At 37.7% G+C, this 72,089-nt stretch overlaps 1 protein-coding gene and 1 pseudogene across 1 annotated transcript; both read left to right on the top strand.

Annotated features, from left to right (window-relative positions):
• Positions 1–22,545: 22,545 nt before the first annotated feature.
• LOC137208826 (putative selection and upkeep of intraepithelial T-cells protein 1 homolog) lies at positions 22,546–32,904 on the top strand (the record flags this gene model as incomplete). Its single annotated transcript, XM_067709552.1, is given in 6 exon segments — positions 22,546–22,906; positions 24,494–24,727; positions 24,730–24,783; positions 27,032–27,133; positions 28,754–28,861; positions 32,669–32,904. Coding segments are annotated over 6 exon segments (1,095 nt in total), but the record flags the coding sequence as incomplete, so codon positions are not given.
• A 22,514-nt stretch (positions 32,905–55,418) lies between these two features.
• LOC137218710 (cullin-4B-like) lies at positions 55,419–59,855 on the top strand (annotated as a pseudogene).
• The last annotated feature ends 12,234 nt before the right edge of the window (positions 59,856–72,089 follow it).

Raw genomic sequence — 72,089 nt, 5'->3', positions numbered from 1 at the left:
CTCCAAATATAACAAGGGCAAGTGGGAATTTATAACCAAGGAGCAGGATGGAAGTCAGTGAATAGAAAATCTCTAAGAGGAAACATCAGGAGTAAGGGGGATTCTGGCTGAACCAACTAACAGGATTTTTGCTGAATGAAGACAGGTCAGGGTGATCAGACATCATATTGGGGATGGTGGAGAATGAGAAACCTCATCAGATATTGAGGATATCACATATCAAGGATGAGGGTTTCTGGTTAACTGATTTAGCAGGGTTCTTGCTAAAACTGGATTTTACAAGGATGTGCACAAATGGGCCTAGAAAAGGCTCAAGATCCTGACTAAAGTTTGATCAAGCAAAGAATCTTTGTCAGTACCAAGAGGCAACATTTCTGTCAAAAGCTTAGGAGAAAGAGCACTTGTACTTAACTATTAACTCTTTTTTTATTATTTTTTTAACATCTTTATTGGAGTATAATTGCTTTACAATGGTGTGTTAGTTTCTGCTTTATAACAAAGTGAATCAGTTATACATATACATATGTTCCCATATCTCTCCCCTCTTGCATCTCCCTCCCTCCCACCCTCCCTATCCCACCCCTCTAGGTGGTCACAAACACCGCGTTGATCTCCCTGTGCGAGGCGGCTGTTTCCCACTAGCTATCTATTTTACATTTGGTAGTGTATATATGTCCATGCCACTATCTCACTTCATCCCAGCTTACCCTTCCCCCTCCCTGTGTCCTCAAGTCCATTCTCTACATCTGCATCTTTATTCCTGTGCTGCCCCTAGGTTCTTCAGAACCAATTATTTTTTAAGGTTCCATATATATGTGTTAGCATACAGTATTTGTCTTTCTCTGACTTACTTCACTCTATATGACAACCTATAGGTGCAGCCACCTCACTACAAGTAACTCAATTTCATTTCTTTTTTTTTTAACCTCTTTATTGGAGTAAAATTGCTTTATAATTTGTGTTAGTTTCTGCTGTATAACAAAGTGAATCAGCTATACGTACACATGTATGCCCATATACCCTCCCTCTTGCATCTGCCTCCCACCCTCCCTATCCCATCCCTCTAGGTGGTCAAAAAGCACTGAGAGGATTTTCCTGTGCTATGCGGCTGTTTCCCACTAGCTAGCTATTTTACATTTGGTAGTATATATATATATATATATATATAGTATAGTATATAGTATATATATATATATATAGTATAGTATATAGTATATATATATATATATAGTATAGTATATAGTATGTGTATATATATATATATATATATCAATGTCACTCTCTCACTTTGTCCCAGCTTACCTTCCCCCTCCCTGTGTCTTCAAGTTGATTCTCTATGTCTGCATCTTTATTTCTCTCTGCCCCTAGGTCCTTCAGAACCTTATATATATATATATATATATATATATATATATATATATATATATATTCCATATATATGTGTTAGCAGACAGTATTTGTTTTTCTCTTTCTGACTTACTTCACTCTGCATGACAGATTCGAGGTCCATCCGCCTCACTACAAATAATTCAATTTCGTTTCTTATTATGGCTAATATTCCATTGTATATATGTGCTACATCTTCTATATCCATTCGTCTGTCAATGGACACTTAGGTTGCTTCCATGTCCTGGCTATTGTAAATAGTGCTGCAATGAACATTGTGGTACATGACTCTTCTTGAATTATGGTTTTCTTAGGGTATATGCCCAGTAGTGGGATTGCTGGGTCATATGGTAGTTCATTTTTTAAGGAACCTCCATACTGTTCTTTATAGTGGCTGTATCAATTTATATTCCTACCAACAGTGCAAGAGGGTTCCGTTTTCTCCACACCCTCTCCAGCATTTATTGTTTGTAGAACTTTTGATGATGGCCATTCTGACGAGTGTGAGGAGATACCTCATTGTAGTTTTGATTTGCATTTCTCTAATGATTACTGATGTTGAGCATCCTTTCATGCGTTTGTTGGCAATCTGTATATCTTCTTTGGAGAAATGTCTATTTAGGTCTTCAGCCCATTTTTTGATTGGGTTTTTTGTCTTTTTGATATTGAGCTGCATGAGCTGTTTGTATATTCTGGAGATTAATCCATTGTCAGTTGCTTCATTTGCAAATATTTTCTCCCATTCTGAGGTTGTCTTTTCATCTTATTTATGGTTTTCTTTGCTGTGCAAAAGCTTTTAAGTTTCATTAGGTACCATTCGTTTATTTTTATTTCTCTTTCTCTAGGAGGTGGGTCAAAAAGGATCTTTCTGTGATCTATGTCACAGAGTGTTCTGCCTATGTTTTCCTCTAAGAGATTTACAGTGTCTGGTCTTAAATTTAGGGCTTTAACCATTTTGAGTTTATTTTTGTGCATGGTGTTAGGTGTTCTAATCACATTCTTGTATATGTAGCTGTCCAGTTTTCCTAGCACCACTTATTGAAGAGGCTGTCTTTTCTCCATTGTATATTCTTGCCTCCTTTATCAAAGATAAGGTGACCATATGTGCATGGATTTTTCTCTGGGCTTTCTATCCTGTTCCATTGATCTATATTTCTGTTTTTGTGCCAGTAGAATACTCTCTTTGTTATTGTAGCTTTGTAGTATAATCTAAAGTTAGGGACCCCGATTGCTCCAACTCTGTTTTTCTTTCTCAAGATTGCTTTGGCTATTCGGGGTCTTTTGTGTTTCTGTACAAACCGTACAATTTTTTGTCCTAGTTCTGTGAAAACTGCCATTGGTGCTTTGATAGGGATTGCATTGAATCTGTAGGTTGCTTTGGGTAGTATAGTCATTTTCACAATGTTGATTCTCCAATCCCAGAACATGGTATATCTCTCCATCTCTTTGTAGCATCTTTAATTTCTTTCATCAGTTTCTTACAGTTTTCTGCATACATGTCGTTTGTTTCCTTAGGCAGGTTTATTCCTAGGTATTCTATTCTTTTTGTTGCAATGGCAAATGGAAGTGTTTCCTTAATTTCACTTTCAGATTTTTCATCATTAGTGTATAGGAATGCCAGAGATTTCTGTGCATTAATTTTGTATCCTGCTACTTTACCAAATTCACTGATTAGCTCTAGTAGTTTTCTGGTAGAGTCTTTAGGATTCTCTATGTATAGTATCATGTCATCTGCAAACAGTGACAGTTTTACTTCTTTTCTGATTTAGAGTCCTTTTATTTCTTTTTCTTTTCTGATTGCTGTGGCTAAAACTTCCAAAATTATATTGAATAATAGTGGTGAGAGTGGGCAATCTTTTCTTATTCCTGAGTGGGAAATCTTGTCTTGCTCCTGATCTTAGTGGAAAGGTTTTCACTTTTTCACCATTGAGAACCATGTTTGCCATATGTCACCTTTATTATGTTGAGGTAAGTTCCCTCTATTCCTACTTTCTGGGGGGTTTTATCATAAATGTATGTTGAATTTTGTCAAAAGCTTTTTCTGCCTCTATTGAGATTATCATATGTTTTTTTCTCCTTCAATTTGTTAACATAGTGTATCACATTGACTGATTTGTGTATATTGAAGAGTCCCTGCATTCCTGGGATAAACCCCACTTGATCATGGTGTATGATACTTTTAATGTGCTATTGGATTCTGTTTGCTAGTGTTTGGTTGAGGATGTTTGCATCTATGTTCATCAGTGATATTGGCCTATAATTTTCTCTTTTTGAGACATATTTGTCTGGTTTTGGTGTCAGGTTGATGGTGACCTCATAGAATGAGTTTTGGAGTGTTTCTCCCTCTGCTATATTTTGGAAGAGTTTGAGAATGATAGGTGTTTGCTTTTCTCTAAATGTTTGATTGAATTTGCCTGTAAAGCCATCTGCTCTGGGCTTTTGTTTGTTGGAAGATTTTTAATCACAGTTTCAATTTCAGTGTTTGTGATTGGTCTGGTTATTTTTTTATTTCTTCCTTTTTCAGTCTCATAAGGGTGTGCTTTTCTAAGAATTTGTCCATTTCTTCCAGGTTATCAATTTTATTGGTACATAATGCTTGTAGTAATCTCTTATGATCCTCTGTATTTCTGCAGTGTCAGTTGTTACTTCTCATTTTTCATTTCTAATTCTGTTGATTTGAGTCTTATCCCTTTTTTTCTTGATGAGTCTGGCTAATGGTTTATCAATTTTGTTTATCTTCTCAAAGAATCAGTTTTTAGTTTTATTGAACTTTGCTATTGTTTCCTTCATTTCCTTTTCATTTATTTCTGATCTGATCTTTATGATTTCTTTCCTTCTGCTATCTTTGGCAGGCTTTTTTTTTTCTTCTTTCTCTAATTGGTTTAGGTGTAAGGTTAGGTTGTTTATTTGAGATGTTTCTTGTTTCTTGTGTTACGATTGTATTGCTATAAACTTCCCTCTTAGAACTGCTTTTGCTGCATCCCATAGGTTTTGGGTCTTCGTATTTTCATTGTCATTTGTTTCTAGGTATTTTTTGATTTCCTCTTTGGTTTCTTCAGTGATCTCTGTTTATTTAGTAGTGTATTGTTTAGTCTCTATGTGTTTGTATTTTTTACAGATTTTTTCCTGTATTTGATATCTTGTCTCATAGTGTGGTGGTTGGAAAAGATACTTGATATGATTTCAATTTTCTTAAATTTAGTAATGCTTGATATGTGTCCCAAGATATGAGGTATTCTGGAGAATGTTCCATGAGCACTTGAGAAGAAAGTGTATTCTGTTGTTTTTGGTTGGTATGTCCTATAATTATCATTTAAGTCCATCTTGTTTATTGTGTCATTTAAACTTGTGTTTCCTTAATTTTCATTTTGGATGATCTGTCCATTGATGAAAGTGGGGTGTTAACGTCCCCTACTATGATTGTGTTACTCTCAATTTCCCCTTTAATGGCTGTTAGCATATGCCTTATGTACTGAGGTACTCCTATGTTGGGTGCATAAATACTTACAATTGTTATATCTTCTTCTTGGATTGATCCCTTGATCATTATGTAGTGTCCTTCTTTGTCTCCTGTAATAGGCTTTATTTTAAAGTGATTTTGTCTGATATGAGAATTGCTACTCCAGCTTTCTTTTGATTTCCATTTGCATGGAATATCTTTTTCTGTCCCATCATTTTCAGTCTGTATGTGTCCCTAGGTCTGAAGTCGGTCCCTTGTAGACAGCATATATATGGGTCTTGTTTTTGTATCCATTCAGGCAGTCTATGTCTTTTGGTTGGAGCATTTAATCCATTTATATTTAAGGTAATTATCGATTTGTATGTTCCTATTACCATTTTCTTAATTGTTTTGTGTTTGTTATTGTAGGTATTTTCCTTCTCTTGTGATTCCTCTTAGAGAAGTTCCTTTAACGGTTGTTGTAAAGCTGGTTTCATGGTGCTGAATTCTCTTAGCTTTTGCTTTTCTGTAAAGGTTTTAATGTCTCCATCAAACCTGAATGAGATCCTTGCTGCATAGAGTAATCATGATTGTAGGTTTTTCCCTTTCATAACTTTAAATGTGTCCTGCCACATCCTCTGGCTTGCAGAGTTTCTTCTGAAAGATCAGCTTTTAACCTTATGGTGTTTCCCTTGTATGTTATTTGTTGCTTTTCCCTTGCTGCTTTTAATATATTTTCCTTGTATTTATTTTTTGATAGTTTGATTAATTTGTGTCTTGGTGTGTTTGTCCTTGGATTTATCCCGTATGGGACTCTCTGTGCTTCCTGGACTTGATTAACTATTTCCTTTCCCATACTATGGAAGTTTTCAACTATTATCTCTTCAAATATTTTCAATGTCCCTCTCTTTTACTCTTCTTTTTCTGTGACCCCTATAATTCGAATGTTGGTGCATTTAATGTTGTCCCAGAGGTCTCTGAGGCTGTCCTGAATTCTTTTCATTCTTTTTTCTTTATTCTGCTCTGCAGTAGTTTTTTCCACTATTTTATCTTCCAGGTCACTTATCCGTTCTTCTGCCTCAGTTATTCTGCTATTTTTTCCTTCAAGAACATTTTAAATTTCATTTATTGTGTTGTTCTTCATTGTTTGTTTGCTCTTTAGTTCTTCTAGGTCCTTTTAAAATGTTTCTTGTATTTTCTCCATTCTGTTTCCAACATTTTGCATCATCTTTACTATCATTATTCTGAATTCTTTTTCAGGTAGACTGCCTATTTCCTCTTAATTGTTTGGTCTGGTGGTCTTTTCCTTACTCCTTCATCTGCTGTGTATTTCTCTGTCTTCTCATTTTGCTTAACTTACTGTGTTTGGGGTTTTCTTTTCACAGGCTGCATGTTCGTAGGTCCTGTTGCTTTTGGTGTCTGCTCCCAATGGGTAAAGTTGATTGTGTAGGCTTCCTGGTGGAGGGGACTTGTGCCTCTGATGCTGGATCTTGTCTTTCTGGTAGGCAGGACCGTGTCCAGTGGTGTGTTTTTGAGTGTCTGTGACCTTATTATGATTTTAGGCAGCCTCTCTGCTAATGTGTGGGGTTGTGTTCCTGTCTTGCTAGTTGTTTGGCTTGGGTTGTACAGCCCTGTAACTTGCTGGTCGTTTAGTAGAGTTGGGTCTTAGCATTGAGATGGAGATCTCTGGGAGAGCTCTTGCTGATTGATTTTACATGGGGCTAGGAGGTCCATGATGGGTCAGTCCTGAACTCGGCTCTCCCACCTCAGAGGCACTGGCCTGACACCCGGCTGGAGCACCAAGTCCCTGTCAGCCACACAGCTCAAAAGAGGAGGGAGAAAAAATAGAAAGAGAGCAAAAAATAATACAATAAAATAAACTTATTAAAATAAAAATATATATTATTAAAGTAAAAAAATAAAACAGTAATTTTAAAAAAAAGACAACAACCAAACAAATAAACAAATCCACCAATGATAACAAGTGCTAAAAATTATACTAAAAAAAACCCGAACAGACAGAACACTAGGACAAATGGTAAAAGTAAACATATACAGACAAAATCACACAAAGAAGCGTACACCTACACACTCACAAAAAGAGAAAAAGAAAAAAAATATGTATATTAAAAAAAAGGAAGAGAGCAACCAAATCAATAAACAAATCTACCATGGTTAATAACTCTAAATACTAAATTAAGATAAACGTAAAACCAGAAACAAATAAGACACAGAAAGCAAACCCCAAGTCTAGTTGCTCCCGATGTCCACCATCTCTATTTTGGGATGATTCATTGTTTATTCAAGTATTCCACAAATGCAGGGTACATCAAGTTTTTTGTGGAGATTTAATCCACTGCTTCTGAGTCTGCACAAAGAACTTTCCCTTTCTCTTCTTTGTTCACACGGCTCCTGGGGTCCAGCTTTGGATTTGGCCCTGCCTGGGCATGTAGGTCGCCCTCTGGCGTCTGTTCTTCACCCAGACAGGAGGGGGTTAAAGGAGCAGCTGATTATGGGGCTCTGGCTCACTCAGGCCTGTGCGGAGGGAGGGGTATGGAATGCGGGGCGCGCCTGCAGCAGCAGAGGCCAGTGTGAGGTTGCAACAACCTGAGGTGCGCCGTGTGTTCCCCGCGGGGAAGTTGTCCCTGGATCATGGTACCTTCTCAGTGTTGGGCTGCACAGGCTCCCGGGAGGGGAGGTGTGGATAATGACCTGTGCTTGCACACAAGATTTGTGGTGGCTGCAGCAGCAGCCTTAGCGTTTCATGCCCGTCTCTGGTGTCCACACTGATAGCTGCGGCTCACGCCCTTTTCTGGAGCTCATTTAGGCAGTGCTCTGAATCTCTTCTCCTCCCGCACCCCTAAGCAATGGTCTCTTGACTCTTAGGCAGTTTCCAGACTTTTTCCCAGACTCCCTCCCAGCTAGCTGTGGCGCACTAGCCCTCTTCAGGCTGTGTTCATACAGCCAACCCCAGTCCTCTCTCTGGGGTCTGACCTCTGAAGCCCGAGCCTCAGCTCTCAGCCCCCATCCATCCCAGTGGGTGAGCAGACAAGCCTCTCTGTCTGGTGAATGCTGGTCTGCACCGATCCTCTGTGCAGGAATCTCTCTACTTTGCCCTCTGCACCCCTGTTGCTGCCCTCTCCTCCATGGCTCGAAGATTTCCCCCTGCCCACCCCTCTCTCCACCAGTGAAAGGGCTTCCTAGTGTGTGGAAATTTTCCTCCCTCACAGCTCCCTCCCAGAGGTGCAAGTCCCGTCCCTATTCTTTTGTCTCTGTTTTTCCTTTTTTTCTTTTGCCCTACCCAGGTATGTTGGGAGTTTCTTGCCTTTTGGGAAGTCTGATGTCTTCTGCCAGTGTTCAGTAAGTGTTCTGTAGGAGTAGTTCCACATGTAGATGTATTTCTGATGTACTTGTGGGGAGGAAGGTGATCTCCACGTCTTACTCCTCCACCATCTCCATGTCTTACTCCTCCATGTCTTACTCCTCCACTCCTCTTGCCATGTTTTTATATTACCAGGGATTGTTGTATCTTTATCCATTGTCCTAAGGAATCTAGTTTCCTAAGAAAATATTTGACTTTCCTTCATCTCCATTTCAGGAGGTCCAGTTCAGTAAGTCTGGAAAAGGACCTGAGGATCTGTACTTTCATGCACACAGAGACTTGGCTGTAAGGTAGATATCTATATCCCTACTACAAAAATAAGGAAACAGACTCAAAGATAGAATATGTTATCCCTGATCACATGATGGGATTCCAAAAACAGATTCTCAGACTCTAAGCTCTGTACTGTCTCTTATTCTGTTATAGACCTTGGATTTACCCTAACATCTGTTTGTTAATGCTTTCATTGTGAATGACAATTTCTATAGTTTTGTGCAAGTGTGGTTTTATAGCCTGTTTAGTAGGATACAGTTTTTCAGTTCTAGGTAAATTCCCCTTCTCCTTAGTAAATAAATTGTCTGAGGTCTTGATTTCAAAGAAAACTTCTACACAGAAGTTGTACATATTGTGGGAAAATGTGTGTTGAATGGTATGTGTGCATGCATGTGTGTGTGTGTGTGTGTTATCCATGGTTACTTACTAATTGTTGGTGGACAGAAGATAAAAAGGTATGTATACCTTGTGGAAAAATTTATGGGGAAATGGGGGAGAGATTTTTTTAAGTATGATTTTTTAAAAAGAGGGAGCCAGGTACTATGGAAAGAGCACAGAACTGAGGCATACATATCTTGAATTTTAATCCTAGTTCTACTGTGTCCTGGCTGTTTGACCTTGGACACAATACCTGGCAAACAGGAGGCACTGAGTATTTTTGGATGTTTTTATTTTTATTCTTTTAAAGACCTTGTGGAATACTTACAAAATGAGTATACCATGGAGTCATGTATGCATTTGAGTGTACCACAACTTCTCAACTATATTACAGTAACAGTCACCTACTATTTATATAGTAAATACTCTCTCTAGCTAAATATTTGCCAACCTCATCATCTAATCCAATATCTACAGAGTGACAAGTGAGCTTGTCTAAAATTCATAATGATTATAGCTACCATTTATTGAGTATTGGCTACATTTTTGATTCTGTGTAAATCCTGAAATAAAAGTCTTGCTAAATTCTCTGAAGAAGAAAGGGAGAACAAATTGGCTGATAAAAAGCCATAAAAAAGAAACTACTACACAAATATACAAATTGTAAAAACTTGGAAAATTGGAAAACAAAAAATACCTCAAAGCCTTTCCTATTCCAATCTTAGTCCAAGAGAAAATCAATCAATTAAAAAAAATAGAAATACAAACTATTAAAAGACTATTAATAATCGTACCAGAATTTATGGGATAAATTGCAAATAAGGGACTAATGAGGTTGATAACAAGATGAAAGCATAAAATGAATGGGAGAATTACATTTATCTGGGCATAAGTTTTGTAATTTGAGACCTCTCCATTATACAGTTTTATTTATTCAACTAGAATTTTAATTTTATCATGAAAAACAAAGTAACTTTTTGTTAGGTGAACTTTGAAATTGTCATATCATTCCACACACTGAATTAACTTAGGCTAGACTAAAGTCTTTAGTCTTTTTCTCTAATTTTTAAAATTGTGATAAAATACTGTAACATAAAATTTATTACCTTAATCATTTCTAAGTTACAGTACATTCATATTATTGTGCAGCCATCAACATTATCCATCTCCAGAACTCCTTTCATCTTGTGAAACTGAAACTTTATACCCATTAAGCAATAAATCCCATTTCCTCCTCCCACCAGCCCCTGGCAATCACCATTCCATGTTCTATGTCCTTCAATTTGACTACTCTAGGTACCTCATATAAGTGGAATCATATAGTACTTATCTTTTTACCACTGGCTTATTTTATTTAGCATAGAATCCTCAAGATTCCTCCATGTTGTAGCATATATCAGAATTTTCTTCTTTTTTAAGGCTGAAAAATATTGCTTTGTATGTCTATGCCATATTCTGCTTAACTGTTCCATCAGTGGACATTTGGGTGGCTTCTATACTTTAGCTACTATGAATAATACAGTTTTGAACACAGGTGTTCAAACATTTCTTCAAGATTCTGCTTTCAATTCATTCAGATATATTCCCAGAAGTGAAATTGCTGGATTTTATGGTAATTCTATTTTTAATTTTGGGGGGAGCCACCATACTGCTTTCCACAGAAGCTGTACCATTTTACATTCTTACCAACAGTGCCCAAGTGTTTCAGTATCTCCACTTCCTTGCCAACATTCATTTCCTTTTTTAAAAAATTATTTTCTGAAATTTTTACAGTAGCTATCTTAATGGGTATGAGGTGGTATGTCATTGTTTTTTGATTTGCATCTTAATGATTAGTGATGGTGAGCATCATTTCATGAGCTTACTGGCTATTTGTATAACTTCTGTGAAGAAATGCCTGTTCAACTTTTGCCCATTTTTGAATAGTGTACTTGTTATTTTTGTTACTGAGTTTTAAGAGTTCTTTACATAATCTGGATATTAATCCTTGTCAGTATATGATTTGCAAATATTTTCTCCCATTCTATGGGTTACCTTTTCATTCTGTTAATTGTGTCCTTTGATGCAAAGAAGTTTAATTCTGATGTAGTCAAATTTATCTATTTTTCTTTTTTTGCCTTTGATTTTCATTTCATATCCAAGAAATCATTGCCAAGTCCAATATCATGAAAACTTTCCCCATTTTTGCCTCTAAGAGTTTTCTATTTTCAGCTCTCATATTTAGGTCTTTGATCCATTTTAAGTTAACTTTTGTATGTGATATAAAGTAAGGGTCCAACTTCATCCTTCTGTTTGTGGGTATCCAGTTTTCCCAGCAATATTGTTCAAAGGACTCTTTTTCCATTGAGTGGTCTTGGCAGTCCTTTCTAAGATCATTTTACCATATTATATGAGGGTTTATTTCTGGGCTTTCTATTCTATTCCATTGGTCTACCTTTATGCCAGTATCACACTGTTTTGATTATTATAGTTTTGTAGTAAGTTTTGAAATTATGAAGTATTAGCCTTCCAATTTTATTCTTCTTTTTCAATTTTTTTTTTTTGGCTATTCAAAATACCTTGAGGTCTCATTTGAATTTTAATGTTTTTTTTAAATATCATTGGGATTTTGATAGGAATTTCATTGAATCTGTAGCTTACCTTGGGTAGTATTGACATCTTAACAATATGAAGTCTTCCAGTCCATGAACACAAGGTATGTTTCCAATTATCTATGTCTTCTTTAATTTCTTTCAGAAATGTTTTATGGTTTTCAATGAACAAGTCACTCATTTCATTGGTTAATTCTTGATATTTTATATTTTTTGATGTTATTGTAAATGGAATATTTTTAAAAATTCCTTTTCAGATTGTTCATTGTTAGTGCATAGAAATGTAACTTATTTTTGTGTTGATTTTGCCTTCTGCTACTTTGCTGAATTTATTTATTAGTTCAAACAGGTTTTTTTTTTTTGGTAGAATCTTTAGGGTTTTCTATAACATAAGATTATATAATCTGTGAACAGAGAAAATTTTATTTCTTCCTTTTCAATACTGATGCTTTTTATTTATTTTCCTTGCCTAATTCCTCTGGTTAAAACCTTCAGTTCTATATTTAATAGAAGTTCCAAAAGTGGACATCCTTACCTTGTTCCTGATGTTAGAGGAAAGGTTTTCCATCTTTCACCACTGAGTATGATGTTCACCGTGGGTTTTCATATATTTTACGTTGAGGCAGTTTTCCTCTATTCCTAGTTGTTGAGTGTTTTTGTCATGCAAGTATTTTGAATTTTGTTGTATAATTTTTTGCATCAGTTGAGGTGATCATTTGGTTTTTCTCCTTTCATTTTGTCAATATGATATACTATTTTGACTAATTTTTTTGTATTGAACCATCCTTTTAATCCAGGAATAAATCCCAGTTGATCATATTATATAACCCTATTAATATGCTACTGAATTCTGTTTACTAGTATTGCATTGAGGATTTTTGCATCAATCTTCATAAGGGGATATTGGTCTGCAGTTGTTGTTATTTTTTTTTCTTGCAGTATCTTTGTCTGGTGTTGGTATTAAAACAATATTAATCATTCTTTCCTCAGTTTTGCAGAGTTTCACTTTGCACATGCACTATTTAATAGAAAATTTTCAGGGTTTTTTATTTGAAGATTTCTGTAGCTCTTTTTCTTCATAGCTCCTTTCTTTCTGGACCTCAGCCTTACTTTTTCACCTTACCCTCCTGAAATCTATTATGTCTTCTCAACTCAGCCAGGCCTTTTGGGGTTTTGTTTGCATTCTCTTTTCCTCTGCCTACAATCAAAAATTTGCCTACCAGAAGCCTAGGTGATTGTAGAACTTGCCTCATTGATTTTATTGTGTCTGTTTCCTAAAATTTAAAACAATGTTATTTCACATATTTTTCTTGTTTTTCATTGTTTATTAATGTTAGGTCCTATCTTTGTTACGTCATCCTAGCTAGAATCAGAAGTTCTGTCCAATGTTTGGGTTTCTCTTACCTAGAAAATAACAGGTGAGGAAAGTTGCCACTATCTTGGCAGGGGTAATTTATGCTTATCACCAGGAAGATGTAGAGCTAATGTCACACAAAGGAGGTAGGGAAGAATATATTTGTTTACAGCATCAGTTAATCTCAGCTGGTCTAGATTGACTGAGTGCTTATCTCCAGAGCTATTGACTCTTGGTAAATAATGTAAAATCTATCAACTAAAGATATATGATGTCCTGAAACCAGGGATCTGTGAGTTGTTACAGAGCAAGAAGCAGCAGCCTGTCTTCATTGCTTAGGAATGTTAATTTTATTTAAGATTAGCACCAGATTTTGGTGGGGGCAGGGAGTAGGGGATGTCAGGGTTCAAAGGCTAAGCCTGGTCACATAGCTGGAATAGATTTATGTGAACAATTCAACATGAGACCCCTACCACAGGCAGATTTGGGGCTTCCTAGCACTGGAGGGCTCCACAAAACACAGAGATGGGCTGAGATCTGGAGACGATGCATATCCTGTGTGATGTTACCCCATGGGTAGACCTAGAAGCCTGCTTCTGGAACCCCAAAGCCCTTTCAATGCACATCCTTCGTCTGTTGTTATTGTATTATTTCCTTTGTAATAAAGCTGGTTTTTGAGTGTAAACTAAGTCTTCTGAGTCATTTCAACAAATACTTAAAGTTCTTAGTGAGTCATTTCAACAAATACTTAAAGTTCTTAATGTATAATTTACATAGGTTGGCACCAAGAGGATCCATTAGGACTTCACTTGCTACTTCATTTCTCAATTTAAAAAACCTTTATTGAAATATTATTTACATACAGTAAAATATGCCCATTTAAATTATAGTTTGATGCTTTTTTTTTTTCTTTGCGGTACACAGGCCTCTCACTGTTGTGGCCTCTCCCATTGCGGAGCACAGGCTCCGGATGCTCAGGCTCAGCGGCCCTGGCTCACGGGCCCAGCCGCTCCGCGGCATGTGGGATCTTCCCGGACCGGGGCACGAACCCGTAACTCCTGCATCGGCAGGCGGACTCTCAACCACTGCGCCACCAGGGAAGCCCTGTTTGTAGATTTTTTGATGATGGTCATTCTGACTGATGTGAGGTGATACCTCATTGTGGTATCAGATCCAGTTAATGGTTAGGAAAAATTAATTATCTCTAATCAGCAAGTCTTCTTTATCATGTACCCAGATTTGTGTTAGGTTCCAGGGAGAATAAACAAATAAAGAAAACCTAATACTTTCCCTTGAGAACCGATATTCATATTTAGGAGACATGATTTACGTACCACTTATACTGTGAGGAAGTGGTCTAAGCTGCAGACCCATACTGGAATCCATGTGAGTTATCAGTAAAGTAAGGTGTCAGACGAGGAAGGATGGGATGGGCTAATGGAAGCTTGACAGGTGAGGAAAATTCGCATTTGTAAAGGGATCTATGCAGAGAAGAAATAAAGATAACGTATTTAGAGATAGGTAAAAGAAAGCCTGAGACAACAAATGGAATATAAGATTTTAATGTTTCTAACAAAAGCTGCTTATTAAATGACAGAAATCTTAGTGATGCACATTTAGGTGGTATGCAGCCTTTGGCTAATAAAATAATGCTGCCACCAATCCTTGCACACATGTTTTGAGCATGCCTGTCAGTACATAGGTAGGAAACATTCCAGTGAGTAGAACTGCTGCTCAAAGACTATGTACCATTTTATTATATATTGAAAATATCATTCTGAAATAGTTACTAATCTACATTTCCACCAACAGATGGTATCACTATCTCAGATATTACAGGTATCAGTTTTTTTATCTTTTCCAAACTTACAGATGAAAAATAAATTTTCATAGTGATTGTATTTTACCCTTTTTATTAACAAGACTGAGTATCTTTCAGAGAAATTTTGTATTTCTTTTCTCTGAACTGCCTGTGTAGGTCTTTACTCCATGTCTCCTTTGCATTGTTGGTTTTTCCCTCATTGCTTTTTTTTTTTTTTAATTATGAAAGAATCACCTTTTATTTTTTTAATTTTTTTTGGCCACACCATGCAGCACATGGTATCTTAGTCCCCTGACCAGGGATTGAACCCACTGCTCCTGCATTTGAAGTGCAGAGTCTTAACCAGTGGACGGCCAGACAAGTCCCTCCCTCATTGCTTTTTAAGAACTCTTAAATTTTTAGGAATTTTTATCTCTTATACCTATTCCACATGTTTCTGACTAGTTTATAATTCAGTCTGTTGACATATTAATTATATTTTGAACATCCAGAGGGTTTTTTTTGACTTTTTATTTTGTAAATTATAAAATTTCCCAAGTCCCCCTTTATTTTTTCCTCCTTTTTATCCTCATTGACTTTTTAAATTTTACTACTTTATTTTCTAGAGCAGTTTTAGATTTACAGAAAAAATGTGCAGAAAGTACATAGAGTTTCCATATAACCAACCCCATTCTCCCTTCCTCACCCAGCCCCTCCAAAGGTTCCCCTACTACTAACATCTTCCATAGTGTGGTATATTTATTACAACTGATGAACCAATATTGATAGATTATTATTGAATAAAGTTTACATTAGGGTTCACGCTTCGTGTTGTAAAGTTCTCTGGGTTTTAACAAATTGTTATATAAATGAGCACAAGTAGCCTCTGTATATTGTCCCTGTGTTACTTAGTTCTTTAAATCAGGCTGAGACCCATTAGCTCAAAAGCCTGCCAATGCCAAACTCAAACTTTTACACATCCAATTGTTTTAAATATATCCCTGATAAGCATACTTTTAGCTATGTAATGCCTGTCTGCTTTGTGTGTCCTGTGAAACTGCACCCAACCTCTGCTAGCCATAGGTAAGATAAACTCTGTAGCTACAGAGACCCCAAGCCACGGCTGCCCTGCAGAGCCCTCAACTCTGCACTGTTCTGTGAAGTGACATTACTAGACACGTAAGCCCTCTCTCCAACCCATCTCTCCCCTGGGAGTTCCCTTGCCCTCCTCCCCTTCTGCATGGTGTTACCTCTGCCTCCAAATGGTCTCATACTGTGGGGACTGCCACCCGCGAAACCCTGTCAAAGTGCTGCTCAAATAAAGGCTTCTTGTGTGCTACCACCACCTCGTGGTCATATCTTTTTCCTTGATCAGCCCTGAAATCCTCAAATTTACTACATTAATACATGCATAATGCCATGTTTCTACCATTTCTGAATCATACAGAACCACTTTACCACTTTAACAATACCCTATGCTCCACGTATTCCTCCCTCCCTCTTCCTAAACCTCTAGCAACCACTGCTCTCTTCACTGTTTCCATAATTTTGCCTTTTCCAGAATGTCATATAATTGGGATCATATAGTACATAACCTCTTCAGACTGTCCTCTTTACTTAGCAATATGCATTTAACGTTCCTGCATGTCTCTTCATGGCTTGATGGCTCATTTCTTTTTATCACTGTATAATATTCCATTGTCTAAATGAACCACAGGACATATTGGTTGCTTCCAATTCGGGAGCAATTATGAATAAAGATGCTGGGAACGTTTATGTTCAGGTTTTTGTGTGGATGTAGTTTTCAACTCATTTGTGTTATACCTAGAAGCCTGATCGCTAGAACATATAGTAAGCACATATTTAGCTTTGTAAGAAACTGCCGAACTGGTTTCCTACGTGGCTTAGCATTTCGCATTCTCACCAGCAATGAATGAGAGTTTCTTTTGCTCCACATCTTTGTCAGCATTTGATGTTGTCAGTGTTTTGAATTTCAGCCATTCTAATAGGCTTTTGGTAATATCTCATTGCGTTAGTTTGCAATTCCTAATGACACATGATGTTGAGCTCCGTTTCCTGTGTTTGTTTGCCATCCATATATCTTCTGTGGTGAAGTGTCTGCTCAGATGTTCTATCCATTTTTATATTGGGTTTTTTTTATTGTTAAGTTCTGAGAAACTTTGTATTTAGTAGTCCCCATCCCCAACCGTGGTTTTGCTTTCTGCAGTGTCAGTTACCCAAGATCAACCATTGTCTGAAAAAATTAAATGGAAAATTCCAGAAATAATTCATAATTTTTAAATTGGGAGCCATTCTGAGTAGGTTGATGAACTCTCATGCTGTCCTGCTCTGTCCCACCCAGGATGTGAATCATTCCTTCATCTAGGGTATCCCACTCCTTAGTTACTTAGTAGACATCTTGGTTATCAGAACGACTGTCACAGTATCTCACTGCTTGTGTTCAAGTAACCCTTATTTTACTTAATAATGACCCCAATGCACAAAAGTAGAAATGTTGGCAATTTGGACGTTCCCTTACTGTGGCTAATTTATAAATTAAACTCTGTCATAGGTATGTATGTATAGGAGAAAACATAGTATATATAGGGTTCAGTACTATCTGTGGATTCAGGAATCCACTGGGTTCCTGGAATGTATCCCTTGCAGATAATGGGGGACTACTGTATTTTGGATACAAACCCTTTATCTGATATATCTTTTGTAAATATTTTTTCTCAGCCTGTAACTTATCTTTCCTTTCTCATAACAAAAGCTTTTGCAGATTAAAAAAAAAAGCTTTTCCAGACCAGACTATTTTTATTTTAATGAATTAAAAATTTAATTTAATGAATTAATGCTTGATCTGTTATACCTTTTATTGACCTTTATAATTCAATTTATTTACTTATTTTTCTGTTGCATAATTCAATATTTCTTCTATTCATGGTTTCCAGCTGGTGTGTTTGCTTAGAAAGAGTTTTCTAGGCCATGTTCCAAGTTATACAGCTGCTTTTTCTATTTATTTTATATTTGCAAATTAATCTATGCAAAATGATTTCTATTATAAGGATTTAGACAGAAATCTAAATTTTTTTTCCAAAAAATACCCAGTTGTCCTTCCATTTATTAAATAATCTATCTTTCTGTACTGATACCAAATTGCATCTTTGTCATAAATTAAATTCCTCTATGTATTTAAAATTATAAACTGTTTCATTGAGCTCTCTTCTCATGAGCCAAATTCAGATTTTTCAAAAATGATAATATTTATACATTTTTCTGTCTTGTAGAACTATTCCATGCTCAGTACCTTTTTTAAAAAAATATTTTTTCTTTAAAAGTCTATAGAAAACAAAACAAACAAAACATGTTTTGTTTTATGAAATAGTTCAAAGATATTTTTATTTGATGACCTCAAATTTCCACACTGAGTTACCCTTGCTTTACAGTTGTTCTTAATAGAAAATGCTCTAATATTTTCCATTATATCTTTGAGAATAATTTTTCATTTTTTTTCTTTGTTTCCTGTAAGATTGTTATAAACCTGAAAATTTATGAAAATATGTATTATGTAACCTTAAAATGTATCAAATTATATATCCAGCTAGATATAAAAATGAGTAGAAAATAATGAAATTATCGTTATTATTTTATAATAGATATAAAGGTAACTGTGGTAATTAGCTTGTAATCATTCTATTTTATTTGTTACCTAATGCACTTAAAACACATTCAAAATAATCAGTGTTTTGGATCCATATTAAAGTTTAATTGTTTAAGGGAATAAAAGTAACTTCATTGGCAGTGTTCAAATAGCTCAAATTATTTTCAAATATTATTATACAAACATATCATAAAATGGGGATCAAACAGTATACACCTAAAATAGTATTCCACATACAAAATAAGTTTTAATATTTTATATGTTAATTGATTAATCAATCAATTAATTAGTTGACACATTGGTACTAAGACTCTCCTGGCCTCAAGGATGAGAAAACCTAAATTTATTTGGTGGTGTTTTTCAAGTGGCGATATAACAGGAGGCATTGGGAGAGACAAGAAGGCCTTAATGTGGGGGAAACAGAGAGTCCTAGAGTTTCAACTATGTCTGCATCCTCCCCTCAATGAGTGAGGCGGGGACAAAAATGTGAAGGTCTGGCATGTGTCCTATTCCCACACCTTATTCTAGTCAGGAACTAAATGTCTACTTTGAGAATTTCTGACTCTCTAAACTGAAAGAACATCTGTGGTAGCCCAGTTGTATCAGAAAGGCAAAACAATAAATGAATTATTTTAACTTGGGGACACCCGTAGGAGCAGGCAGTGGTGGTTTAAGACATCTGCTGGTAATACCCAAGAGAGTTGAGAGGTGTTGTGTGGGACATAAAAATTTTATAAGAGCATATAGTGAATAAGAGAAGTAATAAAATTAAACATTTATTTGGTGAGAACTTTCTATACTTGAAGACAGATGATAATTATCCAATTCAAAAAGCACTATCAAGCTTAAGCTAGAAAAAGAAACATAAATTCTTACATAGATTCATTACAACTAAAGTGCAATAAATCTTAAAAGCTGTCTGAGAGAAAGGATGTTTATCAATGAAGGAACAGCTATCAGAGTGGTAGCAGTTTTCTTAACAGCAGCAATGGAAACCGTATATCATATTTCTTAAGGGAAACAGACTGATGAACTACAATTCTGGTAAAGTACAAAATTAAGGCGTCTTCAGGAAAAATAAGAGAATTCACCCTTAAACAAAGGAAGCTTAAAGGAAGCTTAAAATTGATATAGGAACAAAGGAAGCTTAAAATTGATATATTCTCAAAAAATTAATCATGACTGATCAGTAAAAAAGTGTTTTATTAAATGAGGTAATGTTAGTAAATTGGACAGTTTTATGTAAAAACAAAAAAGGATATTTACCAAATTTTGCTCAAGAAAATATAGAAAACCATTTAATGTCAATGTCCAATTGAGTTTGTAAAAGGGAAAAATACTTGTTGAATAACTATCCCAAAACAACTCAGAATCTAGATTTATTGTTGCACTTTTCAAAATTTTACAGTTTTCACGCTTTGTGAGGAACTCAAGAGTATAAATAAAAGTAGGAAGGATTTTAGATGATATCACATTGACTATATAATTCTGATATCACAATCTGACAAATGAATTCTTAAAAAAGATAAATTTCTCTATGGGTGTAAAATTAAAGCTATTAAATAAAATATTATTAAACCAAATTCAAAAACTTGTTTAAAGTAATATTTAACAATTACTACATTACACTAATCTTCAAATTGCTAAACTTCATTGCTAAAAAAATTGATTTAATACCTTATATTAACAATCCTAATTAGAAAAAAAAGGTTCAATTTTTTTTTTTTTTTTTTTTGCAGTACGCGGGCCTCTCCCTGTTGTGGCCTCTCCCGTTGCAGAGCACAGGCTCCGGACGCGCAGGCTCAGCGGCCATGGCTCACGGGCCCAGCCTCTCTGCGGCATGTGGGATCTTCCCGGACCGGGGCATGAATCCGTGTCCCCTGCATCAGCAGGCGGACTCTCAACCACTGCGGCACCAGGGAAGACCCTAAAAGCTTCAATTTATATTAAAGATTTTTTATATATTCAGCCTCCATTATATTTTCTCTTCTTCTTCCCCTTGTTCATTCCGCTTCCATATTCCTTATTCTTATGCATCCTCCTTCTCTCCCTCTCCCTCAGTTGTGTCTTGGCAATTCTTCAGCCTTTGCACATCGACATTGATTTGTGTCAATCTGTCAATTTATGGAAAAAAAAACTATTGGGATATTGGAACTATCCTGAAATTATAATTTATCGGGGGAGAAAGATTTGAAACTTTTAAAGAAATGATTCTTCCCATTTACGAACATGGTATATCATTTTTCATTTACTTAAAATTTGCACGCTTAGAATATTGCCATGCACATTGTAAGTGCTCCTTGTGTTTTAGCAATTATTGCAATCTTAGCGGTATCTGAACTTGTCTTTACTTTCCTCCCTACTCTGTTATTGGATGACGTGTGTCCAAATGTGAGCACTATTCCTCTATCATGCAAATTTTGGACACTTTTACTTTCCTCATTTAAATAATTCTGTATTTTAAAGTATTTCAGTATGAATCTGTAATACTGCATAATTACAAAGAAATAAATTTAAAATGTTTACATGAATAAAGAAATATATTTTGTTCCTTAACACATAAAGGTTTACCATACATCCAAGTCATATTTTCTCCTTCAATGAGTTGTATGGTATGTGGCTTTCTACTCTGGGGGAAAAAATCTAAGAAACTCATTTGGAAGAAATAAATTAATAACTTAGTAAACTTTTATTTTTCTCTGAGTCCATAGATTACAATCCCCCACCAAAAGTGTGAGAGAGCATAGTCTAGATGGAGCAGAATTCCCCACAATGAGATCCTACATAATCTGTTAAAGTGAAATATAATCCTTTAAGGGATACAGAGAAAACATCTTTTTTTAAAAAAGCCCTACCCATAAAGACGGCCAAAAGACACATGAAAAAATGCTTAACGTCACTAATCATTAGAGAAATGTAAATCAAAATTATAATGGAGTATCACCTCACACAAGTCAGAATGGGCGTCATCAAAAAATCTACAAACAATTAATGCTGGAGAGGGTGTGGAGAAAACGGGACCCTCCTACACTGTTGGTGGGAAGGTAAATTGGTAAAACCATTATGGAGAACAGTATGGAGATTCCTTAAAAAACTAAATATAGAACTACCATATGATCCAGTAGTCCCACTCCTGGGATTATATCCAGAGAAAACCATAATTTGAAAAACTACATGCACCCAAAGGTCATGGCAGCACTATTTATAATAGCCAAGACATGGAAGCAACCTAAATGTCTATCGACAGAAGAGTGGATAAAGAAGATGTGGTACATATATACAATGGAATATTACTCAGCCATAAAAAATAATGAAATAATGCCTTTATCAGCAACTTGGATGGACCTGGAGATTGTCACACTGAGTGAAGTAAGTCAGACAGAAAGACAAATATCCTATGATGTCGCTTATATATGGAATCTAAAAAAGTGGTACAAATGAACTTATTTACAAAACAGAAATAGAGTCACAGATGTAGAAAACAAACTTATGGTTACTGGGGGAAAGAGGGGTTAGGGATACATTGGGAGATTGGGATTGACATATACACACTGCTATATATAAAATAGATAACTAATAAGGACCTACTGTATAGCACAGGGAATTCTACTCAATACTCTATAATGACCTATACGAGAAAAGAATCTAAAAAAGAGTGGATACAATTATATGTATAACTGATTCACTTTGTTGTACACCTGAAACTAATACAAAATCATAAATCAGCTATACTCCAATAAAATTTTAAAAAATAAAAATAAAAATGCTCTACCCAGAAATAAATTTTTGAGTTTTAAAGGGATGAAAAGAGAAATATATCAGATGTCAGGGTCAGTGTGGATTTTTTCAGTCGAAATAAAAATGGTTGGTGGTTGGCCTGAGGTTAAGAGAAAAGGCAAGAGTAATGATCACACATATTTTTTAGAGAAGACTTTATTTGCCTGTGCAAATCAATCAGTCTACATTATTTGATTAGGCACTTAGTGAGTGCAGAGATCTTTATTAAGGACTGAGCCTGATGGAATATCCCTTTTTTAATTGGTCTCTTCTTTATTTTCTTGAAATTTCTATCTTAATCCTATTTAAAGAGAATCAAATAAAAGGGAAATTTTGGGAGTCTCTGGAAAGATACTAAAAAGGTAAGGCAGTCCTATAGGTAGTATTTGGAAGGAATGTTAAGAACCCATTGATACCTAGAAAGCTAGGAACTCATCATGTACATATATGAATTCAATACACAGTGACTCCTGGTTCATACTCTCACCTTTTGGTTACTGTCTTCCTTCACAGAGCAGTTCACAGTGAATGGCATTCAGGGGCCAATCTTGGCTCCATTAGGTGGAAAAGCTGAGTTCCGTAGCCAGCTGTCCCCACCACAGAGTGCAGAACACATGAAAATACGCTGGTTCTAGAACCACTACACAAAACCTGTTCACCTGTACTGAAATGGTAAAGACTTGTATGGAGAAACCATCTCCAAGTATGTGGAGTGGACAGAGCTCCTGAAAGAAGTCACTGGAGAGGGTAAGGTGACCCTCAGGTTCCTTAATGTGAATGCTGCTGCTGATGGGTGGTACCACTGTTTCTTCAAAGATGGTGATTTCTGTGATGAGGCCATCAGAGAAGTGAAGGTCACAGGTAAGGATGGATCCCTCTGAGGCTTCTATGCATCCACAATTCTCAATCCATCTGAGGCTGAGTATTAGGAATATTCTTAGTGTTCCTGACCATTTCATATTACAGGGTTTGCTTAGCAAGTTCAAATTCATGCATTTAGTCTTTAAATGGGGAAGAGTGTTGGATTAAGAATGCAAATTGTGTCTGTGCACATATTACCTTTATCGGCAAGAACTGTCTGTTTTCCCAGGTCCATGTGCACTGTTAGATCTTTAAAGTATCAACAGAATCCTTTCAGGATTTGATACTATATTTTTCAATTATTTTTGACAACACTTTAGTAAAACTTGACTCTATAAACCACCTAAATCTTTACAACTGTCTCCTTAATGATCATTCTTGTTCCCATTTCTCCCTGACTCAATTTGCTGACTACGTAGTTCTTAAATATAGTTCAGAAAGCCTTCATCTGTAATCTTCTGTGTCCTCCAATATCACCTCAGTCATGGTTTTCTGAATAACAAAGAAATGGTGGCAAGATGGAGGACTTGAAGTAAACTGAAAGGCTTCCAAATGTGAGGGCACAAGGGTAGGGACCTAGGCCCATTCACATTTAACATTTTCATTAGTTATTGTGACGTTCATCTGTATTACCTAGAGCTAAGCTATTCAATATGATAGCCACTAGCCACATGTGGCTACTTACATTTATATTTAAATTAAATAAAATTAAAATTAGGCAAAATTTAAAGTAAAAAATTAAATAAATAGAAAATTTAGTTCTTTACTCTCACTGACCACATCTTGATCTTAGCCAAAAAGCCAATAAGGGATCACTGACCACATCTTAGGTGCTAAAGTCTCACATTGCAAAAAGCTACTGAATGGACAGCACAGATATGGACTATTTCCATCACTGCAGAAACTTTTATCAGACAGAGCTGCTCTAGAGGAACTCTTTAAATCTCTACTCATTCTTTCTTTGCCCACGCATTAGGCAATTCTTAACATCCCCAGCAATGTCCTAAAAATTTTCAAAAACTTGTTTATTTTCTCTAAACTGATATCTACTGCTTTATTTTGATAATAGTAGTGTGTTACCTGTTTTATTCAAAGAGCACATAAATTAAAGTTTCAATTAAAGTCGCAAACTTGCCTTTATGCTATTTACTGCTTATTAATAAATTATGGTAGCTCATATGTGACTAACGATGAAGATACAAGAAAAAATGTTACACTATAAATTCTATGAGGACTGAGATCTTGATTGTTTTTGTTCATCATTACGTCCATGGACCTAGCCCAGTCTCCTAGATTTAGTAAATAATCAATAAATATTTTTGACTAAGTGAATAAATGAAACAAAAAGGCATTTCCTCTCCTGACTTTTTAGGACCAGGTTGTTAATTTGGATATCATACCCCTTCAGTCTGGCTTAGCCTTTTTCCCTTTTGATTAGCTTGTAGAAGCAATCAGAGCCCCACAGCGCTTGACTATCAGTGTATCTAAGGGCATAAGGTTTAAAGTAGAAGAAGGGGGCTTTTCTTTCTCTCTTACGTTTCCCCATCCCTTCACCTAAATATTGTTTTCCCCTTTCTTTCCAACCAGCTACAAGCCTGGAAACGCAGATTCTTGTGCATCCTCCTAATACCAAAGGTCTTTTAGTGGAGTGTAATTCAAGAGGTTGGTTCCTGCAACCTCAAATGGAATGGAGAGACAGCAGAGGAGAGATCATTCTACCTTCATCAAAATTTCACTCACAGCATACTGACAAATCGTTCAATCTGAAGATGACCCTTCTTCTAAGATGGAGCTCCTATGGGAATGTCACTTGCTACCTTCGAAACCTGTAACTGGTCAAGAGGAAGGAACAAGCATTGTCCTATCAGGTGAGATCTGTGTGTTTGTTCTTCAGATGATGGCCATTGTCATCAAATTTATAAACTAAAGAGAAAAATTAATACACTTTCTTCACTTGGTTTTCAGGATATTATGTTCTCTTGGCTTTGTTCACCATCTTGCTTGTCTTCTTTCTTATTCTCTTCTGCTACTTCATCTTTTTCGCTCCGCCTTCTTGATATACGAGTTTCCCAGGGCATAGTCTTTGAGTCTTTTTTTCTCTATTGTGACTTAATTCTATCTCAAGGCTTTACATAAAACCAATATGATAAGAATTCCTCGAATGATATCTTCTACCCAGACCTCTCTCCCAAACTCTAGTCTCATCTCTAAACTCAGCATCTCAGTGTGGAAGTCTAGTAAATATCCTCAATCGCACAGATCAAAAACTAAACTCTTAATCAGCTGTCAACTTGTGTGATGTACTGCCTTCCCAGTCACACTTCTTACTTTTATTTTCTCAGAAAAAAATCCTTGAAGTCATCCTTGACTGCCATCTTTCTCTTATATTCTACATCACACGTGTCGAGAGATAATACTAGCTTTACCTTTAAAATATACCCAGAGTCTCACCACTTCTTACCACCTTTGCTGCCCTCCAAGTCTGAGACACCATCACCCATGGTCTGAACATTGGCAATAGCAACTGAAAAGTTCTCCCTACTACTTCTCTTGTCCACTATGGTATATTCTCAACACATGGAGAGGAGGATCCATTTAAAACATGAGATATATGTCACCCTCTGTTCAAGACCCTGCAATTGTTCCCCATTTTATTCAAAGTAAAATGCGCCACCAATGTCCTGCACTATCTCTGCCCCTGTTACCTATCTGACCTCATCCCCTAATGTTCTCTATGTCTGCTCTAGTCTAGTCACACAGAACTCCTTGCTGTTCCCCAACCGTGACAGAACTGCTCCTGCCTGGGGTCTTTGCTCCAGTTGTTCCCTCTTCCCAGAATGTTATAATTCCAATAAATTACCTATCTCCTTCAAATCTATACTCAAGTCTCACCTTGTAAGTAAGGACCACTTTGACAAACCAACTTGGAAAAATGCAACCTTTACCACCCCCTCCACCTGGTATTTTCTATCACCTTACCCTCTTTTAATTTTTCTTTTTTATATAGTAGTATCACCTTTTTTTTTTTTTTGTGGTACGCGGGCCTCTCACTGTTGTGGCCTCTCCCGTTGCGGAGAACAGGCTCCGGACGAGTAGGCTCAGCGGCCATGGCTCATGGGCCCAGCTGCTCTGCGGCATGTGGGATCTTCCCGGACCGGGGCACGAACCCATGTCTCCTGCATCGGCAGGCGGACTCTCAACCACTGCGCCACCAGGGAAGCCCGTAGTATCACCTTTTAACCTGCTATGTAACTTATTTATTATGTTTATTGTCACTTATCTATCTCCCTTTCTAAAACATGAAGATAGAGATCTTTGTTGTAATATACCCCAGTTTCTTCAAATATTGCATGGCACATAGTAGGTAAGCAATAAATAATCAATACTTGAATGATTGAAATAAAATAAAATGAGTGCCTTGGAAACTGCTGAGTAAATGTACATGTATTAGTATTTGTATATGTCTGTGAAATTCATGTTGGACAGATGCTGAGAGGGGTATCCCAATTCAAGATTATTATAATAGGAATAAGTTCCCAACAGGTTTAGCAGTTTACTACTTTTAGAACATTTTTGTGTTTATTTCTCTGGGCAGAAAGACATCAGATTCCCAAACAAAATGATAGGTGTCTATGCCCAGTATGTGCAAACCAGCAAACTAAAGCAGGTGCTTGTTCGCACGAATAGGAAAGGAGGAAAGCTTATGTAAACGTATGTCTCAATGTATTCAAGAAGAATAATGCCAGACCCAGTGAATACATTGGAGAATTCAGAACTGCGCATATATTGGTTGCTTAGACAAAAGGACTGAAGGACTGAGTTGGTCTGAGGCTTAGTAGGAAGAACCCAGCTCTGCCTTAGGGAGAACGTGAGACAGAATGGATGGGAAGAATTGGGGTGAGAAGCCTTCATTCACCTTTGCTCCAGTCTCAAACTAATCACACTGGGCTCAGTCCCACTCTGGACCCTTTGTCACTTTTCACTCACCCAATTATAACTACCTCCCCAAACTGGCTTAGGTCTAATATCCCACTGTCATGAGGTCTTGAATGCTTTAGATGAATCTATTTCCGATAAACTGTATTTATCGGAAACATTGTATTCTGCTACAATGTATACATTGTATTCCATGGAATACAATTTGGATACAGATTCTGGTCATAATTCTGGTTCTGCTGCTGACATTTATCATGGTGCCCAGTGTCGATTTATATTACAGATTACAAGGTAAGTGGGTTTGAAGGGCAGGAGATATAAAGTGGGGGTGGGAGAGCTAAAGCTGCCTGACCCTTGATTCCCAAGCCCATCTACCTCAGGAAGTTCTAAACTCTCGGGACAAATGTTAGACATACGCCCTCCATCATTCCTTGGTCCTAGATATTCTTTAGCCATGGAGCTTCTGACAATGCTGTTTATCTGAAAGCCTGGGCTTTCTTGTACCTCAGTCAAATTGAAATCCTTTTTTTTCCCGTATGGTGATAGCTTTCCCAACAAACTGGGAGAGCTTTTTAACATTTAGCATTTAACATGTAACACAGTTTACACATATTTCTTACTTGACTCCTTAAATGGTCCAGGGGCAGGAAATAAAGTGCTAATTATACAGGGCAGAAACAGCGAGCAGAGGTCACTTAATAGTCCACAGCATCAGGAAAATAGAACAGGCAGGGAGAGTTACACCAGGTGGCCTACCCTTCCTAGGGAGAAAGTTTTCATCCATCTCAACTATGTTGTATTGGGGGAAATGGACTTGGAGGATTTGGGGGAAAATTTTAAGACACAAAATAACTGTTTAATTTGAGGGTGTGCTCACTTTTAAAAGCTTCAAATGCACGGATCCTTTCTGGTATAGCTCTATCTTTCAAGACTACATTCTTCTGAGGTCTCTTTCTGCCTGAAAACCTGGACTTCCACAAAGACTCTCTCTTTGGTAGGTCAATGTTCTGCATGTTCTCCAGGAGCACAGCTGACAGGAGCCACAGTTCACAGTCTCTTGTATGTTCCAGAGCAGGTACCAAATACTATCTGCTTATTACCTGACACACAGATGAGCAAGACCCCTCCCGGGTCCCTTGGTGTATGGTGCTGTGTCCCACAAATCCTATAGAGGTACTTCTGTTTATGCATGGATGCCACATTTTTGTTGTTGATGGGGAGATAAAAATGAGGGTTATCTTATGCCACCATGATGCTCATGAGCCTTTGTATCCCATATTTTAAACACTAAGTTAGACTGTGTATAGTACTCCCCAGCAGAGGACTGGGCACGACCTGTGGTAGTAAGCACCCCCGTCATAGACTATTTTCATGGAAAGACTATATAGCCAAGGTACACCACGACGTGTGCTAAATAAGATTTTAAACAAAATGCTGTCTAACCAGCCTTCCATTGATGAAATTCTTACTTTCAGAGCTCTTATGATCTCTTAGGCAGTTGAGACGTCTCCAGACCTATCCTACTCCAGCCTATTTTGAACCCAGACAACACAAGGACTAGTGCATAACTTTGTCTCATCCTCCAAATGAGACACGTAGATTGATGGACTAGATAGAGAAAAAGAAAGATAAGTTGCTTTTCTCTGGGTCTGTTTAGGCTCAGCCCCAAACTGGTCCCATCCTAGAAACAGCTCTGCTTATCGTCCCAGTGACACACAGCTTTAGACCTAAGCCTTTAGATCCTTGGGATCCTCTAGTCCTAAGCCTTAGCCATAGTTTTTTCCCTTGGTCCTATTCTAAATAAATACAAAGGGATGGCATTAAAATATATCTCTTGCTTTCTTGGTGCATTTCCCCCAGTGCAAAGTGTCTCCACACCAATAACTGATGATTATCTCTTTCTTCCTTCAGATTGCTCCTGCAATGTGATACCTCCTTGGTCAGTGGGCACACCGGTAGTCTTGACTTCAATACGTGTGAGTGTCTTCCTCATTATCTATTTGCATCACAAAAAAAGAGGCATGTGGGACCAGAAAGATGAGAACTTCATGAAAGTATCTCCTTTCCCAAGTGTTTAGTAGCTGGCAAAACATTTAGCTGAAGAAGAGTAACAGGCTATTTATCAGAAAGCCTGGGCTTCTTGTACCTCAAATATTTGTTTGAATTGCATGAACAATAAACTTTTGGATCTCATGTCATTGAGTTTGGATTCCAGCCTCCAAATTTATGGGCTTAATGATACAAACTGATGATGCTTCTCCTCCATAGCAAAAGAACATATTTCTTTCAGTGTAATAGCTCTATTTTTGCCAAAAATCCAGCCATCATTTCACTTAATAAAATATGCCAATTCTTCCTGTACTTTAATCTTAGAGGAGATAATAATTCAGTATATCTTAAACTTTTGGGGTCATAGACTATTTTAGAGACTGATGCAAAGTAAAAAAGTCCTCTTCTCAAAATAATTCATACGTCCACAGATATTTCGCTTAAGTTTATGGTCTGTATGGACAACTGAAACTGATCCTTGTCCTCTTTGACTCTTTTTTTTTTTTTTTTTTTGCGGTACGCGGGCCTCTCACTGTTGTGGTCTCTCCCGTTGCGGAGCACAGGCTCCGGCCGCACAGGTTCAGCGGCCATGGCTCACGGGCCCAGCCGCTCCGCGGCATGTGGGATCTTCCCGGACCGGGTCACGAACCCGTGTCCTCTGCATCGGCAGGCGGACTCTCTGACTCTCTTTAAGGGTGAAATTGAAAAGGCAATTGTGAAAGTTTGAGGATAGCTGAACCCAACATATTGTAAAATGTGTCATCAGCTCTATCTTTGAGGTCCCCATGGAAATTATGTATACATGTCAATGATCAGCAAGGTAAGGTAATTTTTTTATTATAGCTGGAGCTGTAGCTATAGCCAAAAATCACAATGCAGAAGTCACAAAGTAGCGCTGAACAATTCAGAGGATTTCATTTATTAATTTTCTCCTATGAAATAAAGACAAAATACCCTAAACCAGACCAGACTGAAAGTGTTTTTGTAGTTTACTCTAAGAAAGTCCATACCTGAGTCTTGCTTATTAACCATGTTAGCAGACTAAATGCCGTATCCATCAGTGCTGGAGGAAAGAAGCAAGATGCTATGATAATAGCTAGTATATATTAAATATTTATTATGTGCAGTATGCATTTTATAAGATTAATATATTTAATTTTCAGTGAATTAGATTTTATCTGTGATAAAATCTGGTACACAAAGAAGTTGAATAGCTATTCACACCGTTAAATGATGGTGGTGCCAGGACCCCAGCCAGGCACTTAGACTCCTTAGCCCTCTGTTTCAACAGCTGTAGTGTACTGTTCCTCTATGAAAAGACTAAAAATAAAGTAAAAAAGAAAGAGATATTTAGTCATAGCAGCCTTGTGAAAGAGAATTTATCATTACAGGGAAATATAGCCTGGGCATTTAGCGATTTATGAGGCTTCCATTAGATATAACTGAAAGCCCCAAGAATAGGCTGCAGGTCACTGTCATTGTTGAAGCAGACCCGGAATCCTTAAGAATCTGGGGGGCTTCCCTGGTGGCGCAGTGATTGAGACCCCGTGCCCCGGTCCGGGAAGATCCCACATGCCGTGGAACGGCTGGGCCCGTGAGCCATGGCCGCTGAGCCTGTGCGGCCGGAGCCTGTGCTCCGCAACGGGAGAGGCCACAACAGTGAGAGGCCCGCGTACCAAAAAAAAAAAAAAAAAGAATGAATCTGCGAATTAAAATTTTATTTTTGCTTGCTCTACCTTGAGGACCTAAAGTTGAGTCATTGATCACAGAAGCCTCCACCCACACTGCTCACGACTCCTGGTAATTACGCAGGTAACACACATCCACTAACCTCTTTTATAATTGCTACTGAACTTTCTTCTCTTTACCTAAAATGGACTTTCCCCTGAAGGTACTGCTTCCTCTACAACTATCTCATTTAGCAACCTTCTTCCCTATTTAGGCAGCTTGCTGTTTGCTGTGCCTTTCTGGACTGATTTTCCTTCTTGAGGCTTATCAATTCAGAAACCTCTTATCAATTCATTTAACAAATATGAATTGCCAGGGAATTCCACGAGCATTGTACATTTTAATTCTGCAAGAGATGCAGAAGACACTCAATCTGCAAGAGATGTATACCGTTTATTTCCAAGAACCAGTGCCAGGCTAGAGTCAGACTTCTTGGCAATACTATTACCTGTGTGAACTTGGGAAAGTTATTTTAAGTCTCTGAACTGCAGTTTCCTCATCTTTAAAATATTGATGATGATGCCTACTTCACAAGGTTATTTTAGGTTAAATTAGTCAATATATCAAAGTCATTTGGCCTGGCTTCGCACATAGTACAAACACTAATGTATGATATTATTGTTACTATCATTACTATTAGCATAATCTAGGGATTCTGTCTCAATTCCCTCTCTGGTGTCTTATCTGCTACATGTGTTTGTCATCATCCTTCTCCCCTTTTCTCCTAAGCTTATGGCATGTCTTTCTTCACTCGCACCCCACCATCATCTTAACTTTCCTTCTAAGCATGGACAGCTCTAGCCATGCTTAGAAGCTATGCTTCCTAGCCATGTAGGAAGGAAAGAAAATTAAAAACTCAGCTTAGATTTAAACACACACACACACACACACACAATCCTCTGAATAAATACTTGTAGCATCTTTGTACTATCTTCCAAGTTTTTCTTTCAATTTTGTTTTAAATTATTTTCTATCTTTTATGAGAAGAGGTTTGAAGTTCTCCTAAATGTTAATGTGAGAAAAATAGAGGTATGTGACCAAGAGAGAGACTTACAGACTCTCCACTCTCTGATCCTTATGCACACACTCCCAGGGCAATTTTGCTATTTTTAAAAAATTTATGCTATTACCCTTATAAAAGGGATCTCTGATCTAGTTAAGGGCAGAGAATTTATATCAAATTATAGCAGAAAGTAGATATTAATTAGGTGAACGCTTTACCCTCCATTTGTACAGTCTAAGACCGTATGGAATATATCATGTGGGCAACAACCTTGGTGACTTCAGAGTTTTCACTTCTCCAACAAGAATATTGTCAATTATTTCAACTGTTATTTCAAGGACGTGGATTTAAGACTCCTGACTTCAGCTTCCTCATCCTCACCATCTTGGTTGTCTTTCTCTACAAGGTAGTATGAATCAGTGAACAATCATGTCAGTGAAACAAACTGGGGTTGATATAAGAAAGTAATTTTTAATAGACATAGCTGTCCAGTAATGAAACAGATACCCTAACTGTTGGCAATGGTGTTCCCATCACAAGACATATTAATCAATATTATGAGTTAGGGGTGTTTTCCACCTTTATAATCACCCAGAAAACATACTTTACAGAAGACTTCTGCTCCAGATAAGAGGATGACTTTTGAGAATTGTAAGATCTCTTTCATCTCAGAGATTCTGTTCATCTTAGGCTATTCTATTTCACCATACTCCTCAAGAGGTCTAGAATTCTTGAGGGGTTACAGCACCACATAAAGAAGATAAAGGTATAATGTGTCTATCTGTCCTTCAGACTCTGGCCAACCAGAGCAAGTGTCATGATGCTTGGGTGGAAGAATGGGTATCTGCCTCTTTGCAGCCTTCTTCCAGACTTAGGCCAAATGTACTCATCCCCAGGGTCATCCACATAACCCAGCCTACTTCTCCTTCACCCACACATAAGCCCAGAAGTATGGAGTAATAGGAACGTGAAAAGTAAATTTATTGGTCTGTAATTCAGTTCTCCTTTCCCTCTGTGACCCTTTTAATTCTTGCATCTCTTTCCAGTCCCCATTTCAGATCCACATTTCCAGTTGGATGTCATGTAGTTGGAAGATATGACTCTGATCCTGTGTGTTCTGATGGTCTTTATCACCATGGTCATTTCCTTTATTTACTTTATATTCAGAAGTAAATGGAATGGGAAGGGTGGTAACTCAGAAGGCATCTTTCTTCCAACTGGTCTCCAGATACAATCTCAGATTGTAGCCTTCTTGAGGCTCCTGGGGTTTCTACAAAAGTGACTTTTCCAGTCTTTGTGCCTTAATAACTGGGGAAAGCAACAAAGACTTGTAGATTTTCTCTTGCTCTGTTAATGTGCAAAGCTCTTGGTGGATTTGATGTGATAATAATACACTAGAGATTTTCCTGCCAGAACGTGTACTTTTCTAATGATATCTTTGGCACATGTAATGAAACTACACATGTAATGAAGCTGCCCAAGCCAGGATGATAATATTCTCAGGATAACTCTAAATTCAACTAAATATGATTATGGAGGAAAGAAAAAAGAAGTGAGGGGAGTACCTGTTTATTAAAAAAAAAAACAACAAGAGAAAAAATAAGGTGATTTTGAGACCAGGTTTTACTCAGGCTAGAGAAGAAAGGTTGCTTAATGAAAAGAACATAGTGTTTGAATCCAGAGAGTTGGGTTTCTATCCTGACTTAACCATGCTGAGTGACCTTGGGTTAATGGCTTATCCCTTCTGATCTACTTTTATTTCCTCCACGAAATGCGGAATATAATTATGAGATTGTGAAGATTAGAAATTTTGATGTAAAACGTCTAACATTGTGCCTGATAAACAACAAATATCACATGCACACACATGCATGCATATACCTGCACATACACACACATCAGGGAGGCAATCAGAGGGAGAGAAGACCAGAAGTGGTCAGATTCTACCCCAGTGAAATCTGTCTATCTCGTCCTCTCTGCTTCTATATCTCTTGAAACATCTACCTCCACTGCCTCTCATTGCCTCTACCTGTTCTCTCAAAATCTCACAGAGGTATCAGCTGATATCACTGAAAGAAATGTACACAATATAGTCCCTTCCTAAAAAAGGAAAGGAAGAGAGAAAGAAAGAAGGAAAGAAAGGAAGGAGGGAAGGAAAGAAGGAAACAAGGAAGGAAGGAAGGAAAGAAGGAAGGGAGGGAGGAAGGGAGGAAGGGAGGGAGGGAGGAGGGAGGCAGGAAGGGAGGGAGGGAGCAGGGAGGGAAAGGAGGAAGACTTATGCCTTATAAGGGCTTTCTGATTGTAGCTGCCTTGAGGCTCCGGGGTTTCTACAAGTGCAGTATTAGTGCCTCAAACTCCAGTGACAGTCTCATTTCTGACTTCACACTTTGATAGTTCTCTCAAGTAAAATTGGAAGGCCCAAGTGTTTCATCCAGAAACATTCAATACTGAGCTCTTTGTGAAGTTTAGATGTTTTCTTCTATTTTGATCTCAAATGCAGAATTAAAAATTTAATATTATAGTTAATAATAACAATTTAATATTATAGAAACTTGTAGATGTCCACAAAGGCTGGACAGGAATATTTATGAGCCTATGTTCACAGTAAGGCATGTGAACTAATGAAATCCCCTAACTAATTTGAAATCCCCTAACTAATGCCTAATGATGAAAGTCCTGGCTTTGTTGTGCAGATATAATCTTCTTATGAAAATGGAAGGAAATGTAGAATTAGTCACACGGGAAGAAAAATTTTAATTCTCGTGTTCCACCAGCAATCTACAATCCTAAAACGTTCCATTAAAAAATGTATGCAAGGTTACAAAAACATGTACTCTTAATTACTAGCAGACTTTTTCCCCCGAATACAATGCAAATCCATGATAAGTTATTATGGACAATACAGAGAAATTATTTTTACTTAAACCAAAAAAAAGACCTATAACCTATAATCACAAAAATGGGTATTTGTTTTTTCATCTTTACATCCACTGACTCTTGGCTTTCTCTGTACTACCTGTTGAGAGCTGCTAGATGTTGACGTGGCCAATTAGGACAACGAGCAAAACAGTAACAGTCAAGCTTTTATCCCCTTATTGTGGGCATATAAGAGGCCAAAAAAGGAAAGCTGTGGTGGCTCCTTACAGTTCCATTTCCCCCACAGAACAGCACTGGGTAAGGGTCAGGTGACATGCAGCACAGGTGGGGGAAATTGTGTCTCACTATATAGAACACTGAAGAAAAGGCTCCTGCCATTTTATGGACGCAGGGGAGAGCGGATGGGGAGGAGAGACAGAGAAGGGCTAGAATGGAAAAATAGTCAGAGCAGAGAAGAAGCTTTTAGTCAAGACACCGTCTCCCAATAAAAGAAGGTCTCAGAAGAGGCAACTAAAAAGCATCTCAGCTGAGGACCCCAATAACGAGGCCTCCAAAAGGAGATACCTGGACTGGGAATGCAGGTATGCATATGAGCATGGCTGCTGGGGGCCGGAGACCTAGTCCTTGACTGCAGCTTCCTCCAGAGAGTGCAAGGAGTTGACTGTGCACCGAGCCTGGTGTGGGGAGGACAGCTTTCCCGCATGGGGCCTGCTACGCAAAGCTTTTGTAATTTCCTATGATCGGACATAAGGAATTACACATGGGAATCTGGCCTGGAGTCAGACCCTCATTTCCTCTCCAATGTGGAGAAATATTCCACCCTTTGAGATTAAACAAAGGCAAGGACAAGTCCATGATTCCTACAGTACAGATTTATGCTTCTCATGCCTAGTTTCTGCCATTAAGGAAAACAACCCAATCAATATCTTTGCATCCAAAGGCACAGGTTAATGATACAGGGAAGCAGAAAGGAGCCTGTACCCAGTATTCATCCACTCAAAAGTAAGGTTTTAATTTCATTCTTTTACATGTAGCTGTCCAGTTTTCCCAGTATCACTTATTGAAGAGGCTGTCTTTTCTCCATTGTATAGCCTTGCCTCCTTTGTCATAGATTAGTTGACCATATGTGCATGGGTTTATCTCTGGGCTTTCTATCCTGTTCCATTGATCTATATTTCTGTTTTTGTGTCAGTACCATACTGTCTTGATTACTGTAGATTTGTAGTATAGTCTGAAGTCCAAGAGCCTGATTCTGCCACCTCTGTTTTTCATTCTCAAGATTGCTTTGGCTATTCGGGGTCTTTTTTATTTCCATACAAATTGTGCAATATTTTCTTCTAATTCTGTGAAAAATGCCATTGGTAGTTTGATAGGGATTGCATTGAATTGGTAGATTGCTTTGGGTAGTATAGTCATTTTCACAATGTTGATTCTTCCAATCCAAGAACATGGTATATCTCTCTATCTGTTTGTATCATCTTTAATTTCTTTCATCAGTGTCTTATAGTTTTCTGCATATAGGTCTTTTGTCTCCTTCGGTATGTTTATTCCTAGTTATTTTATTCTTTTGATTGCAATGGTAAATGGGATTGTTTCCTTAATTTCTCTTTCAGATTTTTCATCATTGGTGTATAGGAATGCAAGAGATCTCTGTGCATTAACACCATACACAAAGATAAACTCAAAATGGATTAAAGACCTAAATGTAAGGCCAGACACTATCAAACTCTTAGAGGAAAACATAGGCAGAACACTCTATGACATAAATCACACCAAGATCCTTTCGACCCACCTCCTAGAGGAAGGGAAGTAAAAACAAAAATAAACAAATGGGACTTAATGAAACTTAAAGGCTTTTGCACAGCAAAGGAAACCATAAACAAGATGAAAAGACAACCCTCAGAATGGGAGAAAATATTTGCAAATGAAGCAACTGACAAGGGATTAATCTCCTGAATATACAAACAGCTCATGCAGCTCAATATCAAAAAGATAAAAAAACCCAATCAAAAAATGGGCAGAAGAACTAAATAGACATATTTCCATAGAAGACATACAGATGGCCAAGAGGCACTTGAAAAGATGCTCGACATCACTAATTATTAGAGAAATGCAGATCAAAACTAAAATGAGGTATCACCTCACACAGGTCAGAATGGCCATCATCAAAAAAATCTACAAACAGTAAATGCTGGAGAGGGTGCGGAGAAAAGGGAACCCTCTTGCACTGTTGGTGGGAATGTAAATTGATACAGCCACTATGGAGAACAGTATGGAGGTTCCTAAAAAAACTAAAAATAGAGCTACCATACAAAACAGCGATCCCACTACTGGGCATATACCCTGAGAAAACCATAATTCAAAAAGAGTCATGTACCACAATGTTCATTGCAGCTCTATTTACAATAGCCAGGTCATGGAAGCAACCTAAGTGTCCATCAACAGATGAATGGATAAAGAAGATGTGGCACATGTATACAATGGAATATTACTCAGCCATAAAAGAAACAAAATTGAGTTATTTGTAGTGAGGTGGGTGCACCTAGAGACTGTCATACAGAGTGAAGTAAGTCAGAAAGAGAAAAACAAATACTGTATGCTAACACATATATATGGAACCAAAAAAAGAAAAAAAGGTTCTGAAGAACCTAGGGGCAGGACAGGAATAAAGATGCAGACATAGAGAATGGACTTGAGAACACAGGGAGGGGGAAGGGTAAGCTGGGACGAAGTGAGAGAGTGGCATAGACATATATACACTACCAAATGTAAAATATTTAGCTAGTGGGAAGCAGCCGCATGGCACAGGGAGATCAGCTCGGTGCTTTGTGTCCACATAGAGGGGTGGGAGGGAGACGCAAGAGGGAGGAGAGGGCTTCCCTGGTGGCGCAGTGGTTGGGAGTCCGCCTGCTGATGCAGGGGACGCGGGTTCGTGCCCCGGTCCGGGAGGATCCCACGTGCTGCGGAGCGGCTGGGCCCGTGGGCCATGGCCGCTGGGCCTGCGCGTCCGGGGCCTGTGCTCCACAATGGGAGAGGCCACAGCAGTGAGAGGCCCACGTACCGCAAAAAAAAAAAAAAAAAAGAGGGAGGAGATATGGGGATATATGTATATGTATAGCTGATTCACTTTGTTGTAAAGCAGAAACTAACACACCATTGTAAAGCAATTATACTCCAATAAAGATATTAAAAAAAAGAGTCAGGTTTATCTGCTGACCCAGTGGGATTAAAAGAAGAGTTAGAATCAAGGAGAAATTTTACTGTCATTCACAGTGGAGGGGACCAGAATTGTTAAAAACGAATCCTGTTTTCATCCACTTGGTTCCCTAAGGCCATTTCTCAGCACTGCTCCTCTGTATCCTATGGAGACCAATGAAAGAGTTGCGTTAGCCACTCAAAGATTTTGCCAATTATCTTTTCGGTTTTCCCAGATTTCTACTTAAAAAAAATTAAGACAATACATTAATTGATTTGAAAGAGAGATTATACAATGTAGTCAACTGAAAAGACCCAGTTTACTCTACTTGTCACCATTTACACTCTATTAATATGTCTCACATTGCCAATATTATAGAGTTTATAGCAGCAACCTCATGACAGGCCAAAATTGAAAATGGTCAAACTTGACCATAAATTGAAATGCTCTAAATTAGCTATGAGATTTTTAACTTTAAAAAAATCAACCACTTCCCATAATCAAGTCAATTTTGTTTTACAAAGAAAAAATAATTTCCCCAAATTCATTTTCTACAATTTTTCTTAATGTTTTCTCTGGTTCTACCAAGTTTGTGTTAGGGTTTTGGTATGAATCTCATTGTTTTTTCAATAACTACTTTCTCTGCACCCTTTCATTGAATGAGTTTAGCTCTTCTCCTGTATTGATAAGTTGATTATTCCATTTTGATGTCTCTTATGTTTCACAATTTTTCAAATTCCAGAAGGGTAAGGGGATGCATAAGAATGTTTAGAAAAGTTGTAAAAACAAATCCACAAATCCACTGCAGTTTCTGATGTGTCTTATGATGTAAGCATCACTATTATTGTGCAATAGCCTTTTCCAAGCAAACAAACACAACATATAGTGATTTACTGTTATCTGAGTTATGAGGGTGCAGGAAGAGAGTAAGAAGACAGAGAGAAAGAAAGAGAGAGAGAGTGAATATATATTATTGATTATATTTTCACCGGGGTATTCATTTACTTCAGTTGCAAATAGATACTGTGCAAATTAAATCAGACTCCTTTCTAGAATGCCTTTATTCCTTGTACACTTTCTCCCAGCAGGGGTTTCCCTCTCATTGATTTAAGCCAGGGAATTCAAGTTAATGACTTCTACATAAAAGTTTTTTCTCATGGCTTTTCCAAAGATGTTTTTGGCATCTCAGAGGAAATCAATTTGTTCTCAAACATGTTTTTATTTCAGCTACTTGCCTTTAGTAAAATTTGAATTTACAATACCTCAAGTACATTTTATTTCCTTGACAGGTTTCCTGCAAAATTAAGGGATTAAACAAGCATCAAATGTTTCATCTGGGAGAGTGGATAAAGAGACAACAGAGGAACAATATGCTAAGATTTCCAAATAAAGTAACTGTGGCTTTACAATTTTATATAAAGCCAAATAATTGTCAGGTGGAGGGCAAGTAAAATATATTTGTACACTCAAGTTTGCATTTCGCTTGTAGCTCTTGTGCAAACTATGTTAACTTAAAAAAAAAAGGATAGAAAGTAATCCGAAGACAGATAGAAAGTAATCAGAAGACAGCAAATTAGGGGAATGACTGGAATAAAAACAAGTAATCTACAGGGCAAAATGGAAGTAACTCTGAAAATAGAAATAAATCTATACCCATCAGTAATTAAATGTCATATCTATCCATAATTAAACATGTCCATTGAAAGAAAACTATTTTCAAATCTATGATGTTTACAAGAGACTTAACTAATGCTCAATGACAGAAAAGTTGAAAATACAGGGATGCAAAGACCAAAACTATGCAACTTTTACCAAAATATATGTTGAAAGATATATTAATATTCTTTAAAAAATAATTAAAAAGAAATAAGCAGGAATAAAATAGTCATCCACAAAATAAAGATAAGAACCATGAACCAAAACTTTCTAAAAATTAGTGCATAGTACATAAACACTAATAATGCACTCTTAACCTTCCTACACTGTTGGTGGGAATGTAAACTGGTGCAACCACTATGGAGAACAGTATGGAGGCGGCTTTAAAAACTAAAAATAGAGTTATCATATGATCCAGCAATCCCACTCCTGGGCAAATATCCAGAAAAGACAAAAACTCTAGTTTGGAAAGATATATTCACCCCAATGTTCATAGCACCACTATCTACAATAGCTAAGACATGGAAACAACCTAAGTGTCCATCAACAGATGAATGGTTAAAGAAGTTATGGTATATATATCTGCATAAGACTCATCATGTACAAGGGAACCACACCATTCATGGTTGACTTATCAAAATCAGTGGAGGATGTAAGGTAATGAGAAGACATATTCAAAGTGCTGTTAAAATTTCAAAGAATTTGCATATGCTCCTTTAATTCTCCCTGTTTTTATATTGAGAGAGTCAGCCCATTTATTCTCTTTTTTAAAACTTTATCCAGGTATAATGATGCATGTTATATCGCACACATTTAAAGTGTACAATATGATGAATTTTGACATATCCATACACCCTTTAAACTATATAATTAATATCCATTAATTCCAAAATTTTCTTTGTACTTCTTGATAATCCATTCTTTACTCTCTCCCCACTACTATCCTAAGGCAAAAATTGATATGTTTTCTGTCAACAGATATTAGTATGTATCTTTTTTTTAAAATACATTTATTTATTTATTTTTGGCTGCATTGCCTCTTCATTGCTGTACACAGTCTTTCTCTAGTTGCGGTGAGCGAGGGCTACTCTGTTGCGGTGTGCAGGCTTCTCATTGTTGTGGCTTCTCTTGTTGCAGAGCATGGGCTCTAGGTGTGCAGGCTTCAGTAGTTGTGGCATGTGGGCTCAGTAGTTGTGGCTCGCAGGCTCTAGAGTGCAGGCTCAGTAGCTGTGGTGCATGGGTTTAGTTGCTCTGCGGCATGTGGGATCTTCCTGGACTAGGGCTCTAACCCATGTCCCCTGCGTTGTCAGGCGGATTCTTAACCATTGCACCACCAGGGAAGTCCCTAGTATGTATCTTTTAGAATTTCATTTAAATGGAGTCATAAAGGGCATATTCATTTTTATTACACTTCTTTTATCCAGATTAGTTATTTTCAGATTTGTCCTGGTTGTTAAATGTACAGCTGAATAGTGTTCTATTGTATGGACATGCAACTCTTTGTTTAATCATTCAACTGTTGATGGACTTTTGGATTGTTTTCATTTTTTTGCTCTGACAAATAGAGCTGCTATGAACATTTGCATGTAAGTTTTTGCATGATTGTATATGTCTTCATTTTCTTTGGTTAAATATTTAGTAGTGGAATGGCTAGGTCGTATTATATGTCTAAGCTTCACTGTTTACAGAACTGCCAATTATTTTAAAAGTGGTTATACCATTTGAAAGTCATACCAGCAGTGAATGAGAGTTTCAATTGCTCCACATTCTAGTCAACAGTAAGGCCAGTCTTTGCATTTTTAGCCATTCTAACATGTGCATAATGGTAACTCACTGTGGTTTTAATTTGCCTTTACTTAAAAACTACGATATTAAACATTTTTCATGTTATTAACCTTCATTTCATTTTAGTTCTAAAAGTAACTACTACATCTAATAGCAGTAACTTTTGGCAGTAACTTTTATTTTCCAAAGTCATTTCTTCTGTTTATAAATCTTTGGTTTTTATTTACTTTCCTGAATATCTCAAATCTGTTACACTACTGTCTTCTAGTCTGAAGTATTACTATTGAAATATCTGATCCTAGTCTGATTTTATTTTCCTTTCATGTTACTTGTTGTTTGGCTAGGTGACCAGAGGGATATTTTTCTTTTACTTTAAATGTCCAGGAATTTTAATAGAACATGTCTTGCTATTGATTGTTTTGAGTCTGAATTCTTCTGCATGTGATGTGCTTAGTTAATATGTAGCATCAAATCTGGGTGGTTTTTTTTTTGTTTTTTTTCCAGAAGTTTTTCTTGAATTATAGCTTTTAGTATTTGTTTTGTTCTTTTGATTTGGCTTTGCATTCCAATGTCTGCTATTATACATATTTTGAATCTTCTTTGCCTGTATTCACTTATTTTTCACATTTTCTCCAATCCTTTGTATATCTTTATTCATGAATATACATTGGCACTTAGTTTTTTTTGGTAATGTTTCCCAGTGGATTGTGTTTTAGCTATCCATTGGGTTGGCCCAAAAGTTTCTCTGTTTATTATTATGTGGGGAAAGAGGAAGATTTATGTTCTAGGTCACATTTTCTGTCTTTCCAGAATTTCCTTTGTGTGTGAATTTTTACATATAATCTTCTTTATATCTATAATTATTTAAAACAGTTTTGAATTTCTAAAAGACTTTAAATTGCTTAAATATTTTTTTTAAATTGACATCCAACTAAATTTCAGTGTCATCAGAGAATGTGGCCTGTATGGTACTTATTATTAAAGTTTTTGGACTTCTGTAATTATAATATGTGATTACTGTTTGTTAGTGTTTTATTTATGGTTGGAAAGAATGAAATTTTTATCGTTAGATATTGAAACTCTGTACTTCTTTCATCTTATTTTGTATATTATCGAACTATATCAGATTTCTTTTGATTATTACTTAGGGATTATTTTTTCCCTAGCTTTTTATAATTAAACTTTCTGTAGTCTTAAGTTTTAATTAGATTTAATTTAAATAGCATACTGCCGGATTTTTTAAACTCATTTTTTAAGTTTTACTAGAGTTCCTAGTCCATTTAAACTTATTGTGATTATGAAGATAGTTAGTTAAATTTACTTCCACTATCTTATTTTGTGTTTACTATTTGCCTCATCTTTTCTATGCTTTGTTATTCATTTTCCTTAATGTTCTGTTTGGGATAGATTGGATTTTTCTCAGTATATATTTTTCTTCTCTTTGTTCAAATATTTTAATTCTACTTGTGCAATATTAGAGACCTCATTAGAGATTTGGGAATTTAAAATTAAGTTTAAAAGGTATACAATTGGGCTTCCCTGGTGGCGCAGTGGTTGAGAGTTCTCCTGCCAATGCAGGGGACACAGGTTCGTGCCCTGGTCCGGGAAGATCCCACATGCCGCGGAGTGGCTGGGCCCGTGAGCCATGGCCGCTGAGCCTGCGCATCCGGAGCCTGTGCTCCGCAACAGGAGAGGCCACAACAGGGAGGCCCACATACCACAAAAAAAAAAAAAAAAAAAAAAAAAAAAAAAGTTATACAATTTATCAGTCTATTAATTATTTTTCTCAATAACAAAAAGTTTCCTGAGCATTTTAACTTTGTCCATATTCTAGCAATTTTTATGCTTTTTTCCCCTACATTAGTTTCCATCTGTCAGGTTTAACCAATGAGAAGAGATATTAGTGGCTTATAAAATATTTCTTAAATTGGATCTCAAAGATATATTTTTATCTTTACATAAATATCATCAATCTAAATAGTCATTTGAAAATATTTCAGGATTATAAATGCTTAATACAAGTGAATTTTCAATGTTCCCTTTTACTCTGAGTTTGCATGTATTGTGCCTCCTGTCATTTTCCTTCACTATTTGACCCATTCATCAAGATACTTGGCAGGTATGTTTTATAAATGGCAGCTATGTCAAGTAAAGCTGAAAATTCAAATAGCCTTTAATTCTGAAATTCCACATATTGGTATACATCTCATTGAAGCTCCTATACAAGGAGACACATTGAATAATTTTCTTAGCAGCATTGCATTTAGTACCAAAAATTGGAAATAGGAGAATGACACATAAAGTGTTACATGCCAATGCAAAAGAATGCTGAGAAAAGTGCCTTAAAATGAAATTTTAAATAGACATATGCACACAATGTTATAAAATATACACACACACTTATAAATTCACAGTAAAGATGAACCTTAATTCCTGCTTACTGCTGATAAGGGTGTTGAAGCAATAAAATTGTTACTGAAAGCAACCCCAAATAGCATGAGAACCTGGATACCTAGAACTCAACCAAGACTACTGAAGTAGAAGATCTTGGAAATGTAACCCAGATCAATGTTCTTCCTATCTGAACTTATCTGAGACAGGGAATCATATATCGATGACAAACAAATCTCAGAGGACTTTAAAATGAGGCAGAGAAAGAATACCTCAGAGCACCCACACTATCTGCCATGCACATTTATCGGTCCAAAATAATACAGTAATAAAATTAGCATGGCTATGCTAATCATGAGTATAAATATGCTTTATAGCACACTTTTCATCCAATAAGCATTTGGTGGGAATTGGAAATATGGAAGAAAGAGAAAGGAAATGTAAAAATTAGGAAACCAGGATTTTCTAATAGGAACATGTTGAAAAAGCAGTATTAACCCTCGTCTCTAAGTTCTTGTTTACTTTTAGTTCTATATGGAGTTATTTAGAAATTAGGATCGGTAAGGAAGAAGAGCAAGACCCAGAGATGTGGCAGAGCTTAGAATTTCAAGTGATTTTGAGTAGAGCCAGCATATGGCTGTAATTAGACATCACTCCCTGCATACAGATGTACTGAAAGATATGGGAAAATCACAGCTGTGGCTTAAGGATTTCTGAGGATGCTAAGAAAACAAAGTAATTGGAGTCCCATAATAACACATAGACAAAGGACTTCAAACATCAAGTTACCTAGCATAGGGAAGAAATTCCGTTAATTTCTTTTATCTTTTAATTAGGCTGTCAATTATTTGCTTGAATACTTCCAAGTATGGTGAACTCACGATTATCTTGAGACAGACTTCTTCCTGACTGGAGAATTCTGAATATTAGAATTTTCTTTCTAGGATGTGTTAAAATCTACATCCATGTAAAGGGGTAAGGAGAGTAAACTTTAAGACAAATTACAGTAACTAATCATTTTGGAGAAGAAAATCAGACAAAAATTTCTAAGCAGAGAACTCAAAGACAATTCTCTACATCCTTCAGTTATGGTTTATTGGTAGTTTTGGAGCTCATAAATTACATATCTATCAGAGGAAATCTGACATCAATCAGGGAAATGCATCAGAGGGCTATTAGCATGAAAGTCCACAGTTAAAAATTAAATAAACAGATAACAGGTCTTTTGTGCATTGAATTAAAAGAATGATTTTGTAAAATAAGTGTAGGAGGCATAAAGTTTCCAAATGAAGCCAGAGTACTTACTCTGATAAGTGACACAAGGGAAAATTTTAGTATATAAATTTATTTCAGGGTTGGCTTTCATAATGACTGGAGTTGTAACAAAGGCCAAGGGCAGAAACAAGTTCCAACTATAATCTAGAAGAAACTTGGAAGAAATTTATATTCAGAGGGAGATCCACATGGTAGATATCAGGGAGGTATTCTTCCTGAAAAGCTAGAAGTCTTGAAGCAAAAATACTGACTTACAGAAATACAGTGATTGACTGAGCTTTTTATGCCAGGATAAAGGCATATAACGTTGTTTAATTTGATTCAAGAACCAGGAGATTTGGTTGTCTGTAAATTTCTCCTTAAACTAAAGTAGAATTACTTCTCTAAGGCCACTATGGAATCATCTTTATTTAACCTACATTTTTTTTTTTTTTTTGCGGTACACGGGCCTCTCACTTTTGTGGCCTCTCCCACTGCAGAGCACAGGCTCCGGACGCACAGGCTCAGTGGCCATGGCTCACAGGCCCAGCCACTCCACAGCATATGGGATCTTCCCAGACTGGGGCATGAACCTGCGTCCCCTGCATCAGCAGGCAGACTCTCAACCACCGTGTCACCAGGGAAGCCCTAACCTACATTTTTAAATGATAGTGTCATCTGGACCAAAATCCTCGTTGGCACTTAATTCCTTCCAATGTGTCCAATAGATAATTCCATTATTTTCTTCCTTTTGTATTATCTGTTGAAAAGTCAGCTATCTGTCCTATTGTTGCTTCTTTGAAGACAATATGCCTTTTATTCTCAGACTGCTTTAAACAGATTTGTTTCAATTTGATTTCCATAGTCTGACTATGATGTGTTTGATATGGTTTATCCTGCTTGAGGTTCACATACCTCCATGAATACATGGGTTTAAAAATAGCATTCCAGTCATTATTTCTTCAAATACATCTTCTGTTGTTGGGTGTCTAGTTACATATCTGTTAGATCCTTTCACCATTTCTCTTATATCCCTATGCATTTTTCTTTATTTTATATTCTTTTTCCTCTCTGTTCTTCAGTTTGGATATTTACAATTAAATAGTCTCCCAATTCCCTAATCCCATGTTCTTTCTGCTGAATATGCTGCTAAACTCTTTTTAATGATTTTTTTTTAATTTCAGAAGTTATATTTTCTCCTCCTGGGAATCCCCAATATTTTCCTACCATAGATTCCACTTCTATGGTAGTGTTATCTATCTCTTCCTCTGCATGCTTGAACAAATCAATTAAAGTTATTTTAAACTTATCAGCTAATTTCACTATCTTAGTCAACTTCAGTCTGTTAGGTCTGTTTCTATTGTTTGTTTTTTCCCTTAGTTTAAATTCAGAGGTTTCTGTCCTTTCTCATATGTAAAAATAAAAAAAATTATCTAAGGACATTGTGATCATGTCCTTAAATGTGTGTCAACTTGACTACACTTTCCAGAATGCCCTTTCATTTATGTTTCCAGTTAGTGTAGGCCATAAGGAAAATTCCTGGGAGACGGAGGGTGGAAAGGAAGCAGCAGCCATTTTTGTAGCTTGTATATGTTGCTGCTGATATGCTGATTCCTTTCATTGGAATGATGTAGAAGCTAGACCTGCAATTGCTCTACTTTCCCATGAATCCTCCTTCAACTTCTCTGAGTCCTAAGCCAAATGTGTGTATGTCAATTGTGATGAAGGGCTCTGGTTTCTGCAACATACTCTCTTCAACAAGGTCAAAAGCAATAAGAATACATATGGGTTTCAGTCATCCTAGTGAGGTTCTAGTTCATGCATGTGGGTTCCATCCTGCTTGTATCTTTGCTATTGAAGTCCATTCTATTCCCTCTTCCAGTACTAATAGGGGAATTCAGGCTGTTATTTTCAAGGTTACCACTGAGCTGGAAAGCAGGGGATAAGAACAGGTTAAGTTAGAATGCCAGTTAGAATGCCACAAAGCTCACTGTTCTTACTGAAATTCAGCTATTTTTTTCTGATTAAGTGTTCCCCTGGTTGCAAGCTTGTGGTTAGTTTCCAGATTTCTGAAAAAAGTTGATTTCTGGCGCATTTTTTCCTAGTTTACTTACTGTTTTATAAAGGGAAAGTATCAATCAGCTCAGGCTGCCATAATAAAATACCATAAACTGGGTGGGTGGCTTAAACAACAGGCATTTATTTTCTCACAGTCCTGGAGGCGGGAAGTCCCACATCAGGGTGCCTGCATGGTTAGCTTCTGGTGAGGCTTCTCTTTCTGGCTTATAGGTGGCCACCATCTTGTTGTGTGCTCACATGACCCCTTCTTTTTGTGCAAGCAAGGGGAGAGAGAGAGAGTGCATGAGTTCTCATGTCTCTTCTTATACAGACACTAATCCTACTGGATCATGGCCCTATCTTTATCACCTAATTTAACCTTAATTATTTCTGTAAAGGCCCTATCTCCAAATAAGTTACATTAGGGGTTAGGGTGTCAGCATATGAATTTTGGGCAAGGGCATGGACCACAAACATTCAGTCTGTACCAGGGAAGGATTTTTGAAGTTTCTTACTTTACCATTTTCACTGATTTACTCAAGCATTTTACAAATACGTGTTTTATTCATGTTTTTCAGTAGTTCTCAAAGAAGAGTTCAGGAACCACTTGTTCTGTCATGGCTTGAGGCAGAACTATCTACTCCTTCCTGTTATATTTTTATATATGACTTGTCCCTTTTTTTCATAACAAATCTTAACAATGGTGTGTGTCTGTTTTACTAGGGGAAAAATCAATTCTTTTTGTTGGGAATCTGAACATTTTTTATTTGATTTCTGTTTTTATATTAATTGATTCTACATTTTACTTTCTGAAATTCATTTTCTAGTTTCTTGGTTTGTATCTAGCTTCTTGATTTGGTAAGGGTATACTCCCAAATGAAACATGACCCCTTTCTGGTGTATATAGAGTCAGAGATCTTCACCTAGAAGTGTAGTATCAGTCAAGCCACAGGATACTCAGATCTTCTTCCAAAGTTTTTACCAATGGTATCCAATATAAACAACATCTCAAAAATACAGGGACTTTTAACTCTTTGATCTTGGGCTCATTTTAAAATTCTTAGCCCATCTCCTACAGGCATACCTACCTACCTTCTTAAATGAGTTAATGCCAGGAATAAGGAACATTCTCTCTAGCTACTTAATAATAATAATACTTGATATTTCCAATACTCTCTTTTTGAAAGCTAATACATGTAATGTTAAATAGACATTTTACTTTTGATTAATTCTTGAGTTAGGAACTCATTTGAAATGTAATAACTCTAATGACATCAACTGTATTAACATTATCATATTTCTCATCAGAATAATTGATGCATTATATTATGTTAATAAGTTTCCTAATAGCAAAGATCCTTCTGATCCTCTACTTGGATGAGCTAGAAGTTAATTTTAATCCAAATCAGATAAGAAGAAGTAAAGCTGTCACTGTTTGCAGATGACATGATACTATACATAGAGAATCCTAAAGATGCTACCAGAAAACTACTAGAGCTAATCCATGAATTTGGTAAAGTTGCAGGATACAAAATTAATGCACAGAAATCTCTTGCATTCCTATACACTAATGATGAAAAATCTGAAAGAGAAATTAAGGAAACACTCCCGTTTACCATTACAACAAAAAGAATAAAATACCTAGGAATAAACCTACCTATGGAGACAAAAGGCCTTGATGCAGAAAACTATAAGACACTGATGAAAGAAATTAAAGATGATACAAACAGATGGAGAGATATACCATGTTCTTGGATTGGAAGAATCAACATTGTGAAAGTGACTATAATTCCCAAAGCAATCTACAGATTCGGTGCTATCCCTATCCAACTATCAATTCCATTTTTCACAGAACTAGAACAAAAAATTTCACAATTTGTATGGAAACACAAAAGTCCCCGAATAGCCAAAGCAATCTTCAGACAGAAAAATGGAGATGGCGGAATCAGGCTCCCTGACTTCAGACTATACTATAAAGCTACAGTAATCAAGACAGTATGATACTGGCACGAAAACAGAAATGTACGTCAATGGAACAGGATAGAAAGCCCAGAGATAAACCCACGCACATATGGTCACCTTATCTTTGATACAGGAGGTAAGAATATACAGTGGAGAAAAGACAGGGGGCTTCCCTGGTGGCACAGTGGTTGAGAGTCTACCTGCCGATGCATGGGACATGGGTTTGTTCCCTGGTCCAGGAAGATCCCACATGCCACAGAGCACCTGGGCCTGTGAGCCATGGCCGCTGAGCCTGTGCATCAGGAGCCTGTGCTCCACAACAGGAGAGGCCACAACAGTGAGAGGCCCGCGTACCACAAGCAAAAGAAAAAAAAGAAAAGACAGCCTCTTCAATAAGTGGTGCTGGGAAAACTGGACAGCTACGTATAAAAGAAAGAAATTAGAACACTCCCTAACATCATACACAAAAATAAACTCAAAATGGATTAAAGACCTAAATGTAAGGCCAGACACTATAAAACTCTTAGAGGAAAACATAGGCAGAACACTCTATGACATAAATCACACCAAGATCCCTTTTGACCCACCTCCTAGAATGGAAATGGAAATAAAAACAAAAATAAACAAACGGGACCTAATGAAACTTAAAAGCTTTTGCATAGCAAAGGAAACCATAAACAAGACGAAAAGACAACCTCAGAAGGGGAGAAAATATTTGTAAATGAAGCAACTGACAAAGGATTAATTTCCAAAATTTACAAGCAGCTCATGCAGCTCAATATCAAAAAAACAAAAAACACAATCCAAAAAAAATCGACATTTCTCCAAAGAAGATATACAGATTGCCAACAAACACATGAAAGAATGCTCAACATCACTCATCGTTAGAGAAATGCAAATCAAAACTACAATGAGATATCATCTCACACCAGTCAGAATGGCCATCATCAAAAATTCTACAAACAATAAATGCTGGAGAGGGTGTGGAGAAAAGGGAACCCTCTTGCACTGTTGGTGGGAATGTAAATTGATACAGCACTATGGAGAGCAGTATGGAGTTTCCTTAAAAAACTAAGAATAGAACTACCATACGACCCAGCAATCCCACTACTGGGCATATACCCTGAGAAATCCTAATTCAAAAAGAGTCATGTACCACAATGTTCATTGCAGCTCTATTTACAATAGCCAGATCATGGAAGCAACCTAAGTGTCCCTCGACAGATGAATGGATAAAGAAGATGTGGCACATACATACAATGGAATATTACTCAGCCATAAAAAGAAACGAAATTGAGTTATTTGTAGTGAGGTGGATGGACCTAGAGTCTGTCATACAGAGTGAAGTAAGTCAGAAAGAGAAAAATAAATACTGTATGCTAACACATATATATGGAAACTAAAAAAAAAAGACATGGTTCTGAAGAACCTAGAGGCAGGACGGGAATAAAGACACAGACCTACTAGAGAATGGCCTTGAGGACACGGGGACAGGGAAAGGTAAGCTGGGACAAAGTGAGAGAGTGGCATGGACATATATACACTACCAAATATAAAATCGAGAGCTAGTGGGAAGCAGCCACATAGCAAAGGGAGATCATCTCGGTGCTTTGTGACCACCTAGAGGGGTGGGATAAGGAGGGTGGGAGGGAGTGTGATGCAAGAGGGAAGAGTTATGGGGACATATGTATATGTATAGCTGATTCACTTTGTTATAAAGCAGAAACTAACACACCATTGTAAAGCAATTATACTCCAATAAAGATGTTAAAAAATAAATAAAATAAAGTGGTGATGACCTGAAAAAAAAAAAAGTAGGATATGTGTAAAATAATTCTGCATCATCCAAACAATGGAAAACTTTGCAACCATAGAAGGAATAGGAAAAATTCATACACTGATATGAAGTTTCTTCCTGTTTACACAATTATGTTAAAAAAAAAAGTAAGTTGCAAAGCAAAGTACACACCATATTAGCATTTAAAAAGAAGATATGGATATATAAATATTTATATATTGATGTATATAATACTTTTATATCTGTATATATGTACATGTGTATCTTTTAAAATATTTATTTATTTATTTGGCTGCACTAAGTCTTAGTTGTGGCATGCGAGCTCTCTTAGTTGCGGCATGTGAACTCTTAGTTGCAGCGTGTGGGAGCTAGTTGCCTGACCAGGGATCGAACTTGGGGCCCATGCATTGGGAGCATGGAGTCTTAGCCACTGGACCACAAGGGAGGTCCCTACATGTGTATGTTTATGTATATTATGCACATATATAAACATGCAAACTATATCAGGAAGTGGTCCAGGGTAGCATTGCCAAGGAAATGTGGAGATGACTCTTTTCTGTCCTTACCTGCTACCCTCAGATCCATGATGGCCTCCTCATAGGTGTCACCGTCTTTAAAGAAAGAGTGGTACTGCCCCCCATCAAGAACACTGATGGTGGATCCTGAGGGTCCCTTTGCCCTCTCCCAGGGTGTCCTTCAGAAGCACTGTGCGATTCATATAGCTGTAGTGCTTTTTCCAGAGTTCTTCCCCATCCTTGTACAGGTAAACCAGATGGGAAGAGTGCTCATGAAACCACACTGTGGCAGGGACAGCTGGCAGCTGAGCTCAGCACTTTCGCCCACCAGGACCACCTGGTGGCTCCTGGAGCCGCTCACAGTGAAGTGCTCTGCGGAAGAAGCCCGAGACCGGATTTATTCCGAAGGCCACAGGAGAATGCTTCACCTAGGTCCCTCTGCCCTGGACACATTGGCCTTCTTCCTGATTCTTGATGCCAAGTCCTTTCTGACTTCAGAACTTTGCTCTAAGAGATATCTTCACTCTGACAGCAGTGCTCTTCTCTCAAACCCTCCCATCACTGCCTCCTTCTTACCTCTCAGGTCCCAGCTTAAATGTCAACTCCTTAGAGAAAAATTTTATCACCATCCACTTCCCATTTCCCCTAATCATATCTTCAGTAGCACATATCATTACCTGATATTTTTAATTCCTGTCTTTATTTTCTCTCATAACCAGCTAATATGTAAGCCACACAACAACAGAGTCTCTATCTTTTTTTAAAATTCTCTTTATTATCCCCAGTGCATAAAGCATTGCCTGAACGTGGTAGGCACTCTGTAAATATTTAACAAAGGAATGTGGATAGTCCCCAATATTGAGAGGTGGGAGGTGGACCGCTATTGCTGAACAACAGCCTTTACCTATCAGATACACCAGCTGCTTTTTTCAGTATCAGTTTCTGGCGAGTTAAAAATGGCCACAAATATTTTGATGCTCCATCCATGAAGAGAAAGTGCCTATGTCCCCTCCTCTTAAAACTGTGCTCTGATGTTGCTTTGCTCAATAGAATATGGCAGAAGACAACCTGCAATAGTTTCTGGGTCTGTCTTAAGAAATGAGCTGGTCTCATTTGTTGCTGTTGTTGTTCTTGTACCATTCTTTCTGGAAGCTGTCGGCAGCCATATACAAAGTCTCACAACCCTGAGACCATCATGACAGAAAGGCCATGGGTTAACATGTCACTTGACAATCCCAGGGGATCCCAACCTTCCAGCCTGCTCCACCAAAGGGCTAGACATGTGAATGAAGCCACCTTGAGCCCTTTGGAACACTCCACCCACTAGCTGAATATACCAAGAGACCTCAGTCTACGTCACGTGGAACAGAAGAGTCACGCAGCTGAGCACTGGCCAGAATTCCTGCCCAACAAGATGTGAGATATAATAAAATGGTTGCTTTAAATCACTAATTTGGGGGATAATTTTCTGTGAAGCTATAGGTAACTATAACAAGCTCCTCCCATAATCTTAGTTTTTCCTCTTTTTGATTATGCCAGATTCATTCTTGTCTCTGTCAAGAGTGTTTATCCTTTTCACTGTAAGGTATCCAAATTATTAGACTTAAGGCCTATTGCTCTAAGAGAAATTTGTGGACAGCTCCAGCTCACGCCAACGTCTCCTTTATCTGAGGTCCTACTAAACTCATAATTCACATCATCACATAAATGATCGTGGTTTGTTCTTAAATATAAGGGATCTATTCGTTATGACTTGTCAGTGAGAACTTGAGTCTCCCGAGAGTAGATGTTAGCCAGGTACCTGTCTCTGCTCCTTGGCACAGCGTTGCAGCACGGAGCTGGGGCTCAGAAAGACACAGAAACTGAAATAACATTTTATAATCATAGGTGGTTTTAACACTAATTTCTATCCTCAGAACTAGAACAGAAAGGGTAGACTCTGAGGAACAGCAGTGAAAAAGCCTCCTCATTTTCTTCACTGTCATTTACCTTCACTATTTTTCTTTATAGATGTGACACACTATGAAAAAGAAGTAGATATCCCTACCTGAGGTGATTACTATCATCTGTAAGAGGAGAACGTCCACTGAGTATCCAGATACGTAAGAAAATGCCGGCGCCATCACACCTGGAAAATGAAATAGCAATTTTGGGATCAGGCAGCAAGAATCATGGTAACTCAGAAAAAAAAACAGAGAATTTTGAAATCCTGTCTTTTGAGAGAATTCCCTTTGATGTGCAACTAAATGATTTAGTCAAACCACAGGTGTCGGACACACTGATATTACGTCTTTTCCTCTTTCCTTCCTGTGCCTTTACTGCGGCTCATTGTCTTCGTTAGATTACTATTGTGAAGGGCATCTGTGGTAGACGAGAGCATCAGAGGTGTACAGAACCCAGGTATGCATATGCCACACGCACTTGGCCTCATCTGCATCCTGGCTTAAGCCTCTTGCTCAGTTCAGAGACCTGGCTACTGCCTCTGAGGTGACCTCATTTCTTAATGGGAACACTTGTGTGCCCTCTCCTCTGGGCGACAAGCCAGCTCTAGCAAAACATTCATAATCCCACTGTTATTGGCAGGGTCTGACCTGCCTGGATCCATGGACCTTCTGGCTCCACCCACTACTTCTACATTCAAAGGAAATGCCACATCAGGGAGGTGGGATCTAGATTCCCCAGCAGCCGCCCGGAGGGCCTGTGTAAAAAAAAATCAGGTAGAACGGTGTGTAAAAAGTATCAGACAGGGCTTCCCTGGTGGCGCAGTGGTTGAGAGTCCGCCTGCCGATGCAGGGGACGCGGGTTCGTGCCCCGGTCCGCGAAGATCCCCCATGCCGCGGAGCGGCTGGGCCCGTGAGCCGTGGCCGCTGAGCCTGCGCGTCCGGAGCCTGTGCTCCGCAATGGGAGAGGCCACAACAGTGAGAGGCCCGCGTACCGCAAAAAAAAAAAAAAAAAGAGTATCAGACAGAATGGTGTGTTAACTGCCTGCCAGATAAACTTGGATCAGTCAGATACAAGAAATTAGAACAAGTAAGAAGATAAGTGCCTGTCCTTTCTTGCTTTATTTCCTAATTCCCCCTCACTCTTGCTGTCTACATTGCCGCCCTACTCCAATAAACATTTAGTAATAATTTGGACATGGGCTCTTTTTTCTAGGGATCCTAAAGAGAGAAAACAAAACAAACAAACAAACAAACAAAACACTGCTTAAGTATGGAGTTACATATTAGCAATGCTGGAATTAGGAACATGTATTTGGTTTCATATACTCAACAGTTAAGCAACATCTGGTTCATGAAGAATCCCAAATATGTCAATAAATAAAATGCTAGATTTTACCTGCTGGAAAACGGAGTGCATAAATGCAAAATACAAGCTGTGTAAATCTGTTTTGAGATGCGTGTTTTACAATACAAGAATATAAAATAATGTATTAAAGGAGAGAAAAGTTACAGGTAAGGTGTCTCTTGCAGTGATTTAATATATCCATTTAAAAAATAAGTGGAATTGGAAAGAGTGTGATAGATGAAAGCAGTGTCAAAGAGTAGGGGTAGATATCTGCAAAACATCAACTGATTAAGGGCTCATATCAAAATTTTAATTATAAAAATTATTTTTAAGGTAGATATGCTGAAAGAAAAATAGTTAAAGGACCTGAACAATCTCAGCATAGAAAATACCCAAATAGCAGTAAAGATAAGAAAAGGTAGAGACCCTCGTTAAGAATCAGGAAAATGCATATTAAAACCACAATGCAATATCACACTCACTAGAATGGGTACCATAAAAAAGGCTGACAATACCAAGTTTCGATGAGGCTGTGGTGTAATGTGGTGTACAGGGCATTTCTCATGTTCATGGCTGGTGAGAGTACAGTGGTGGGATGATATTTGAAGGCACTTTAGCATCTTCTACTAGAGTTGAAAATAAACACAGCCTATGATCCAGCAATTCTACTTTAGGAACATAATCAATAGAAATGTATGCACAAACGCACAAAAGACATATAGAATAAATTTCCAGATAACATTATTGGTAATAACTAAACTGGAACAATACAATAAGCCTAAACATACAAGCCAAGAGGGAGAAAAGGAGGAGGAGCTGCAGCCTCACAGACTTACTGAGTTACTCCTGCAGAAAGTGGGGAGAGAGAGGGAAAAGCAGGGGAGGGGGATGGCACGGCCGTTTATCTGTCTGTCTCCTCATCCACTCTCCCCCTTGTTCTGCTCACTCCTGGTGTCAGCCTATCCTCCTTCCCAAACCCTCCCATTCCCCCGGTGGAGCGCCCCCTTCACTTTCCTTCTCGTCCTCTGTGTTTCTCCTCTCTTTCTTCCCTTCCCCCTCTAGTATTGCCACCTTCTCTCCTACACACACGCAGGCATATAAACGTAGGTTTTGGATGCTGTCTGCCTGTTGACCCCGCTATTTTCATGTTTCCAACAGGTTTTTCTTCCCCCAGTCCCTCAGCTGCTGCCGCTGCGGCTCAGGAGGTCAGATCTGCCACTGATGGTAATACCAGCACCACCCCGCCCACCTCTGCCAAGAAGAGAAAGTTAAAGAGCAGCAGTAGCGGCAGTAACAGTAGTAACGACAGAGAAGACTTTGATTCCACCTCTCCCTTCTCTTCCACTCCTTTACAACCCAGGGATTTGGCATCCCCTTTAACCCCGTCCTTCTCCTGCCTGGGGGTTTCAGTGGCCGCTCCCAGCCACGTACGGATACAGAAGAAGCTGCGTTTTGAAGACACCCTGGGGTGTGTAGGGTTTGATGCGAAGATGGCTGAGGAATCCTCCTCCTCCTCTTCACCTTCACCAACTGCTGCAACATCTCAGCAGCAGCAGCTTAAAAATAAGGTATATTAATCTCTTCTGTGGCTTCAGTGCATCACTCAAACGGCCTAGCCCAATCTTCTACCACTGTCTCTAGCTTTGCTAACAGCAAGCCTGGCTCTGCTAAGAAGTCAGTGGTCAAGAACTTTAAAGATAAGCCTACATTACCAGAAAGCGACACAGATGAAACATGGCAGAAACTGAAGAAAGCAGTGGAAGCTAACCCAGGATAGTACTTCGATTAAGAACAATTTAGAAGAACTCTCTGTTCTTACAAGATTTCTGCAAACTTGTGCAAACAGCTGAGACAGATTTGTGAAGATCACATGAAAGCACAAATTCATCAGTTCAGAGAGGATTCACTGGATAGAGTTCTTTTTCTAAAGAAGATCGATAGATGTTGGCAAAACCATTGCAGACAAATGATCATGATCAGTAGCAGTTTTTTTGTTTCTGGATAGGACTTACGTTCTTCAAAATTCAATGCTACCGGGCTTCCCTGGTGGCGCAGTGGTTGGGGGTCCGCCTGCCGATGCAGGAGATACGGGTTCGTGCCCCGATCCGTGCATGCACGGAGCGGCTGGGCCCGTGAGCCATGGCCGCTGAGCCTGCGCGTCCGGAGCCTGTGCTCCGCAACGGGAGAGGCCACAGCAGTGGGAGGCCCATGTACCGCAAAAAAAAAAAAAAATTCAATGACCCTCCATTTGGGAAAGGAATAGTGAAGCAATTGATAGAAGTTTACTCCAAAGCCTTTTAAGCATGCTCTCTGATTTGCAAATTTATCAGGATTCTTTTGAACAACGATTTTTGGAAGAAACTAACCGACTCTACGCAGCTGAAGGCCAAAAATTAATGCAGGAAAGAGAGGTTCCTGAATATCTTCATCATGTTAACAAACGTCTAGAAAAAGAAGCAGACAGACTTATTACTTACTTAGATCAGACCACCCAAAAGTCATTAATTGCTACTGTGGAAAAACAACTTCTAGGTGAACACTTAACAGCGATTCTTCAGAAAGATTTAAATAAACTCCTTGATGAAAACCGAATTCAAGATTTATCTCACCTGTATCAGCTCTTCAGTAAAGTTCGAGGTGGCATTCAGATTCTCTTGCAGCAAAGGATTGAATACATTAAGGCATTTGGTAGCACTGTTGTAATTAATCCTGAAAAGGATAAAACCATGGTTCAAGAATTGCTGGCTTTTAAGGATAAGGTTGACCATATAATTGATACCTGTTTCCTGAAGAATAAAAAACGTTTCAATGCCATGAAAGAAGCATTTGAAACATTCATTAACAAAAGACCAAACAAACCTGCTGAACTTATATCTAAGTATGCAGATTCAAAGCTTCTCGCAGGCAACAAAGAAGCTACAGATGAAGAACTTGAGAAAATTTGGATAAGATTATGATTATATTTATTTATTTATTTATTTTGCGGTACGCGGGCCTCTCACTGTTGTGGCCTCTCCCGTTGCGGAGCACAGGCTCCGGACGCGCAGGCTCAGCGGCCATGGCTCACGGGCCCAGCCACTCCGCGGCATGTGGGATCTTCCCGGATTGGGGCACGAACCCGTGTCCCCTGCATCGGCAGGCGGACTCTCAACCACTGTGCCACCAGGGCAGCCCCTACGATTGTATTTAGATTCATCTATGGCAAGCATGTTTTTGAGGCCCTTCTATAAGAAAGGTTTAGCCAAGCGCCTGCTGGGAAGAGTGCATCTGTGGATGCTGAAAAATCAATGCTGTCCAAACGCAAACATGAATGTGGAGCTTCTTTCACCAGCAAACTTGAAGGAACGTTTAAAGACATGGAACTTTCTAAAGACATCCTGATTCAATTCAAACAGTATATGCAGAACCAGAATGTACCTGGGAATATTGAATTAACTGTGAACATCCTGACGGTGCGTTATTGGCCAACGTATGTGCCTGTGGAAGTTCATTTACCACCACAGATGGTAAAATTTCAGGAGATTTTCAAGACCTTTTACCTAGGCAAACATAGTGGCGGGAAACTTCAGTGGCAGGCAACCCTAGGACACTGTGTGCTAAAGGCAGAATTTAAAGAGGGTAAAAAGGAACTCCAGTTCTCTCTTTTTCAAACACTGGTGCTGCTAATGTTTAATGAGGGAGAGGAGTTAACTTTAGAAGAGATCAAGCAGGCTACGGGAATAGAGGCTGGAGAGTTAAGGAGAACACTGCAGTCATTGGCCTGTGGCAAACCTAGAGTTCTGATGAAAAATCCAAAGGGTAAAGCTATAGGAGATGGTGACAAGTTCATTTGTAATGATGGTTTCAAGCACAAACATTTCAGGATAAAGATCAATCAAATTCAGGTGAAAGAAACGGTTGAGGAACAAGCAAGCACTACAGAAAGAGTATTTCAAGACAGACAGTATCAAATTGACGCTGCAATTGTTCAAATTATGAAGATAAGAAAGACAGCCACAATCTTCTTGTTTCAGAAGTGTACAACCAGTTGAAATTTCCAGTAAAACCTGCTGATCTTAAGAAGAGAATAGAATCCTTAATTGACCGGGACTACATGGAAAGAGATAAAGAAAATCCAAACCAGTACAATTATGTTGCATAAAATGTTGGCCTTGGAGCATTTGGTGTCATAAGCTGTAGCCAGTGGATAAAGTAACCTGTTATTATTTGACTTCTTTTATACTACCAATGACCAAATGAAGCAGTGTAATGGAAATAGTTGAGTGACTTTTCAGTGGTTAACATGCCCATTTAAAGAGTAATACTTACCTTTAAGAAGAATGTTGTTGAACTCTTTGCATGTTATTTAGTATGATGTGCAGAAAACTCTTAAGAAAGTACCTGTTCTTCATGATTACTATTTGGAACTGGGGAAGAGGTCCCTATGGCTATTTAAAAAAGAGGAGGGATGTTCTTATGTACCATTAATTATGAAGCAAAAGGTTTATTTGCTTAAAATGTCATTTAAAGATACTTAAACTGCATGCAAACTTTATTTACTGTACAGAGTACTGGATGTATTTATAAATAGAAAAACCACCCTGGACTTGGTTGTTCACCTGTTTTGTGATTTCCCTTGAAGAGAAAAATAAGTTGTCATAGCTATTGATATTTTACTAAGTAATGTTCTGTTACACTGAAAGGGATGTTTTTAAAAACTTTATTTGGAAACAAGTTTTCAAGCAGAGGGACAGTTGCTTACGTGGTCTTGTATACACACAACCTAAAATGTTCCCATGGGATGTATGTATATGATTCAGCCCTGAGTTTACTGTGCTGATTAACAGGTACTTATAAAAATAGCTGAAATAGAAAATTGCTGGTCAGTTGTACTAGAAGAACATGGTAGGAGAGAAAAATCCAACTCTTTCTTCATATTAAAAATGAATATAATATGAACATCACAAAAGAGAACAAAACCCACGTGTTTTGTAACTTTTTACAAGAGCAAAAATTCATAAACTAGTTTTCAACTTCCTTTAGACGTTAATGTTGTTTGGACAGTTTTGTCTTTAACTTGGACCAATTGTAGATTCTTACAGGCTTCCTGGGATTTAGCATTCCTATTTTCCCTACCAAAGTTTTTTTTTGGAAGCACCTCAACTCTCCTTTTTGTTGGCATATAAGCATTTCCTATCATCCTTATTTTAACTTCCTAAAGCCCTAGATAGAACTAGATCCTTCCTCATTTCCCCCACACACCCTCTAGTTTGGAATTTCAAATTCTGTATTATGCTGATATTATTCCTTTCAAACTTGCTTGAAGATAAAGAGTTCTCATAGCCACTGGACACCTACTTTTCAGGGGAATGTCCTGGGATTGTTCATACATAGAAAATAGCAAAAGTACTGTTTTTCAAATTGATAATGTGAGTAGAAGTCTTCTCTTTTACCATCAGTGGTCTTTTGTTTTTGGGTTTTGGGTTTTGTTTTGCTTCCTTGTTTGTTTTTCCATGAAGCTTTGAAGGGAATTGATCTTGGAGGAGAAGCAGAAATTTTGTTTTAATTTTTTATTTTTTGCGGTACGCGGGCCTCTCACTGCTGTGGCCTCTCCCGTTGCGGAGCACAGGCTCCGGACACGCAGGCCCAACGGCCATGGCTCACGGGCCCAGCCGCTCCGCGCATGCACGGATCGGGGCACGAACCCGTATCCCCTGCATCGGAAGGTGGACCCCCAACCACTGTGCCACCAGGGAAGCCCTGTTTTAATTTTTTAAAAATTCAGAACTGCTTTAATGCTTTTTGCAACAGTGTAATTCCTTGACTATTTGGAACCATTAGGAAGAATACCTCGGTCCTAACCCTCAACTGAGACTTTTGGCTCTTGTGTTTGCTATTGACTGTTTTCTTGAGTTATCAAAGAACTGTAACCAGCTATTTTTTTAAGAAGTTGCCTGTTTTCTTTATAATTGCATCAACTTACACACTATTGTCCAACAATATGTGGTATTTAGAATGCCTTCCTAACTATTTTTGAGCAGCCATTGCCTGTTTTTTCTTAGCGCCTCCCTGGTTTCCTTACATGAACTTATCTGACAAGGAAATGCAGCCATTTTGTTTGCCCTCTCTCCATACTGGACCATCTAAGTCAATATTCTAACTCATCCCTGATGGTCTGTGAGATACGTAGACTGTTCCACCAGACTCGATAATTACTCTTAAGGAATTTTTAGGTAGAACTGGTACTATTAGGAGACTCTTGGTGTCACCTTTGTTATCTTGAAAGCTGGTCCCTTCCCTGAGGCTCTTAAGTTTTTGAAAACTTGATGCTATTTCAGCTGAAAAAATTGGTGAGACTATTAAACAAATTGAGGGGAGCTGTTTAAGAAATTGAAAAGTAATCACAAACAACATTGGATAATTGTGACTTTCAGTTCTGTATCAGTTGAATTTTTGTGCTCTTTTCCCTGTGTACGTGGTGGTTCTATTTTTCTCCAATAAAACTTTTATTTAAAAAACAAACAAACAAACAACAACAAAAAAAATACAAGCCCAAATAATATCAACATCCAGCAAACAATTTCACAAACATAATGTTAATAACTGACTTTTTATTAATCAATTTGTTTAAATTGCTTATAATTCATAATAATTTAGCCATATGTTCTTTTGAGTTTTTAATACAAATATCATATTTTCTGAATATACTTAATTTTTTTAATTAAAAAGTCAAGTCTATTCAAAATATTCTGTAGAGTCAATGCTCTTTCAGTCAAAATTTTGACTTTTTTTTTGTTGTTTTGTTTTGTTTTATATTATGAATCTTAAAAGGATGACTAAAATATATATAGAACAGTAATGGGCCAAAAAGAGCAAAGATTCTTCTGAAGAAGAAAAATAATGTAAGAAAACCTAAATTAAATGATATCAAGACTTAATTATAAAGCTACTCTAATTGAAAGAATTGTGAAGTTAGTGTTGATATAGACAAATAGATAAATCAACAAAACGGAGATCCCAATATCATACCCAAACATATGGAAACCTGATTCATGATAGGACTAGGATTGCAAATCAATGAAGAAAGAATTACTCTTCTGTGAATGGTACTGAAACAACTTCACAGGAAAAGCAGAGCCTTAGAATCTCCACTTCACACCACACACAAATGTGTCCCGAATGGATCAAATTAACAAAGATTAATCCTTTGTGAAAGCCAAATCTATGCAAATGTTAGACCATTTTATAACAGCAAACTTTTCATGAACTTGAAATATGAACAAATTCCTTTTATTCCTATGAATAAAATGTCAATGGCAAATTAAATTCAACTCCATTAAATTTAATAGTGTTTATATCTAAAGACATTATAAAGTAAAATGATAAGCCCTGATAAAGAAGAAGACATTTACAACAACAAGAGCTCAAAAGCTCAATATCTAAAATATATTAATTACTCCTTGCCATACAAATTGCTAGTTGTCTCTTAACAGAGACAATTCTGTCTTTCTTCCTTACTTCAAAAGAACATCCAGTGTTTATGGAGTAACTTGGACAACTCAAAGATTGCAATTTTCAGATTCCTTGCAGCCAGGTTAGACTATAGGACTGACTTCTGGTAAATGCGATATAAACAGAACTGTAAAGAATTTTCTTCAATCCCTAAATTCAGGAGGCACATCTTCCCTTCCTCCTTAGAGCCAGACTGAAGGCCATCCTATGGCTATATCTCAGATAGAACTCGGACCTTGAAGTGGAAGAGGCTGAAGATGGAGCAGCAAGTAAAGTAGAAGCTTGGTTCCTTAACTTTATGAAGCTGTCCCACCAGCCTTGGAAACCAGCTTTGGTCTTCTTTTACCTCATTTAATTTACATGTCTTTTTTTCTTAAATGGGTTGCAGTTACATGGTTGTTCAGTTTATTGTTATTCTTTATAATACAAATATATTATACATAATATTTATACTAATTCAATATTTATCTTTAAAGTTTTCTTAAACAAGATGAAAGGCCAAAGGCAAGCATCTCAAGAATGGTAAGCCAGCTTCCCAAAATTCTTTAAAGACCTAGGTTCCTTCCAGATACAGTAATTTGAATGTATCTCACCCACCCATAAACATACACATATGGGCTAACAATCACTGAAATTATATCTTATATGTGTGGGAGATTTATATTCATGATTTATAAAGTAATGAAACTTATATTAATATGTATACACAAACATATATACACATATGTATATATAAAATGAATCAACTCATTAAATTTTGTTTAAATTCTCAGAGTTATTTTAGTTACTTAGGGCATAATCTTGGCTTCTACTCTATCTAGAAATGGAACAATTAGTTTACTCTATTTTAGGGATATCTTGAACATAGGCAGTATTTTTTACTATTATCATCAATCAAAAGGAATGAGTAGCATATACTTGTTGCTACTTAGCACACGTATAACTATTTCTGTTTATTACCTCCTTTCTAATGAAAGTTGAAGGAAGTCTACTCTTTAAAGTAATAGAGACCTACCATACATATTACGCATTACTTTTCTTAACTTCTAAAGCTAACTGCTCTATAAGGAAAGAAGTGAAAAAGGAGCAAAAACCACCCTTCCTTCCCCCAAAAAGACAAACAAAACAAAACAAAACACAGAATAAAAAGAACCTAAGGTCAAGAGCATTGGATAACATTCTATGCAGCTCAAAGCAAAGGAGTAATGAAAGAGATGGAACGAATAAATGCATCTCAAATTTTCCCATTTACTTGTCCCCAGAGAACAGAGCACGGGTCTAAGAAGGACTCCAGGCCCTTCAGAAAGAACCTCATCCAAATGCCTTGTAGATCTATGCACGGATCAGTTGGGCTCCTACTGCCACAGAAACCACTAGCAGATGGGCTATCATCACATAGCACAACCAGCAGAACCTTCTGTAAGAACCCCAGTGGATGCCTGCGAGCAACTTCTTATTTTTCAAGCCTAATATGATTTCCCCTCACAAGAGAAATGTGAAGGTGGCAACTTCACCCAGTGTGTAGGACTGCTTGTTCAAACTCATTTTTACCATCAGGAATCAACAATTTCCAAGCAAGAATAGGTTTCAACTTGACTTGTCTCTCCTTGAAAGTAAAGAATGAAACAGTGTTTGTTATGTATCATATAATCTGGATCAATTTAAACTATCTGTGAAGGAGAAATTACACTGTAATGCCTTAAGAATATTATATCAAGGAATATTGTGTTTATAGTCTTTGAAAATGGAAATAGGAAGGATCTTCCTTATCTTGATAAAGGCTATCAATAAAAATCTCCATAAACATTTTAATGAGAAAAAAATCTTTGTAATTTTTCTCTTTAAATCTAAATAATTAAAGGTTTTTTATCTAACACAATAAGAAAATAAAGCTGTCAACGTAGCACAAGTATGAGAAAGGAAGGAGAAAAATGAACAAACGTGGATGACATAATTTACATGGAAAGTAATAAGAAAATAGAAAAATACAAATAAATTTGAAAAAATAGTACTCCTTTTCTCCAGATTAAGTTAACTTAAAAAATGTGTGAGGGGGCTTCCCTGGTGGCGCAGTGGTTGAGAGTCCGCCTGCCGATGCAGGGGACACGGGTTCGTGCCCCGGTCTGGGAGGATCCCACATGTCGTGGAGCAGCTGGGCCCGTGAGCCATGGCCGCTGAGCCTGCGCATCCGGAGCCTGTGCTCCACAATGGGAGAGGCCACAGCAGTGAGAGGCCCACGTACCGCAAAAAAAAAAAAAATGTGAGATCTATTTGGAATTTTAAGAAGATTTTTCTAAACTTAAGCAACTGGATAACAATATCATGTTCATGGAGGAGAAAAATATTAACATTTTAAAGATAAAATTTGCCTTCATATTACTCTATAGACCATAAAATTCTAATACAATGCTAGCAGAATATTAGGAGCAATAGGGTAGTTTAATCTCAAAATTGTGTGGAAGAATTAACATTTACTAATAACAAAGATAATTATAAAACAATAAAGAGAAAGGTTTTAAATTCACTGTGCCAGATATTAACATATATAATAAAGCCAGTTAAAAAAAAAACAAAAAACAGAGGGGCTTCCCTGGTAGTGCGGTGGTTGAGAGTCCTCCTGCTGATGCAGGGGACACGGGTTCGTGCCCCAGTCCGGGAAGATCCCACATGCCACGAAGTGGCTAGGCCCATGAGCCATGGCTGCTGAGCCTGCGCGTCTGGAGCCCGTGCTCCACAATGGGAGAGGCCACAACAGTGAGAGGCCCGCGTACTGAAAAAAAACAAAAACAAAACAAAAACACAGAGTGGTATTGGTGCAAAAAAGACAAATCCAAATGGAACCGATTAGAGAGTTGAGAAAAATGTGGTATTTGATATAAGTGGCGTATGTAGGTCTTTCTTCATTTGTCCCCTCAGATGCATTCTCTCCTTCTTTTCTTTACTCGGTAGCTTGCAGGGCTGACCTCTACCAAGTCTGTCACCTGGGGCCCCTTCTCTTCTGGCCTATGAGAGTCATCAGTGGAAGACTGAAGGATGGGAAGAAAAAGAGGCCAAAGCATCTCTTTCCTTGCTCCCTTCCTGTTTTGTTGCCACACTTCGTCAACGGGCTCATCTCCCTACAATTATAGCTCTTGTGCATGCCTCATCACCCAGGGCTCTAGATCGCCAAGGCTCTGGCAACACTCTTTTTCAACCTTTGTCATTAATGCTGAGGATAAGTTCCCACTGTAGACAGACCTTGAGAATCTTGTTGGCTCACATAATTCCAATCACTCTTCTTTCTTTTTTTTTAACATCTTTATTGGAATATAATTTCTCTATATTGTTGTGTTAGTTTCTGCTGTATAACAAAGTGAATATGTTTGTTTTTTGTTTTTTACATATATGTTTACATATATCTCCATATACACTCCCTCTTGCGCCTCCCGCCTACACTCCTTATCCCACCCCTCTAGGTTGCCGCAAAGCACCAAGCTGATCTCCCTGTGCTATGCAGCAGATTCCCACTAGCTATCGGTTTTACATTTGGTAGTGTATGTATGTCAATGCTACTCTCTCACTTCACATCAGCTTACAATTCCCCCTCCCCATGTTCTCAAGTCCATTCTCTATGTCTGCATCTTTATTCCAGTCCCACCCCTAGGTTCATCAGAAACTTTTTTTTTAGGTTCCATATATATGTGTTAGCATACAGTATTGTTTTTCTCTTTCTGACTTACTTTACTCTGTATGACACACTCTAGGTCCATCCATCTCACTACAAATAACTCAGTTTCATTTCTTTTTATGGCTGAGTAATGCTCCATTGTATATATGTGCCACATCTTCTTTATCCATTAATCCAATGATGGACACTTAGGTTGCTTCCATGTCCTGCCTATTACAAATAGTGCTGCTATGAACATTTTGGTACATGACCCTTCCTGAATTATGGTTTTTCTCAGGGTATATGCCCAGTAGTGGGATTGCTGGGTCATATGGTAACTCTATTTTTAGTTTTTTAAGGAACCTCCATACTGTTCTCCATAGTGGCTGTACCAATTCACATTCCCACCAGCAGTGCAAGAGCATTCCACTTTCTCCACACCCTTTCCAGCATTTATTGTTTCTAGATTTTTTGAAGATGGCCATTCTGACCCGTGTGAGATGATATCTCATTGGAGTTTTGATTTGCATTTCTCTAATGATTAATGATGTTGAGCATTCTTTCATGTGTTTGTTGGCAAACCGTATATCTTCTTTGGAAAAATGTCTATTTAGGTCTTCTGCCCATTTTTGGATTGGGTTGCTTGTTTTTCTGTTATTGAGCTGCATGAGCTGCTTGTAAATTTTGGAGATTAATCCTTTCTCAGTTGCTGCATTTGCAAATATTTTCTCCCATTCTGAGGGTTGTCTTTTGTATTGTTTATGGTTTCCTTTGCTGTGCAAAAGCTTTGAAGTTTCATTAGGTCCCACTTGTTTATTTTTTGTTTGTTTGTTTTTTACATCTTTATTGGAGTATAATTGCTTGACAATGGTGTGTTAGCTTCTGCTTTATAACAAAGTGAATCGGTTATACATATACATATGTTCCCATATCTCTTCCCTCTTGTGTCTCGCACCCTCCTTATCCCACTCCTCCAGGCGGTCACAAAGCACCGAGCTGATCTCCCTGTGCTATGCAGCTGCTTCCCACTAGCTATCTACCTCATGTTTGGTAGTGTGTATATGTCCGTGCCTCTCTCCCGCTTTGTCACAGTTTACACTTCCCCCTCCCCATATCCTCAAGTCCATTCTCTAGTAGGTCTGTGTCTTCATTCCTGTCTTACCCCAGGCTCCCCATGACATTTTTTTTCTTAAATTCCATATATATGTGTTAGCATACGGCACCTGTCCTTCTCCTTCCGACTCACTTCACTCTGCATGACAGACTCTAGGTCCATCCACCTCGCTACAAATACCTCAATTTCGTTCCTTTTTATGGCCGAGTAACATTCCATTGTATATACGTCCAACATCTTCTTTAATCATTCATCTGATGATGGACACTTAGGTTGTTTCCATATCCGGGCCACTGTAAATAGAGTTGCAATGAACATTTTGGTACATGACTCTTTTTGAATTATGGTTTTTCTCAGGGTATATGCCCAGTAGTGGGATTGCTGGGTCATATGGTAACTCTATTTTTAGTTTTTTAAGGAACCTCCATATTGTTCTCCATAGTGGCTGTACCAATTCACATTCCCACCAGCAGTACAAGAGCGTTCCATTTTCTCCACACCCTCTCCAGCATTTATTGTCTCTAGATTTTTTGAAGATGGCCATTCTGACCGGTGTGAGATGATATCTCATTGGAGTTTTGATTTGCATTTCTCTAATGATTAATGATGTTGAGCATTCTTTCATGTGTTTGTTGGCAATCTGTATATCTTCTTTGGAAAAATGTCTATTTAGGTCTTCTGCCCATTTTGGATTGGGTTGTTTGTTTTTTTGATATTGAGCTGCATGAGCTGCTTGTAAATTTTGGAGATTAATCCTTTGTCAGTTGCTTCATTTGCAAATATTTTCTCCCATGCTGAGGGTTGTCTTTTGGTCTTGTTTATGGTTTCCTTTGCTGTGCAAAAGCTTTGAAGTTTCATTAGGTCCCATTTGTTTATTTTTGTTTTTGTTTCCATTTCTCTAGGAGGTGGGTCAAAAAGGAACTTGCTGTGATTTATGTCATAGAGTGTTCTGCCTATGTTTTCCTCTAAGAGTTTGATAGTTTCTGACCTTACATTTAGGTCTTTAATCCATTTTGAGATTATTTTTGTGTATGGTGTTAGGGAGTGATCTAATCTCATATTTTTACATGTACCTGTCCAGTTTTCCCAGCACCACTTATTGAAGAGGCTGTCCTTTCTCCACTACATTCCTGCCTCCTTTATCAAAGATAAGATGACCATATGTGCATGGGTTTATCTCTGGGCTTTCTATCCCGTTCCATTGATCTATCTTTCTGTTTTTGTGCCAGTACCATACTGTCTTGATTACTGTAGCTTTGTAGTATAGTCTGAAGTCAGGGAGCCTGATTCCTCCAGCTCCGTATTTCATTCTCAAGGTTGCTTTGGCTATTCAGGGTCTTTTGTGCTTCCATACAAATGGTGAAATTTTTTGTTCTAGTTCTGTGAAAACTGCCAGTGGTAGTTTGATAGGGATTGCATTGAATCTATAGATTGCTTTGGGTAGTAGAGTCATTTTCACAATGTTGATTCTTCCAATCCAAGAACATGGTATATCTCTCCATCTATTTGTATCATCTTTAATTTCTTTCATCAGTGTCATAATTTTCTGCATCAGGTCTTTTATCTCCTTAGGTAGGTTTATTCCTAGATATTTTATTCTTTTTGTTGCAATAGTAAATGGGAGTGTTTTCTTAAATTCACTTTCAAATTTTTCATCATTAGTGTATAGGAATGCCAGAGATTTCTGTGCATTAATTTTGTATCCTGCTACTTTACCAAATTCATTGATTAGCTCTAGTATATTTCTGGTAGCATCTTTAGGATTCTCTATGTATAGTATCATGTCATCTGCAAACAGTGACAGCTTTACTTCTTCTTTTCTGACTTGGATTCCTTTTATTTCCTTTTCTTCTCTGATTGCTGTAGCTAACACTTCCAAAACTATGTTGAATAATAGTGGTGAGAGTGGGCAACCTTGTCTTGTTCCTGATCTTAGTGGAAATGCTTTCAGTTTTTCACCATTGTGGATGATGTTGGCTGTGGGTTTCTCATATATGGCCTTTATTATGTTGAGGAAAGTTCCATCTATGCCTACTTTCTGCAGGGTTTTTATCATAAATGGGTGTTGAATTTTGTCAAAAGCTTTCTCTGCATCTATTGAGATGATCATAGGTTTTTTCTCCTTCAATTTGTTAATATGGCTTATCACATTGATTGACTTGCGTATATTGAAGAATCCTTGCGTTCCTGGAATAAACCCCATTTGATCATGGTGTATGATCCTTTTAATGTGCTGTTGGATTCTGTTTGATAGTATTTTGTTGAGGATTTTTCCATCTATGTTCATCAGTGATATTGGTCTATAGTTTTCTTTCTGTGTGATATCCTTGTCTGGTTTTGGTATCAGGGTGATGGTGGCCTCGTAGAATGAATTTGGGAGTGTTCCTCCCTCTGCTATATTTTGGAAAAGTTTGAGAAGGATAGGTGTTAGCTCTTCTCTAAATGTTTGATAGAATGCGCCTGTGAAGGAAACTGGTCCTGAGCTTTTGTTTGTTGGAAGATTTTCAATCACAGTTTCAACTTCAGTGCTTGTGATTGGTCTGTTCATATTTCTTTTTCTTCCTGATTCAGTCTTGGCAGGTTGTGCATTTCTAAGAATTTGTACATTTCTTCCAGGTTGTCCATTTTATTGCATAGAGTTTCTTGTAGTAATGTCTCATGATTTTTGTATTGCTGCAGTGTCAGTTGTTACTTCTCCTTTTTCATTTCTAATTCTATTGATTTGAGTCTTTTTTTCTTGATGAGTCTGGCTAATGGTTTATCAATTTTGTTTATCTTCTCAAAGAACCAGCTTTTAGTTTTATTGATCTTTGCTATCATTTCCTTCATTTCTTTTTCATTTATTTCTGATCTGATCTTTATGATTTCTTTCTTTCTGCTAACTTTGGGTTTATTTTTTTCTTCTTTCTCTAATTGCTTTAGGTGCAAGGTTAGGTTGTTTATATGAGATGTTTCCTGTTTCTTAAGGTAGGATTGTATTGCTATAAACTTCCCTTTTTGAACTGCTTTTGCTGCATCTCATAGGTTTTGGGTCGTCGTGTCTCCATTGTCATTTGTTTCTAGGTATTTTTTGATTTCCCCTTTGATTTCTTCAGTGATCACTTCATTATTAAGTAGTGTATTGTTTAGCATCCATGTCTTTGTATTTTTTACAGATCTTATCCTGTAATTGATATCTAGTCTCATAGTGTTGTGGTCAGAAAAGATAGTTGATACAATTTCAATTTTCTTAAATTTACCAAGGCTTGATTTGTGTCCCAAGATATGATCTATCCTGGAGAATGTTCCATGAGCACTTGAGAAAAATGTGTATTCTGATGTTTTTGGATGGAATGTCCTATAAATATCAATTAAGTCCATCTTGTTTAATGTATCATTTAAAGCTTCTGTTTCCTTCTTCATTTTGATTTGGGATGACCTGTCCATTGGTGAAAGTGGGGTGTTAAGTCCCCTACTATGAATGTGTTACTGTCAATTTCCCCTTTTATGGCTGTTAGTATTTGCCTTATGTATTGAGGTGCTACTATGTTGGGTTTATAAATATTCACAATTGTTATATCTTCTTCTTTGATCGATCCCTTGATCATTATGTAGTGTTCTTCTTTGTCTCCTGTAATAGGCTTTATTTCAAAGTCTATTTTGTCTGAAATGAGAATTGCTACTCCAGCTTTCTTCTGATTTCCATTTGCATGGAATATCTTTTTCCATTCCCTCACTTTCAGTCTTCATGTGTCCCTAGGTCTGAAGTGGGTCTCTTGTAGAAGCATATATGGGTCTTGTTTTTGTATCCATTCAGCTAGTCTGTGTCTTTTGGTGGGAGCATTTAATCCATTTACATTTAAGGTAATTATCGATATGTATGTTCCTATTCCCATTTTCTTAATTGTTTTGGGTTTGTTATTATAGGTCTTTTCCTTCTCTTGTGTTTCCTGCCTAGAGAAGTTCCTTTAGCATTTGTTGTAAAGCTGGTTTGGTGCTGCTGAACTCTCTCAACTTTTGCTTGTCTGTAAAGGTTTTAATTTCTCCATCAAATCTGAATGAGATCCTTGCTGGGTAGAGTAACCTTGGTCGTAAGTTTTTCTCCTTCATCACTTTAAATATGTCTTGCCAATCCCTTCTGGCTTGCAGAGTTTCTGTTGAGAGATCAGCTGTTAACCTTATGGGGATTCGCTTGTGTGTTATTTGTTGTTTTTCCCTTGCTGGTTTTAATATGTTTTCTTTGTATTTAATTTTTGATAGTTTGATTAATATGTGTCTTGGCATGTTTCTCCTTGGAGTTATCCTGTATGGGACTCTCTGTGTTTCCTGGAATTGATTAACTATTTCCTTTCCCATATTAGGGAAGTTTTCAACTATAATCTCTTCAAATATTTTCTCAGTCCCTTTCTTTTTCTCTTCTTCTTCTGGGACCCCTATAATTTGAATGTTGGTGTTTTTAATGTTGTCCCAGAGGTCTCTGAGACTGTCCTCATTTCTTTTCATTCTTTTTTCTTTATTCTGGTCAGCAGTAGTTATTTCTACTATTTTATCTTCCACGTCACTTTTCCGTTCTTCTCTCTCAGTTATTCTGCTATTGATACCTTCTAGAGTATTTTTAATTTCATTTATTGTGTTGTTCATCATTGCTTGTTTCATCGTTAGTTCTTCCAGGTCCTTGTTAAGTGTTTCTTGCATTTTCTCTATTCTATTTCCAAGATTTTGGATTCTCTTTACTATAATTATTCTGAATTCTTTTTCATGTAGACTGCCTATTTCCTCTTCATTTGGTAGGTCTGGTGGGTTTTTATCTTGCTCCTTCATCTGCTGTGTGTTTTTCTGTCTTCTCATTTTGCTTATCTGACTGTGTTTGGGGTCTCCTTTTTGCAGGTTGCAGGTTCGTATTTCCGCTTGTTTTTGGTGTCTGTCCCCAGTGGCTAAATTTGGTTCAGTGGGTTGTGTAGGCTTCCTGGTGGAGGGGACTAGTGCCTGTGTTCTTGTGGATGAGGCTGGATCTTGTCTTTCTTGTGGGCAGGTCCGCGTCTGGTGGTGTGTTTGGGGGTGTCTATGGCCTTATTATGATTTTAGGCAGCCTCTGCTAATGGGTGGGGTTGTGTTCCTGTCTTGCTAGTTGTTTGGCGTAGGGTGTCCAGCACTGTAGCTTGCTGTTTGTTGAATGAAGCTGGGTGTTGGTGTTGAGATGGCGATCTCTGGGGGATTTTTGCCATTTGATATTACGTGGAGATGGGAGGTCTCTTGTGGACCAGTGTCCTGAAGTTGGCTCTCCCACCTCAGAGGCACAGCACTGACTCCTGGCTGTAGCACCAACAGCCTTTCATCCACATGGCTTAGAATAAGAGGGAGAAAAAGTAGCAAGAATGAAAGAAAGAGGATAGAATAAAATAAGATAAAGTAAGATAAAATAAAATAAAGTTATTAAAATAAAAAATAGTTATTAAG

This window comes from Pseudorca crassidens, chromosome 2 (genome assembly GCF_039906515.1).
Source record: "Pseudorca crassidens isolate mPseCra1 chromosome 2, mPseCra1.hap1, whole genome shotgun sequence".
NCBI classification, from domain to species: Eukaryota; Metazoa; Chordata; class Mammalia; order Artiodactyla; family Delphinidae; genus Pseudorca; species Pseudorca crassidens.
This window is presented reverse-complemented; position numbering and strand designations above follow the sequence as displayed.